We start from the raw sequence: 60,948 nt of genomic DNA, 5'->3' as shown, positions 1-60,948 counted from the left end.
TCAAAATTTCTGTTAAAAAATCCTAATGACGGACATACAAAATGAGCGTTTTGATATCATAGCATTTTTTAAGAAGTGACTAAATTTTAAACCCTAGAAAATAGTTTGATAAAAGGTTAAACCCCATGAACTTCTAAAGTATTTTTCACAAATCTTAAAAATTCATTTTCTTGCAGACGGCAATTAGAATAATGTTTACACAACATATATATTTAGATTTTAAAACTATGAAACAAAGCTTCATACCCCACCCCCCCTAGAAAATAAAATAAAATTTACAACTCATTCATGTAAGATATATATCATGTATTACTAAAACAAAATCAGCGAAGGATTTTATACTATAAAAACAAAAAAACTATTGAAAATGAGAAGATCATGCAAGTCCAACTCTCATACACGCCTATATTCATCTCCGCAGTCACCAATCACTTTGAGGAGATCTTTCCCTTTACTAGAGACTTCTTGTATGCTGTTTACATCATCCTCGTCAAGAACAAGAGAAAACACAGCATTGGAATCTTGAATATGTTCTGCCAGCCCAAGTCTAACACCAACCATTGATCCTGCCACTGCTGGCTGCAGTTTTCCAAACCAAACCAAAACAAAGTGAGTTTCTCAATGTAGGTAGTTGGAAGTCAAAATAGAATCTGATCTATTATCCAGTGGGAAAATCGATTTTACCTGATTTAGTATGTATTTCACAGCAACGGTTGGAATTGAAACCCCATGTTTAGAAGCTACTTTTTTAAGCGTTTTAAGCAGAACTTGGAACTGGCTCCATCCTCCCCAGGCATCAACCATCTGCCATATAGAGCAAAATAATTTTAGACAGAAGATTTGGATTTATCATCAGCATGCATAAAATTCAAATTGGGTAAATTGCACTTTACCCTCCTAAACTACCACCCCAATTGCACTTACACATCCAAATTACGCTACTACTCAAAGCAACTCAAACCTACAAACTACCAAAATATTTTGAGTTGCACCATGAGTCAGATCTAACCGTTAGTTTGGATGAAAATTTTAACAAGCGTGCATGAACCTCTTACTTTGCCAATAAATACCCTCAGTTTGAGGGATACAACTATGAAACTGCCCTTGGTGAGGCAAGCTGAGGCTTGGGCTGGGTGGCTGTGTTGTCTTCTTTTGGGGTGGCCACACAGCCATCCCTAAGAAAAAATTGGGGATGGCCACGCAGCCACCCACTGTTTTCTCTTGGGCCAACTCTAGGGTGGCTGCGTGGCAACCCATTGTTTTCTCTTAAGGGTGGCCCCTTCTCTTCTCCTGGGGTGGTCATGCACCACCCTGTCTTTTTCTGAGATGGCTGCAATGGACCCAAGCCACTAGGAGAAGAATAATTTTGTAATTTTCTCTCTAACTAGGATATTTTTGGCAGAATAAATGATTCATGTGCACGTGATTGGGCATGTGTTAACATTTCCATCCAAACTAACAGTCAAATTTGTCTGAAGGCGTACTCTGAAATTTTTGATAGTTTATAGGTCCAAGTGTAGTAAGTCGTAGTTTGTATGTACAAGTGCAATTAAGGTAGTAGTTAAGGGGGACAATGAAGTGTAATTTATCCATTCAATTCCCCCCAACACACACAAAAACACGCTCCTCAAGTAATTATATAAGGACTTCATACCCTTTTGTACTTCTGGAGGGAGGGTGTGTTTAACGGAGGGCCAGCAAAAGGAATGGCTAAGTTGGTGTCGAGGAACTTCTCAGATAATAGACCACCCATTACTGTTCCATACCTGCATTAGAAATGATTATATTCAAGAAAGAGAAAAGAATAAAATTGGTTAGATTTCAATATGAAGATCTAACAGAAACTATAAAATGTTTTATAATTATTAACACCTAAGTTTGTTATATTTAGATTATCTACTGATAGTGTCTTTATGGCCAATTTGAAGTGCCAAAAACTAAACGAAGAACCAAACTGTTCTTGTGTTGTTAGAAAAACAACTCATGTTTAAGATGATTCGATTATAGGACCGTCATAACTAGATCCTACTGCAGTGGAGGATTGCTGACTAGATAATATTACTGTCTGTGTTCACGTCCATTAGTGTGTGTGTGTGTGAGAGAGAGAGAGAGAGAGAGTAGAGACGTTATAAGTTTGACTCCTGTAAGCTGACAAAGCTCTGCCATTTTCTGTTGAGGACGCATGTCAACAATTGAATGTTGCACCTAATAAGATTACATTATCAATATGTATTAGAACATAATACATTGCATAATAGGAGCACAAAAACACATTTAGGCATAAAAACGTACAATATATCTAGCATATACCTGATTGCTTACGACAGGAATCTCGTTTTCTAAGATTATTTGCAATCTTTCTGTGTCGAAATTTGTTAAAGCAATCGTCTTAATTTTACCTGCAAACCACTTGCTGAAATAATCTGATCAAATCGAGAAATGTTGTCTCATATATCAATTGTAATTTAATAAGAGAAATGATACTCACCTTCTTCTTTCAGATCTGTAAGGTGTTTTAGTGCATCAATGTAACCAGGATTTGAATAGTCCCACCTATTTCAAGGAGAAAACGAGAAAAGTGCCATCAGAGAATAATAAATTCAAAGAGAAAACTTTATTAAGTTATTGCCTATTATTATAAGATGGGCCTAATACAATTAAAGAGCCATAAATTATATTTTTGAGTTATTAAAATAGTAGAATATACACAAACTATAATATATGGAATAGTTGCAATCAAGAAAGAAAACAACAAATTAGCATACAACAGATTTTTCCTCCAAACTAGATTGGAAGAATTTTCTCCAACCCAGTCTATAAAATTGTCATGTGTTCTTGGACCATGTGAGAAACACATGTTTTTTTAATAGCATTAAAAGAGTTGGAGGATTTTTTTTTTTTTTTCTTTTGATAAGTAAAAGGGTTGGAGGAAATTGAAAAAATGTGCTTATCGCATGCAATTAAAAAAAGCTTATGATTCTCAAGTAATGCTAAAAGTTCATCCCATGTCCTTCTTATGTTCCTCCAAGAATGATATGGCTTTTAAAATTACCATTAAGCTTGTGATTGATCATTATTGGATAATGATCAAATGATGATTTTAAAAGCCACTTCATTTTTGAATGGACACAAGAGTGACATATAAGGGATTTCTAGAATCACTCATGATTTTCACATGTTACGGTGCACATGACAATTTTATAGACTAGGATAGAGGATCCTCCAACTCTGTCTATTGGCATATATCAGAACCAGCTTGTCTATTGGGTGCCTGACATGGTAATCATTTATACTGGACTCTACTTGTTACACGAATTAAAAGTGTGTGAAAGTGCAGTATTTGTTAAACTTCATGTCTTATGAAGCTAATCTTGAACAGGGTTTAATTAAATAAATCTTCCACTTACTTAAGGGAAAAATTATACAAAAAGGTAAATCCAGAAAAAAATGGTTTCAGAAAAATCCTGCTAGTATCTGGTTTCATGCCAAATGGGCTAATGTGTGGTACATAGAAGTTAGCATCGCTCTAATACATTGACATCTCTCAACAAACATCAATACTAGATAAAATTTTAGCCATTTTATTTGCTTTCAAGAGAAATGGAATCAGATCAAACAAAAATTTTCATCAAGTCTTTAACTTCATCCAATATTCAAACATACCATTACCATTTATAGCATTGAAATGATCAAACACTACATATAATGATATTAGGTGTTCACATCACTAGAAAAGTTATGCAGCCACATCCATCAAATTACCACAATAAGTCAGTAGAGAAGAAAAAAAAATACCAATGAAACTGAAGCATATCCAAGGAAGCCACATCCATTCTCTTCCGTGAAACATCTATGCTCTCCTTTACATACCTACTTGTCATCTTAACCGGTGGTGGCACCCATTTAGTAAGCCTGCATCACATAATAGAACAAACATACTATAAAGTTCCTTTCTATATTGTCCCAAACACTTAGAATAATGAATCAAATGGCTTTAGTTTTATTTCTTTTCCAAGGTAACCCAAATATACAAACTGGATTTGGGTTGCTCCAAAAAATATAATTAATAGCTGGCCTGCACTCTCATCTCCAATATGCTGTTAGTAACTCACCCTCTAACGTTATCCAAGAATTCTGGTGGGCGCTCTCGACGAACTCGATTTATAAAGATGCCATATAAGTCTTCGGCAGGCCCATCTACAACATCAAAAGATTCAAACAATAAGAAACGACCCCGAACTCTCAGATTCAAATTCAAAAGCAGCAAATCAATTACCAAAGAAATCCAATCTCCATACATCAAGTACCAACATAAAAGACAACCCAAGAACTGTAAAGCATGATTTACTTCTTAATCATCTATAAAATGGACAACATAACAGCAAGTAACCAAAAGGCCTGACTACCATACACTATTCAATTTCATGCGAACAAGAAAGTTGCAGCAACATGCACACACACATGAACAAGTAGTATAAGCTATTGTCCGTGAGAAGTATTACATATTTCGTCCATATCAAAGGTGGTGCGTCTGGCATCCGCATATAGCATAGCATCAACTGCATTGTCCTGATCAATTCTACCCCACCCACCATTCATGCCACATCCCATTTACAACCCCGCAGATGTATAATAAATCCTTCCCATTCTTAACCACTATTCTTGTCTTTGATTAGCACACACCCCACTGGTCCTAAACTAAGTTTTCATGGTCCACTATATCTTTTGGCTTTTGTGTTGATTGAGTTGAGCATGAATTTGCTCAAGGAATGGTGTAGGAGCATCCTCATTGGGTTAGTCAAAGGTTGTTTCGGCTAGCCTTGTAGCAAAAACTAGTAAAAAACTATCTGCATCCAGCTGGCCATTTTAGCCACAAAGATAGCTAGCCATTACAGTACTCAACAAATTACACTCAATAAACCAAAAGAAATTATTTCTTTATTCGGTCGATTCTCTCTCCTCCCACTTTAAAAAATATGATTGTTGAAAGAAGAGTAAAGAAAAAATATTTAAATGGAATAGTGAAAGTGGATTAGCTAAAATAGAGAGTGAGATATATGTGATTTAGAAAAGTGAGTAGCTAAAATAGAAAAATGTAATTCTTTAGCTAAAATTTGTTGAGCTGGATGTGAATGCTCTAACAACTCTAAAGACATTTTACTTAACAATTTTGAAGTCATTTCATATGTGAATGCAGAGAGGTGCTTAGAGGAGGTTGCCAAATACAGATATGGATTTCAGGGTTCACTTGCCCCCGGCATCTGGGGTGTGGAGCCCACCTGCCCTGCAACACCCTCTCTGTGAAGTACCCGAATTGCAAGCAATTCAGGCACCACCAATTATAGGGAATTCTAGTCCAACGAGCTGCCCGAATTACATGTGAGTGGGCAAGTGGCCCCCAGCCACCAGTTCGGGCACCTGCCCGAGTTGGGACACAAATAGGTGGAACCTATCTGCCCTCTCATGTATTGAATGCAGTACGGGCATCAAATTCCACCCAATCCCATTTGCCAAATACACCAAGTAGTTTTATCCTATTTGCTTCCCATGGTGCTCCCTCCCCCAATCCGATCCTCTTGGCAAAACAAGCAAAGAAACTTCATAGATAACACCTTATCGCTTGGAGCTCAATTAAAAACAAGAATGTAAAGAATGGAGGAAAACTGTCACATTATTTCTCCCTACTTTACAGAAAGGCTTATTTGTCAATTGGGACAGTGAAGCCGAAAACACACACACACAAAAGCGTAACGTGTTCAAGTGGTGACAAAGAACAGGCCACGTGGTTTAGTTAAAGATGTACATATGAATATTTATGCAACAACCCGTCTGAGAAGTTTTGTAACCGCCCGATGAAAATATTCCACGCAAATGAGAACTTACAGTGATCGGCCATGTCGAAGGTGGAGAGGCCGGCGTCGGCGTAGCGGAGCATGGCCTCAACGGCGTCGTCTCGATCGATTCGGCCCCAACCGCCACTGGTCTGCCACATCCCGTTCAGGACTCGGCATATGTCCAGGGAATCGTTCCCCTTCCTGAGCGTCACTCGCTGAGTCTGCTCGGCGATTCCCTGGCTGCACCTCACCGAGTTCAGTCGCGAGTGGCGCCGATTCAGGGCCTTCGTTCTAGTTGATTTGATATGGGGAATGTTTGCAAAGACTGAGGAGTGTACAGTCGCTGACATTGCCATCGACAGGAGTGAAGATACCGGAAGAGTATTGGAGGGTACGGACTATGGGGAGGATAAGGCGTCTCGGCGCCTTGGCCATATGTCAATGCCCTTCTAGAGTTTTGAAAGACAATTATACCCCAATGTCAATTTTTTTTTTTTTTTTTTATGTCGGAATTGAAATTTTGGAATGGATAAGGAAATTTTCAAAGTACAAGTATTTACATTTTAACATATGATTTCTCTACTTGCATTTCTTCCAAAAGGATCAATCTCCATTTCAAAGGAAATGGAGAGGGTTAGAATTTTATAAGATTGTCATATAACTTTTGAGACATATAATATTCATCCATCTCTTATTTATCTCTTGTTTAAAATAAATGTTATTCAACATTTTCAAGTGTTCATCCTGCATGCATAGATGTGAACGTGTCAAATAGACAAGAATGTTAAGAGATTGACACTTAGAATGATGAGTCACATTTATTCTTTTTTAAATCCATTAAATTCATTAGTGACTTTGATAAAAATAAATAAAAATGGATAAAGATTGGAAAAATTGCGCTACTCATTATTTTTAGGACATAAATTTCTTCCAAACCAGTCTAGAGGAAATATCTTTTAACCTATTTAAAATAGTGTCAAGTATCTATAAACATTTAAAATGTTAGTTTAAGTTAGTAAACTAATATTAATGACCTTAAAAATTGAATATGCGTTTTAAATGTTTATAGACACTTTATACTATTTTAAATAGATTGAAAGACTCTAAACTGGTTTGAAAGAAATTTCTGTCCTTATTTTAAAGGACGTGAGACGGGCTACTAAAAATTATACGTTATACGTTATGTTAAGGCTTATACGATAGATTTATAGAAGGGTATATGGAGGAAAACTCTCACTTTATTTCTCTCTACTTCGCAGAAAGGGCTTATTTGTCAATTGGGACAGTAAAGCGGAAAACAAATGAACACAAAAGCGTAACGTGTTCAAGTGATGACGAAGAAGAGGCCGCGTGGTTTAGTTAAAAGATATACTACAAATATTTATGCAACAACCCGCCAGAGAGGTTTGTAACCGCCCAATGAAATTTTTCCACGCAAATAAGAAAGATGATTAAAAAAATAAAAAAGAAGAGTACTTACAGATATCGGCCATGTCGAAAGTGGAGAGTCCGGCGTCAGCGTAGCGGAGCATGGCCTCAACGGCGTCGTCTCGATCGATTCGGCCCCAACCGCCACTGGTCTGCCACATCCCGTTCAGGACTCGGCATATGTCCAGGGAATCGTTCCCCTTCCTGAGTGTCACTCGCTGGGTCTGCTCGGCGATTCCCTGGCAGCAACTCACCGAGTTCAGTCGCGAGTGGCGCCGATTCAGGGCCTTTGTCCTTGTGGATTTGATATGGGGAATGTTTGCAAAGACGGAGTGTACAGTCGCTGCCATTGCCATCGACACGAGTGAAGATACCGGAAGAGAATTGGAGGGAATGGGGAGGAAGGGATAAGGCGTTTTGGCGCCTCGGATGTATGTCATGCCCTTCCGAAGTTTCAAAAGACAATTATACCCCAATCTCAGAATTGGAATTTTGGAATGGATAAGGAAAAATTCAAAGCAAAAATTTTTACATTTTCATAAAGAGAAATGCTTGGTGTACCAAATTTTTATCAAAAAATAGATACCAAGACAACGTAGAACTTATTCATTAGAAAGAATCAAAACAATTAATAAAAATAAATGTTATGGATGCCAATAAATAAGCATTTATCAATAGTTTCTATACTTAAAAATGGCATAAGTTACATAATTTTGAAAATTTATAATTTTAAAAAAATTGTAGGAGATTCTGACGAGCGCTTCAAATCAATGAATGAGTATCACGATCATGAAACCCTAACTCCTCCCTCTCCTTTCTCCTGTTGAATTTGGTCGCCTTGGTGGCTTGCTTTTCTCTCATGTTACCTTCCACTCTCATATTTCTTCTTTGTATTTGTCATTCTTTTTTGGCAATAAAGACACAGCTATGTGCTCCGTTTGATAGCCGAGAAGTTGTGTATGAGATGTCAATAATGGAATTTGTGTGTGAAATTAAAATATACTAAGAAATGCCTGCTCAAATATTTCTCTCGATTAGTCTTTCTTGACAAGCTTTGAAGAAGAAACTGAATATTTGCCATGCTCTTTCAAGTTAAACGCTGGTCTTGTGTTCGGCAGAGGAACGGGGCTGTCTTCGCTTTGGTTGATTGCTAGGAGATGGGGTTTGGAGAATAGAGATGATCGGGTTTGGAACATCACATTCGTTTTGGTGATGTTCTAAGCTGATGTGGCTGGCTGTTATTGATGGTGTAAAGGACTTCGTTTACACTCGGTCCTTAGAGAAGTTATTTTCAATCTAAATTCGAAATTTCAACTTAACAGGCGCCTCTAACAGACGCCTACATGAACACATTACAGTAAAGCCTAATAGGGTTCTTTACTGGTTGGTTTATCCACCAAAGGCAACCTGTATTAAGCAACTTCCAGCAGCTAACAGTTGCACCCATGAGCAATCAAAACAAGCAACTCATTCCAGTAGGAAAAAAAAGAAAAACAAACAAGGAACCTCATGTGCATGAATTTTCAATTATCGATCAGATGTCATGCTAGTAAAGGCACCGAGCAGTGCTTATGATGCTACTGTGTGTAATGGCTGAGTAGTTTTGTTTTTGGAAACTGAGCACTGCCCAATAAGAAGATGGCAAAAGCTTAGTTGCAGACAAAGCTTTTGTTTGTATAGCATCCCTTGAGAACGCATGCAACCATGTAGATGAATCAGCTATTATCAAAAAACCTAATATAAAGTATTTCAATCCTTCACTTCCACGAACTTCCTCTCATAAAACTGGAAGAGAATTTGATGGCACACAAGATCGGTTTTGTTGTCTGCTCTTGAGTCTGATAATCCTCCGCTCCATCTGCTCACAAATGTGTTGGGATAATTTAAGTTTAGAAAATAAAAAAGAAACAGAAAATTTATTATTTTCGAAGATATTACCAATGGTCTATTAACCTATGCCTTCTACAGAGTTTCATAATCATACAGATTTTAAAACAAAATAAAATTTTTATTTGTTGTGACAGAATCACATTAGTGCTAGTGTTGAGAGTGAAAGATTTTTGCAAAAAGTCCTTTTACCGTTATGGAGCGTGGGTTATATAAATGTTGAGCATTGAATAAGGTGTTAAGAGCTGATCCCCGTATCCTCCAAATCCGAGGATTAGGGGTATGGTGCTGGCATGGCCGAGTACCACGTGTCAACCGAAGGGTGATCTCCATACCCTTAAATGAGACTTGGACAGATATGCCCTCCGTATCCCCCAAATCATGGGATTCAGGGTATAGTGTGACGATTACTTTGACTTCTGGGGGACACGATCCGAATATTGCGTTGTCATATTAATTACTAAGCGATGAGGGCTTGAGCAACCAAAGTGAGGCAAGAACCCCGATTGGATGTAAAATGTTGATATATGGAACTCAATAATGGGCTGCGATCGACTACAGCGGTAGCGAGTTGGGCCTTAGCAGCCAGCCCAATTCCCAACAATTACTCCCCAATTCCCCTATATGACGTGTCGGGGAAGATAACGGAAACATGTTTCAAGAATGGTGCCAGCCTTTGACTTTCGCGCCCGTTAAGCTTTTGATGTGCCGGTTCGAATTCCGATCCTTGATGATATTCTGCCGTGTGTAGCAAACGTCTCTTCAACTTGGAGAGGACCGTACTGTCCGTACGACTTCTGAGACACCTACTCATGACGGTCCCCGGTTATCGGATTCACTTTTTATGTTCTCATCTACATGAACTGGCGGGAGCTCATCTTCGTCCAAGTGTTGCACACTTGCTCTTCAATTCCAACTGTTACCGTATCCCGCGTCTTTTAAAATCACCAACATGATCTTCATTATGGGCATGATAGATCCAACAATCCTCCTAGAATCTTCGGCAACAACGTTTCCAAGGACAATGTTCCTATGAAGGCGGTCAAGTCCGATCCCAATCTCTGCAAGGCCAGAGGTCTGTCCTCACTCCCAAAGACGTAAACAGGCTACAGAGGGCCTACACAATCTCGGAGAACGTAGCCACTCGGATCTCAGATTGCATCACCAGGGCAGAGCCGAGCGACAAGATGCATGAAGTTTGAGTTTATGAATCAATGTTTAAAGCCAGCTCCTTGCTTATTTAGAGTTGGCCCCTAGCGAAATCAAGCCAAACATGTGGAAATACCTTATATCTTCTTGTGTGTTATCACTTGTTGCAGAGTACCATGGAGGTGGTGAGTCTGCTCTCATACCATCTTGACTTGTCAAGGGGATCATCAGAGGTGGGCCTTCAACATTCTCAACTCCATTTACATTTAACTCCAATCCCATCTCTAATATACCCATCCATCTGTCAGCTTCCATTTTAAGCGACAACATAACATCCTTCAATGGTTGAAAATTGAAGGCACCTTCCAAAACAGATGTATTCGAACCATCATCTCCAGCTTGAACAACATGATCTTTGGGCAATAATCGTGCCTCCTTCCTTCCAAAAATTTCCATAGCCTTCACTCTTTGTTTTCCAGTAATGACCATAATGCCTCTGCTCGAATACTCTCTTACCTAAAAGTGCCCTTTCCCTTCCAGCATCTTTGCGTAGAATAGTCCACCATCCACAGCAACACCAGGTTATCACCAGACCCCATTCCTGCTCCCACCTGCACCTTTCTGCTCAAGGTGCTTCACCAACCGCCTCATCTGAGAGAAGCAATTGCCCCATCCACTTCTGTCTCAACCCTCTAGAACTATGATAGAACTACGCCGCCCTCCACCGCCATATTTCGAAAGCTCCATAAACCTTTTGTGATTGTTCTCTCGTCGCTGCATAACGTAAGATGTGTTTCCATGTCGAGGGTCCTACAAAAGTCTCTCAATTCATCTCCTTTAATCAATGCCTCCATTGAATTCATCAGCCAAACCACACTCGGCCTGCCCAAAACCACCCCTCAAAAATACCTCTACTTCTCTCTGCTAAATGAACACCACCATTCGCAATCTCAGACTGAATCTCATAAGATTTTGCTTCCACATAGAAATATCCCAAGTAACCCATCACTCAATTACAAAAACAATAAAAAAACAAAAATTTTGATGACGAAAACTCCAATGCAAACTCTCACGCGCCGAAACTCACCCTCACACACTAACACCTAAGAGAGACCACATACACGAACTTCATAGGTATAACCCATCTAGAAGCCATGCCATTGTCACATTTCTTCTTGTTCTTCTTCCTTGTGTGTTCAAGGATTCAAGAAAGAGAGTTATTCTTCTTTTCCTAATGTTTCCGCCACGTCATTAATGCTGAGGTGGTAAAGTTTGAATTATAAAATTTGAAACTAATTGTTAGGATTTAAGAAACTCTACAAGCTAGAGTTTTTTAGGAGCTTTAGAAGATCCTTATTAATTGTGTTAATATATGTTCGAGGATCCTTCTTCTTTGTTAATGCATGTTCAATAGGATTCCTATATGGTCAATTAAACAAGAAAAAAAGTCAAGGATAGACTTCTTATGGATGAATTTGTTAAATTGTATTTGCATTTCATTGAGAGAAAGTGTGTGAGAAAGAAAAGCTAACTCGAAAAATGGTTTACTGTTTTAAGAAAGAGAAACCATTTTATGGAAACTAGAAAAGGTTTTCTTGGTCAACCAAAAATGTTTCTGGTTTGACCATGATTTTCGGTCATAGCAAACACCAGAAAATAGGAAAAACATTTAAAAAAAAAATCCCTCAAAACAAATGGAGCCTTTGTCCTAAGTATCAGGGTTCGATCTTTTTCTCTCCAAAGAAGACTTATGAAGATCAAGGAAATAAAGTCAAATATCCAAAAGAACATGGAAATGTGTAGAATGCCTCTTAAACCATATCATGAAAGTCCAAAAGACAGAAATAAATATTGTGCAATACCTGAACATAGGCCTCCAGCTTGTTTCGGGTGTGAGCAAATTCATTCTTTATCCAAATTAAGGCTTTAGACAAACTGAAAAAGTAAAATTTTCAATAAAAAAAAGCAGTGCGTTAATAATTAAGTTATGCAAATATAGACAGTTTCAATTAAGAAAGATTAAAAGAGGAAAGAGCGTAAAGAAGATCTTAACGTAAAAGACATGTATTTAGTACCTGCAGAACTGAGTAATATTGGCATATCCATTCAACAATAGCAATTAAAAAAGAACGGAAAGATAAACTTAGTGATTGAGTAAATAAAAGAAGCTATCCCTTAATTGGAAATGTAGGTTTACAATACTGGGGGCATACTAAAGTCTAAAGCTGCTCAGATGTCCTTGAGCTTCTAGGTTGAATGTGGCACAAAACATACATAAAAAAGCACAAGACCAGTTGAAAATCAATGTCATACATACAGATTGCAAGTAACATGAATGTAGCAAATCTGCAATGCACAAAATAATCAATGCGGTTGAGAAAGAGAGTGAGAATCTACATGACCAATTTTTTGTATAGAGAACAAAGCCAGTTAGTGGGTATTCATGTGCCTGTGAACATAGTAATGGAGAAGGTAATAGCCAATATAGAATTAGTATGTTCCTGATCTTCTCTTTGTAAGGTGACCTTGATGGGTATATTCACCATAAAACCTTTGCTCAGATAACTGCACTTATCACCCTGGGTGCCATTATTTGTCTAACCAAGTTGGCTACCCTATTGTTAACGCCACTAAAATAGTTCTGCTACAGATTGGTGAATACTCAAATTTGGGTTTACGGTTAAATTGATGAGAAAAATGAAAGAGAAATAAAATATTGTAAAAAAAAAATACTAGATATGCATATTTTTAATGAAGGAAATTATATAAATTATCTAATTCGTTGTCGTTTATCAGGGACAATATTAACTACTCGGTAGAAATTTGAGAGCAAAATCATTTGTGAAAAAAAAAAAAAAAGGTACCTTCTGGGATACATGTCAGAGAACATTACCAGCCTTTGCAACCAAGCTGGGATCTCTTCCCTTTTAAGGAAAGAGATGTCTAGGGTTCAACCCAAACAAGAGAGGACTACCTCCAATTGTGTAACATAAATACATATATACATATGTTACACAATGGAGCCAGGTTCGTATCCTTAAGAAAAGAGATGTCTCAGGTTCAACCCAAAGAAGAGAGAGAGAGAGAGAGAGAGAGAGCTTCATTGTGTAACATGCATACATATATTATATAAGTATGTATGTAGGTAGTGTATGTGTGCGTACGTATGACAAAGCACTCCTCTAACTTGACATATGCTATAAATGTTGATGTGAAAACAAGAAAAAGAAGAGGATTAAGTAACTCACATCGTAACTAAGCACAAATATGTAATAAAGTACCTTAATTTACCAATTAGTATTTCCCACTTCATAAAATAACATAAAAATAAAATCAATTGAAATACATGATAACGAGAGTTTAACTTCAGATAAGTACAATAGATACATAAAAATCAGACGAGGTTGAACTAGAAATGAATTTAACAAGGCGGTTTATGATGGGAAAAATGAAAATAAATTACTGGAAAAATGTGTTGAAAGCTAAAAACATCAGACAATATTTTCCAACTTGTTTGGATGGATGATTATTTTTTTTATATGGACAAACAAAGAGCAAGAACCGCACAAAGAGCAATTATATAGCAAAATAGTTTGGAAAGGGAAAGGAAAAAAGCATAGTCACAATTACAAGACTTCAAGAAGTAATCACATGTAAACTTTACACAGACAAGGAGGACAAGAACTGCCATCTGATATATTTCCATTACATTCCTTCCAATTATTTTTCCAAATGGAAGGATTAGACAAAGTAGTGAAATAGATCAATGAACAACCTACTTTATATTAGAAGAACAGTCACAAGCATTCACTTCTTTTGCAACAGATACAGTCTGGTAGCATATACAGGGACCATTGAATAGAGCCTTTGACTGGACCCGCTGGTCCCATCAGAGCTAAATTTGATATTTCAGGGGTCAAAACAATAATCCAGGTATATAGCATGTGAAAATGCAAGGTTTCTGCAGGTATAATTAATTTTCAAAATTTATTAGCAACTTCTCTTCAAAAAGATATGAAACCTGATTTCTTCTTCTCTATAAGGCATCATAAATTTTTAGTCTGTGTGAATAACAGGAAGCCCTCTTACTTTTCCTTGTTCATCTGATTACAAGCCTGAATGAGATCAACACATGCAAGTCCCACATGCTCAGCACCAATGCTGTAACACCAAATAAAAGTAAGATCCAGTTTGAAATCACTCAGAAATGGAAGGAAATGATTAATGTTCCATGTATTCCTCGGACAAATATACATCATATTGGAAATTTGGCAACAAATTCGTGATAAGGTAAAAGCTACTTTAAAAATGACACAAAAATTTAACTTTTCACACAAGTATCACATTGAACAGCTGATAATGTTGATAAGATGATCTCAATAACAAAAGGAAAGATATTTAATTTGAGGATATCAATTTTGTAGATTACACACTTTCCATTTAAACTAAAAGTAGCATGACATTTAGCCCATATCTTAAAAGTTCAAACTACAAACAATGAAGATTTTTCATATTCACCACAAGTAATGATACCCTATACTTTGTGAAATCTCATTATATTGGATTGTTCATTACCAGTAGCACTAAGAAGTTCTAGCATTCAAAGTTGTATAATCTATAAACATAAATCAGGAAGTTCAGCTTCTGATTTAACTTTGGACCAAAACGCAGCACATGCAAAGGTGAGATGATTTCCTTCTGCCTATACGTGCACTCAGGTGCACATCAAGAACGAGATGTATCTGCATGTCAATCACATTTTCCTTAAAACTTCAAGCATAAAGGGTATATCTGAGGTATTTAAGTGTTCAACTATAATTGACACCTCTCTTTGGGTAAAACAAAGATACTATGCAGCATATCATATCTGTAACGTGAATATTCACTATTCACTTATACACAAGTATCCACGTATAAAAAGGGACACTTAGAAAGGCCACCTATTATGAGTCTCTGCTCAAGACAAGGCACATCATGAACATATATCTTATACCCATGTGAAATTGCAAACAGCAAAGGGGTGTTTGGTACATTTTGACTAAAGCTCATCATGGGGACCTCATAGAATGCCTAAGATGGTATTAGACAAGCCACAGCTCCAAATGTCTAAACAAGCTGAAAAAAGGTGTTTACCAACTGCAAGAGAATGTTATAGGTACCAAATTGCCAGGACAGATCATGCAAAACTAGGGTGCCCTCTTAGAACCCATACTACTTATGGATACAGTAAAGGAACTGCCCTAAGACAAAGATAAGGTAGTAGTATTTGAGAAGGCTAGATAGAAGGACTTGATGAGTTCATAAGACAAAGTCAAGCTAGCCAACTAATTATTATTAGTAAGTAAATGACAAGTAGAACGGAAATATAACTAAGCTAGCAAAAACTATTACAAGAAGAAGAAAGAAGAAATAAGATATAAATACTAGAAAAAAAATTCTTTCAATAATAGAAATGAAATGAGAACATATTAAACCAGTAGATAGAGCTAAAAGGATAGGCCAGGCTGAAACAGAAAGGAATTTACTTAAAAAATTTGAGAAAGTCGTCTTTACACTGCCTTGGCCCCTTTAATAAGATGGACGACAAGTACAAAACCATTGATCGCAGGCATCTGGTCTTGATCAAGGCAAGACAGTTTGCAAAAAGAAGCTGTCTTTTAAACAATATTACAAGCAGCTTTTAAATATGCCACTAAAAGACCTCAACTACCTTTCCATAACAGCAGCCTGTAAGTATGCATACCATCTGTAACCTTCCCAGACCTTCTCCCCTTATCAGACATAAGTAAACATCATTAAAACAATGTAATCAATAAATTATTCTATCGTACTACCTCAAGCTTCTCTCCTCTACTTTGTGAGCCAGTGTAGCCAACTTAGAGAAATCGAAATCAGGATAATCACTGCAGATAATAAAAACATAAAAGAGAAATAACCAAGTAGGTATAGAACTAGCATCTGTAACTGAAACAATGTAAAGTTAATTGAAATGGAGGTACATGTAGGTTGTAAGCTCTGATAAGATTGTTTCTACATCAATGAAGTATGTATCAATCAACTGCACAACGTGCTCGGGTTCCTCCACACTTTTCAAAGTCTGAATCTGAGAAAACTGATCGTTTAATATCCCCTGAAAGCCATGACATGAATACACATGGACAATCACCTGATCATTCTTTTCCAAACAAATGCTCAAGCCATAATATGTGCTGCATCTCATTCAAATTTTTTTCTAACTTGTATTAAAATTCAAAAGATGCAAGAACGGGTGTATTAATGCATTATGAGGTGCAAGTATCCAAACCCCATAACAGGAAGAGAAATCTAAGAATTCAGAAGTACAAATTCAAAGCCTAGACAAATGAGAGAAGATAAACTGGCATTCATACTACAGAAGTCCCTGAAATCAATTTAATATGCAAATCCTACATAACCACCAACATAGTAGAGCAAAAGGAACCATTGGCAAAGAAAGGTATCACAAAACAAAATAAAAAACCAGATGAAAAAGAATCTGTCACCTCATCAAACAATGACTGCACATATTCTTGGAGCAGTTCTTTAAGAATAGACAAAGCCATTTCTGGATGAAATAGTGGAGAAAGCCTAAACAACTGAAACTAAAAGAAAACCTTAAACTGTGGTGAGAAAGAAACGGTTCTGCCAGAGACATACCTGCTTCCGTGTGAGGCTTAAAAGGCAGAATGAATTGCAGATGACAACAAGGCGCGTCAGGCTGTCATGAGTTAAGCATGATACCCTGTAGACATAACACCTAGAAATTGCAAATTATCATCTATGCCACAATCAATGACAAATGCTAAATCAACTCTTTTACCTTATGTCCTTCAACTCATCATCCTGGAATTGCATTACATATATAGATAAATTTAAAGGAGTTATAATTATAGAGAATGTCATACAAGCAATCTGGGAATAACGTGATAAGGGCAAACAATCGCCCGTAGTGGCAGCTCGAATGGAGCTGGTCCCCCCCTTGCCAGCAGCTCCCTTCGGATGATCCAACTATTGGACATTTATGACAATAGTTAATCAATAATAAACCATTAGAGTAGTTTCAGGTCACAATCAGTAAATTACAAACTTTAGTTTCTAATAATCAGCCAACATATTAATACATGACAGCAAACTGCCCTAGTGCGAAGTATAAAAAAGAATATTAATCTTTTCTTAATAGGAAATGAAAAAATATAATAACCTTTCCCAAAATGGCTTCACCAATAGATAGTATGTGGCAAAACTTTATCGGAACTGCAAATTACAAGATTTAGCAGAAAATAATGTCAAGCCCTGCCCAGTTGGATCCAAATATGTGCTTTTAAATGTTTAGGTTCTAGAGAATCTAAATTAAAACAACATGGTAACAAATTTGAATGAATTTACTGCTATCAATCAATGAATTAAATGATTAAGGTAAGTGCAGATCTATCATTCCTTCAAAAAGTTTAATGATAGTATTAAGTAACAAGATTTTTGGTATGTAAAGCACTTAAGTTATATGTTCTTTCAATTAGGTCCACTCCCTCTTTAACATTATGAGTTTGAAGGTGTTAGTGTGTTGGTGAGCATTACATACATTATTGACCCACTTCTTAATAGCTTAACCTTTATGGATTAAGTGATAAGTTATTATTGAATCATATATTATCTTTATTCCTCCCATTTAAGTTTGTAAGTGTTCTTAAAGGGTAGCTCAATTGGCTGGAGATCACGCCTTATGAAGCGGAGGTCACTAGTTCGAATCTCTTCTCCCCCCTCTTGTTTGGACATGTAAAAAAAATAGTTCGTAAGTGCACATTTTTTCCCTCCACATGAGATGGTTCTTCAACCCAGATCTCAGGGGGAGGAGAGAGAAAAAAAATAGAAAAGGAATTATGAAAAGAAAAGAATCAACTTATATTTGTACCTATAACCCCCATTGCCAATATTAATGGATGTGACACCATAACTAAATTTATCTAGTCATTTCGACAAAATGCTATTTACATTAATTAGGATAAAGTTTAAGAAAATCTCAAATTTATCTTTCCTGTCTTTTAAGCAAACAGACTCAAATATGGTGAACATTTATTTGCATACATAAAAGACATTTGTTTGTCATTCTCAATAATAATGATAACCAAATCACATTCCTTATTGTCCCACATTGGTTTAAAGCAACTTCTTAATTGTAAAATCTCTTTACAGATATTCATTCACTGATTATGTAACAGTATATGATTTCAATTGTTTGCTTCTTTTAGGTTAGAATTTATTTACTTGCTTCATTAAAGATGCCATCAAATAAGGCAAGCTTTTGAATTGAATCTCTATAATGAATCTAACCCCCTTCATTTTACAAAGGATTAAAAATGACAAATACTTGGGGTTAGAGAATATGTGCTTGTCTGAGAGAAGTTTTTTCTCATAGAGTTTTTGTTGACTTGCAAATGTAGTTGTATAATCTTTCCCTACTATTTAACTTCTCCACCAATGCATTACACGAGATCAGGATCACCTCCCCTTCCAGCATCATTGGCATCACTGCGATATTAGAGTTAATTTGTCTTAATTGTTGTAAGCACAGGGAATTAAAAGCAAAGGTTACAACTTTGGTACATAAACACTCAGGATACTTTTCCTCCAAGGTTCAGTTTGTGAGAAAGCTTCTTTTTTTCCCCTCATAATGAACAAGAGAAGTTAAAATTCCAACTATACAAAAACAATTAGTATTTATGGAATCTATAGAGATGACACTGCATTCATAACTCACATGAAAGGAACTTCCAAGTTCCAATGATTAAGTATGATCTTATTGTATATTTCTAGACGCCCGAAATCAGTAATAGCTGATCAAACTTGAGGCCTCTTGTGTGATAGGGAAAGTACTGGATTGTGATCATCAATGATGGAAGCTGCAAGAATACAAGTGAAGGTTTCATAACAAATTGCAAAAGGAATTACATCTCACACCATATTGAATTAATTTTATTTGAAGAATATTAAACAACATTGCATTTTTAGTTTCTTCAACTAGTCTGACAAGCACAAAGAAGTTATAGGATGTTGTTGGTGTAAAAAGTTACAGGATGTGGTTCATGTAAAAGCTTGTGTAGTCTAACTAGATTCTCCATTTTGAGGTCGGATTACATTTGTTGTTATCGGATGGTGAACATTATGTTTCCTCGGAAAAACAAAGAAGAAGATTTTTCTTTTATCTTTTAATTGGTTCAGTTATAATGAAGAACTACTTTTCTTTTCCTTCTGAAGATACCTAGTAGTTCAACTAAATAACTTAAAAGTACAAGGGGAAAAAGAGTTAATAGGAAAGTCATTAAATATAATCTCATCATGCAACATTTTTTATATTTAGTTACTACAAATGTCATTTATTATTGTGCTCAACTAAGATGTGTTGCACCATAACTAGTCCATCAGATACGAATCTCTTACTTACATCTCCATCAACTCAGATTTTCATTTTAAAAAAAGCTAGACACAAGTTCTAGGTAAAATGTTATGCCGTTAAAAAAGACAGACCTTTTCCTTCTTTTACTTTCTAGTATTTCTTATATTTGAATAAATGGAGCTTAAAGAATGTTCTGCTAAAACATGGAAATTCTATTCTAAAGTGAATCTATATCAAAAGAAAGAAAGATGGAACGGCCCCAACATCCATAATAAGCTGGAAAGACCCCACCAAAGAGGAAACAAGAAGGAAAAGGTCTGTGTCTATAACCAAGAACTTCTACAAGATTCAGAAAAGAAAGGAAAACATGAATTCTTCTTTCCAATTGTGATACCCCAAAAGTTAATCCCACATTGGGAAGATGAATTGCCCACATGGAGTGGATAGATTATAAAGAAATTCATGAGTGCTAAATTCCACATTGGTTTCTTACTAGCTGAGACTTGACTTTATAAACAATTCTATGGAGCTCAAATTATAATTTGACTAGTCATTTTGGAGTGATAGTCCAGATGTAGCTGGAGCTTTTCCTCGGTTGTTATAAATGACATCAAAGCCAGGTTAGGAACACTATGGGTGTTGAAGCACTGCATGGTGTAGACCCTAACCCTAACAAGGATGCCAAGAATTTGAGTGGGGGAGAGATTGTGACACCCGAAATAGTTAGTCCCATATTGGAAAGACTAATTGCTCACATAGAATGGGTGGATTAGTCGTCTTTCATATTGAGCCATTGAAGTAGCGTGTCGGGCTATAATTCGACAATTCAAAGGAAATGGTAAGATATGGGTAAGAGTTCTTGCAAATCTCCCTATTACCGGGAAACCTACAAAAGTAAGAATGGGAAGAGGAAAAGGAAATCTTATGGGTTGGATTGCTCATGTGAAGCTCATGGGTGCCAAGTCCTACATTGATTATTTACTAGCTAAGATTGGACATTATAAACGATTCTAAGGAGCTCCAATTGTAACTTTGACTAGTTATTTTAGAGTGATATCGCAGATGAGGCTAGCGTTTTCCTTGGGCCATTATACCCTCCTCCCTTCTCCCATCTTTCTCTCTCGACAGAGATGCACACAACAAATATCCTTCTAATCATGATCATTGGAGCATGAAATTAAGTATCAAAGAAACCACATAACCCTAATTTATTTTACCTGCTTCCCCCACCATCACTAATTAGAATAACTATTTACTAAAAGGCATTCACTTCTTCAATTTTTCGTTAATCTTGGATATTAGCTTAAAGCAGCATCAAGGAAAAATGCCTAACTCAGCTGGTTTCAAGGATTAGTGATCCATAATTAATCATTAAAACAAACTGCAACTTTTTTTACCCTATAAGTCAAATGCTCCATGATGGAAAAAAGTTTAAGATAAATATTTACCATATCTTCTAAGCAAGGAAATCCAAGGCAACAAACTTTCTAAAATTAGAAAGTGAACAACTTTTTGAGCATTTATTGCTCCATGGACCAATACTACACATATCAGTAGAAACCTAAAAAAAAAAAAACATTTAGAGCCAAAATTTAAAAACAAAAAGAAGCAATTACAAGGGCATACTCAGCAAGTTTTCCTGAAGCTAGAGATAACAAACCTTTCAGCGTCTATGTGGTTCAAAACTTGAGAAACACCTTACTTGGATATTAGGGGGATATTTAACTCTTATGAAATTATATATTTTTTTGATAATTAATGTGAAACTCTTATGAAATTATATATATAGGATGCTCAAGTAGGCTACTTCTTTAGATGATCTATGATGCCATCATACAGAGTATTTCATGGATGTACTCCTTGGAATTATAAAGCATAACTCTCATGCTCTTACTGAAATAACCAACGAGCATATCAAGACAAAACAACTACAGCTCAGTAACAATACAAAGTTAGGGCCCGATATCCACAAACATTTCTGTTTCTACCATTTTAAGGGAGTTCTATTAGTTCAAACCTTCCAAATAAACAATACCATTCATATGAGCAATTTATTAGCAGATGCAATTAGATTTCAACATACTCCACAAAAATTATATCAAGTTAGCATATAGATACAGATAGATCATACACAGAAAGGTGATCTATCTATCACATTGTCCTATTCCAAACCTGAGACTACATTTCAGATTTTCAAACATAGTATTTAGCTGGGGAGGTCGTATGGGACCCATTTAGTGAAAGGTTGCAGATTCCTTTCAATGTGCACCCTGAAGGTCCATGATCTTTCTCTCCATCTGCATATAAAATTGGCCCATAGAAGAAAATAATTAAAATGCATACACTTGAAAGGGCTCTTACTCTTGAATAGTTTTCAGCCAAAGAGAATACAGGAAGATATAAGGAATGTCGGAGGCATCATAGTTGAGACAAAAAGCAGAAGCTTTGAGGACAAAATTCATTGAGAAACACAAATACTAAGATTTTTTCTTCGCTGAGCATATATAGTTAATTGCAACAAGCGTTTGTCCACTAAACAAACTAAATTTCTTAAATATTTTAAATACAAGTACTCATCCAGACAAAAGGATGTCTACAAATGATGCAAGACTACTCATGCAAATACACGAGGAGGAGACCAAAGACAACAAATTCCACCTACATACTACAATAAGAGCCTACTCAAAACCATGGCACTAAACATCTCTCTTCCACTTCTACAACAGCACAGTATAGCCAATTAATTGTATGATCGTAATCATTTGATTAGATAGTTTTAGCTAAATTTCTTTTAGTGAACTACTATAAGATTTTAAAATATATATCTCGGGAGAGCTCTATAAATATCCAAACGAAATTCCCAAACCAATGCCATGCTCAAATGCCAGAATGGATAATATTTTCATTTAGTTCTCCCAACTTTTCTTTATAAGAGAAAATAAAAATTATGAAGGCTAGGTACAATGTGCTATTCCAATCAATAAAAGAAAAAGAAGGTATAAAAGAGCTATATATTCCCAGAAGAACGAGAGAGAATCACTATTAAAAGCCCAAAACCTAAACCAATCACAAGATAGTACCTGCACAACAGTCTCAAATTTTCTTCTCAGGTGGGAAAACTCATTCTTAGTCCAATACAGAGACTTGGAGCAACTGAAAATATCACAATTTAGACAACAATGAACACACTTTAACAATTCATATATGCAGATAAAATTAAAAAAAGGAAAAAAAAAAAAAAAAAAAAAACCGATTAGAACAAATGTGCCCTGTCATAGAGCCAAGCTATCTTAAGTTAATAGAGGATGTAGAGCTTTCGGCACATTAAAAAGAAAGAAAAATGGAAAAGAAAAAAAAAATGAGTTTCTTTACAGGCTTTCGTGGTGGATATGTTTGGCTATGAAATTAAACATCCATTGACACGGTTCGATGTCACCATTACACATTCAGTAAATAAAGGCATCAGAGAATTTTTGAACTTTCTCATTAAAAGGTAAAATTATTATTAGCATATCCCAATTAGTTGACTATATCAACATTGTTCTCAACATACTTGATCTAATTGGGGTATAATACTTTGCTTATCAACATATTGAGATATATTTCAATAACATTGATCACTAGTTCAACATATTTTCTAATTTCTAACATGGATACAAATTTTTCTTTTGAATTTTTTTGGATAAGTCAAGGGAATTTAAGAGACATTCTCAAAGAGGCTTGGAACCCTACTAGGCAGGTGGCATACAGCAGAAAAGCCACACACACACAACAACAACAACAACAACAACAAAAGAAAAAAAGAAAGAAAAAAAGAAAAAAGTGATAAAGAAAAGAAGAAAAAACAAAGACAACTAATTTCCAAAAGTTCAAAAGATCCAGAAACTAAAAAAGAGTAGAATAAGCAAAACAGCTGATTGCCGCCATCCACTCCTAAAGCAACCTCAAAAACTAATGCTTCAACTCTAACAGATAGAAATCTCTTCAGCATCAAATTGTATGAGAATGGTGCTTTCTCCAAATGCACCACTACATAATTTATATCATGCAAGCCTTCATTCTTCAAGATTAACAAAGACTGGTATAATTGAAGATAATATTTGGACACCATTTGGTAGTATAATGTGTGTCCTACATATGATATACCGTTTGTGATACATATAAAAAAATGGATGTCTTTTTCTCCTCAAACTTGCATTATATAGTTAAAATACTGAATGATGACAAACTTTGAATGACATTTGTAGATACAATTTCTAGTTAAATAGTTATATAGACACACACATACTTATATATATAAAAGCTCATCAACTGATAAGCCAATCATTTTATGGATTTGTCAATTTCGGTAATGCATGAAAAATTCAATAAAACTCATAGTAAACCTTGAAATATTTTTACATTAATTTTATGATAGATAAAAGTATTAATAACCCCACATCTAGTTAAATACAGCTTAGCTCAAAAAAGCTAGCATATTAATGGTACTTTTCGATTAAAAATTACAGCTTAAGTCCCACTGCTAATAAAGCTTTCATTTTTACTAGACAATATAAAGTAAAAAAAGCATAGAAAAAAAATCATTCCGAGCATTAATGTTATAAAAGAAAGATGCAAATTAAAGACGAATCTAATTCGTCAAAAAAGGAAAGGAGATAAACCTATGAGATCAATTCATAAGGATAAGCTTTCAGCCTAAATGAACGTTGATATCAAGAATTCATAACTTTCCAAAAACAGTATTAAGAATTACTTTTATGGGGGTCTATGAGTAATATATCTCATGAAGATCAATATTCCATTGGCGGTGATAGTAATTCTTGTGACAACCTAATTGAGGATCTATCAATTAGTGCCTTTTTTTGTTGTTGAGGAAACTATACATCTTAGCTTAAATCGGTGACTTTAGATTTTGATTTCAAAAGATGGACCACAAATAGGACTTAGAAAGAGCTATTAGTTTATGCTCAAAAGCCAAAGCTCTCGACTTCACGATTGCCATCAATTGCAAGAATATGCCACGGTTATCTACCTAATTGAAAAAAAGAAGAACAACCTACAAAAACTCATGACATCTTTTTCCATTGGAGCATTATCACTACATGGTCAAATGGTTTAATCAACGTATCAACTATGCATGAGATATCTTAGTCAAGCATCCATGTGTACTAGAGCTCACACAACACCAGGGAAGAAAACTGTCCACGAGCACACATGTATGTATACCTGTATGGACTAAATAGAGAAATTAGAAGTTAGGAGCCAGTCCTATCATCTATCAATCATAAACAATAAAATAAATTTTGATCAGTCAACACCAAATACAAAGCAAGCCTCAAAAAATGCAGAAAAAAAAAAAAAAAAAAAAAAAAAAGAAGAAAGAATTACATCCATAATATCAAAGACCAAAACCAATAGATTTATCTCATTGCTAAAGGTATTTTCCTTAGAGATTCTTTCTTCTTTTGATAAGTAAAAGTAATCCTACAATACATTTTTGCATAGTTTGATTTTTTAAAAAACACAAGTAGAGAAAATGAAACCCTACACCTTACGCAGTATAAATAGTATGTACCTCGATGACTCAATTAGTAAGCATACTATGGCATAAACAATAAAATCACCATTCCATAAAATGTAACCACATTCTTTGCAAATCATTGAGATAACTAGAATTGACAAAGGCCTGCAACATGCGCATTCAAATTCTACAAGATCTACTTAGCTGTTTGATTGGCAGTATTTTTCAGCGACAATATAACAATTTAGCCATGAACTATGTACTACAGTCCTTGCACCACATCACATGAGTACAACTTCCTCAAGCAAGCAGATATAGATAAAATTGATAGCTAAGTGCATAAATTAATGTGCATTCTTACTGATCCTTATCATGCACTGCCGAAGCACGAAGAAGTTCGCCACATGAAAGCTTAACATGCTCTGCGCCAATACTGTACCAAGCAAAAAAGAGAGGGTATAATTATGTTTTATGACAATCGCTGAAAGATAAGACAAATCATCATCTTACCTTATTATTGTAGATGCATTTTATTACCACCACCAGTAGTAATCTAATGAAGAAAAAAGACAGTCTGCGTAGACAATTTTTGCATGTAATACAAGGCTCTGGAAATGGTAGTACTGCAAAATTCAAGAGGGCACAATCATCTGAACCCCAGCAACCACCCACCCTACCCGTCAAAGAGGATGCATTCTCTATGACAAAGTCATTACATACGATGAAGCTATCAGGGACAGGCCAGGGAGCCATGCCCCCCCACCCCTCCCTCTGGTGTTGAAATTTTCCTTTAAATATTTATATTTAGTAAAATTATTTCTATTTTTTGGGCTTAAATATTAGGCTTGGCCCCTCATTCGAGCTTTGGCCCTCCGATGAGAAATCATGGTTCCGTCCTTGGAAGCTGTGGTTCGCAAAATTCAAACTCAAACTGTATATATACATATATAAACCTCCAAGCTGCTTAGAGCTGGCCGATAATAGTAACAAATTGAAACAACATCATAACATAATAATTTGTATTACATCTATGCATGCAAAGAACAAAAAGCAAAGATCAAAATGCACTACATGCATCCATGCAAGGGCACAGACTCATTAAAGATACAAAGAACAAAAGGCAAAAATTAAATGCTACATAAAATAACATTTCCTTAGGACATGCAAGTCCAATTATCACCATAAGTTACAGATGATCCAAAAATACAGACTCCCTGACCAGTTCAAGTTTCTAATAAAACTACCAACTAGACCAAAATATAAATAAATTCCTCAATTATAACATAAAACCCAAAACTCACCTGCTCGATTTCTCATACAGTTCACGAGCAGAAACATTGATCTGATGAAAATTAACGCTCTCTTGGTCGCTGCAGAGAGGCACGGATATTAGATCATAAATTCAATATCAACTTTCTTTTTTCTTTAACGAATCATAATCAAGTAATTAACCGCCAAACAAAAAGTTAACGAGTTGATAATTACACGAGACCGGTCAACTGAGAGAACAAAGTTTGCGCAGATACGCAGTAGCTAGTGATCGTTCTCACAACGTAATCCGGTTGATTAACAGGCTTCCTAGCTTGTAGTTGCCAGAATTGGTCATTAATAATTCCCTGAAAAGAAAATTACACCAAAACGCGTTTTTCAAAAGCTAAGCATTTTCTTTCCAGACGGCTATTCATAAGCCATTTCAACATGCAATCTCTCGTCTCTCACAGATTGCAAAACGTGCATTTTCACAGAAAAAAGATAAATATATACTACATTTAAAACAACAAGATTTTAAATTTGAAACAAAACAAAATTGGTTTCCAAATCAGTTTTTTTTTTTTTTTCGAAGACTGATATATTACAAGAACTACTTTCACGAAATTGCGAAAATGGAAACAAAAAAAGAACTTTCAAAAAAAAAAGATAGCAAAAACAGAGAGTGTTTTCTTTTGAAATCAAAAGATTGATAAGAAGCTGCGAGGCTGAGGCGGAGAGAATATGGTTACCTCGTCATGCATGCTCTGGATGAAGCCGCGAAGCATACCTTTGTGAATAGCCAAAGACATTTTCACACTCACACGCAGAGAGAAAGAGGGAGAGACGGAAAGCACTGGTGCAGGGCATTGTGTGTGAAGGGCTTTTATATAAGCGGAGGAGCTTTTGGTTTTGAAAATGGAAGGGAAGCTGTTTGTGATTCGTTCTTTGCTGTCGCATAGCAGGAAGAGTAACGGGCGAGAGGGTAAGCAGTTGGGGGTCTTGTTTACCCCTGGAGTTCAAATAAATAACGAATACGGGACCTTTAAAAAAAATCTCTCTAAATCCACTGGAAAAATTACACTTTATTCCCTAAAGTTTGAGACGATTTTCAATTCGACTTCTAATATTTTAATTTTTGCAATGCATCTCTCAAACTTGCAAATTTTTTTCAATTCGAACAATGTTATCCCAAAATTCTCATATTGCCTCTTTTTTTTTTTTAATTTTAAAAAAAAAATTTGGAGGTGCAAAAATGGCGAGATGGCCAAAGGGGTGGCGGTTTTTTAAAAAATTTTCTTTATAAAAAAAAAAAGTTAGGGGCAATATGGAAATTTTGAGATAACATTGGTCGAAAAAAAAAAATTGCAAGTTTAGGGGGGTGCATTGCAAAAATGGAAACATTGGAGGTCGAATTGAAAATCGTCTCAAACTTTAGGCGATAAAGTGTACTTTTCCCAAATCCATGAGAAAAACAAATAAAACTTGAATTTATCTTCTTATTTGTTCTTCTCCCAATATTTGAATGTGAAAACCAACACATTGCTGTCCATGATTTTGGGTCGAATTTTGTGTGGGGGGGGGGGGGGGGGGGGGGTTTGTTCTATTTTTGTAGGAAGTTAATAGGAAAAAATGGTTCATTTCATGAATATAATTTTTATGATGAATTTTTTTCTATTTTGATGCACTTTAGTCATGAAAATTTGTATACCACAACTTTGAATGTTTTGTTGCTCTATTGTAGTCATAATTTTCTAATGATGAATCATGCATGAATATTGGTCGCGTTTTAAATAAACTAGATTTCTTGTAATTTATTAGTTGTTCGTTATGGTAGTTTGAAATTCCGTCCTTTAATAAATACGGATAAGCCGATAAAGTATTTTTGTCGAGCTTTGTCGTTTTTTACGAACAAATTCAACAAAGATTCGGGAGAATTTTTAGCTTGACTTATGCTACACGTATACCTTTTTTACAATTTTTGACACGTACCTGCTTGTGATCGGAGCAAAAGCTTATAACATCCTTCAATCGCATGCTAACATGTATTAAAAGTTGTGAAAAAGTTATATGTTTAACATTTTTCTTCTTACCTACTTAAATCATCAATACAAGACTATGAACACTGCTATTGATAAAATCAAAGGGACAATTGGAAAATGAAAAATAAATAAATAAATAAATTTTTAGATATGTGAATTTGAATTAAGATAATTTTACAATGAAATTCTTAATTTTTACCCACTATTTTCAGTTAAATAGTTAAGATTTTGCAAGATCTAAATAATCCTTAACTTTTTTTTTTTAATTTATTGTATCTCCCGATCACTATAAAAGTTCTATGTTAAAATGACAAAATTTGAACCATTTAATTAAAAATAATAATTAAGATTTTAACAACTATGCTATAGAATTATCATAGAAGATTTTAATCCATGAAACTCAATCCTAAAACAATTATCAATTAAGTAATATATATAATTCAACAATAAGCCTGTGTTTTTAACTAATCATGGCAACTCAATATTATTTATTTACTTATTTTCATTTTCATGATCTCTATATCCCTATCAAACAATCTCAAACCTAGTTATAACCATGTGAGTTATTTATGATGTCTCATTTATGTATTGACCTTTTTCTTTTATATATATATAACCATTGAATATTTGTTAACTTCGATTATAAGTTGAATCCCAAATACTCATTTTTGGCAAGAAGATAAATATTGCTAAATTACTAGGTATTGATTATTTTATGAGTTACTTAAAATGTGTTTTTTTTTTTTAATCTCGCCCTTTAATAAATATTTATCATCCCACCGATTCGTAATGGCAATTTTCTGTAATATTTAAACATTTTCTGGCTCATATATGTAACCCTTAGAAAAGATGGTTTGGTAGAAAGAAACGTCTCTCTATCTGCACCTCGGGGCCCATGCCCCACCTCATGTGGGGTATATAAGGACAACTTGGTAATAATGATCTCACTTGTCAGATGGACATGAATTTCTTCTTTGTTATTTCTTATCTTTTTATTTTTAATATTTTTAAGAGTAATTCATTCCCATTCTACTAACTTATTTAAACTTTTTTTTTTTTTTTTTTTTTTTTTTGATGAATGTGAGCATAATTGGAAGTTATAGAAAGAAGATGTGAATTAGTGAGAGCCAATCGCTCTCTTCTCTCTCCTCTAGAATCCCCCAAACCCATGTTCGCCAACCATGGAGGAGGGAGACGCTGTCTTCTTCCCTCCCCTTTTTCTCTCTTTTTCCATTCTCCTTACTCTCCCTCCCCTTCTTGCCTTATTAGAGGTCAAAACTGTCTCTTTAGAGACCCCATCTGCCTCCTCAGAGGCCTTATCTCTATCCAAAAATTGTTATGGCCCATCCTCCACCACAAAACCTCTGACCACCTCCATCACCAGCAGCTCCAAGTCTGGGTTTCGCAATTTTTTTGAAAGCTTTGGATATGTTTTTTTCAAAATTTGTTCTCTTGTTTTTAGGAAATCTTGGGTGCACACAAGCCATCCCACTGGGTTCTAGGTTGTCTCCGCCCCGACCACCAAGCGCCGATGTGTGTTCAACACGCGCCTGCGAGTAGATCTTACTCGCGGACACATGTCCCTCATGTGCCGTTCCACCTCCATCAACCTCAAACGCCGATCTTCTAGTTTCCTTTCTGGCTCATGGGCCTGTGCGTCTCTTACTACTCCACTGTTGTTATTTTTTAGACATTTTTATCTGCTTTTGAGCTTGCCTTTGTTTTCTGTAATGTTGTTGTGGTTATTTTCTGTAACTTGTTTATGTTACTTTCTGATAAACCCGATCTGGTTAGATTTTAAACTCTTTGTAAGTGAAGTGGTTTTTTTCTTTTCTTTTTGATTTCCTTTTGGAAACCTTTTTTTCATGGTTACTATGCCTCTAAATCTCCATGGCTTTTTTGAAAGTCTGTTTAGATATTTGATAGGAGTATTCGTACTCCCGATAGTAGTATCCATCAGATTGCGCCGTGGCAATGGTTTTCTCGGGTTGCATTCGCAGATGACTTCCATCTTCACCTACTTTGAGGAGTTTGTAGTCTGTTTAGATTGAGTTTATATGTCTAAGTTTTTTAGCTCTAAGTGTCTGTCCTGTAACTTTCTTATGCTTTAATGGATTTCGGTTTGTTACCCAAAAAAAAAAACATTAGTTTTTGAAAAAAATTAAAGATGTTCAATTAATGACAACTTTTTTTTTTTTGAAATGATTTCTGAATATATTTGTTGTGAGTGCACTTGTAAGTGCTGTGTCTCATATTGAGAAAATATAAAAGAAAAGAGTGTTTAATATACCTAAGTGGACCTTAGCCCATTAGCTTAGGCTTTTAGGCTAAAGTTGTGTTCAACTATGTATATTAATCTACTCTTGGTAAAAACTCCATAACCGCTTTAATCTCCCAACAAATGGTATTAGAGTCATGGTTACCTTCTTGGGACAGGTGTCTAGACGCGGAGAATTGAGTCAATGTGAAGAGACTCATAAGTGAGGAAGAGATTGTTGTGAGTACACTTGTGAGTGTTGTGTCCTACATTGAGAAAATATAAAAGAAAAGAATGCTTAATATACTTAAGTGGACCTTGGCCCATTAGCGAGTAAAAACTCTATAAGGGCTTTAATCTCCCAACAATATTAATACTCCAAAACACATGCTTGCGGTGATAATCTCATGGATACGGCGGCACATTTCCTCTCCATATTTTCTCCTCACTACTTCCAAGCCTAGCTTTAGCTAGGCCATGCGCTACAGCATTACCTCTCCTCTTCTCATGTTGAACACTCTATTGCTGGGTACTTGGGTACAATTGAGCAGTATTTTGGCTACCTTCTCTAGCCAAAGCTTGTACTACCTCCAAGGCATTCCGCCATCTTCCACTACCATAGCCTCAGCGGTCGAGGGATCCGTAACATAATTCCCTTGAAGCACACATCACCGCAACCACCTTGCCCTCATGGTCTCACGCAATAATATTCATACCCATTTTTTGCTCCACCTTGTCTACAGCCGCATCCCAATTAATTTTTATAAAGCCATAAGCAGGTTTTTGCCAACCAGAATCAGCTGCCACCTCTTCACGCACTGGTTGATGATGTTTGCCCCGTTCCACTTTCTGAAATGCATCCAGCTGGTCCTGGGCTTCGCGGACGAGCTCAGAAGGAGAAGAAAACCTCCCCCCAAAAATTACATCATTCCGTCTAAGCCAAACTTGTCTTATTATAACTGCTACCAATTGGAACTCTTCCTCCATCAGCCTTTCTTGGAGCATCTCTAAAGTATTAAGGAAAACATGTTCAGTACCAATTGGAACACTTGTCACTTATTAAAATAGGTTTGAGGAAATTTGTGTTCGATATGATATTATAATACACCAATTATTAGTTCCTTGAATAAATTCAATTCCAACTTAATTTAGTTCCTTAAACAGGAAATTATCTGATACTTAAAACCTCAACAGTATACATGGAGCAATGCTAGATATTATACTATCATTTTATCATATTACATATGGATGATGTGACAGTGTCCGTAAATTTTTGGATTAATCATTATTAAAAAAAAAAAATTAAAGACCGATGGGTATTGAGACATCAACCTAGTGAAATTGAGGTGTAGAATTTAGCATTTCTCATGCATATATGACTATTGGATGTAGAAATTCATTTATTTACAACGCAATTTTAGCAACTAAAGATAATGTTATAGGCGGTCGAGGCTTAAGCTTTGACAAAGAGTAATATTACGAGTAATGCTACAAGTTTCTATTGTCTCCCTCTATGAATAATGTGACTCTTAAAATTACTATTGATCAAAACTCAATAATAATCAATCACTTACAAGCTCAATAGTGATTTTAAGAACTACATCATTCTTGGAGGATCACAAGCTAGAGGGACTTAAGAATTATTCTAATATTACACATAACACATTTATCTTACTTTTATCATATTTTAGGGATGTGACACTATTAATCTATTAATATGCTCTTATAATTGTCTTTTTAACATGAGTTGATTGGTAGTATTACATCAGCAAAGTAAGATAAAAGTATAATTTCTAACATTTTTCTTTAACAAATTAAAATTGGATTATCGAATTAGTCCCTCCCACACCCTATTTAAAATTTGAATATAAATTTCTTCCAAACTCCAAACCCAATCTTTGAAAGTGCAGTATGTTTCTTGCTTCTAACATACTAAAGAAACACATGATATTTTAGAGATTGGCTTATATATATATCCTTAATTAAATTTTTTTCCCATAAGTTATCATGAAAAAGTGTAATTTGATTCTATATCATGGATAACAACCATATTTTTATTTTTTACGACTGGTACCAGTAATATTTTGGCCAATTTAGATTTTCTTTATTAGTTCTTCCATTTAGATTCCATCCAAAAAAGTAACGGTTGGCCACATCAAGATTTTTCAATGCCTGACGCATGTCTCATATACTAAAGAGAAATGTCAGGGGTCAATAAGTTATCTATATTTGGCTCTCATATTTCCTTACAATCAACTATTAGATTTGTGAGATCTATCATTAACTTGTGTGTTCGTGATCTACATAAGTCTACAAATCCAATGGTTGATTGTAAATGAATATGGGTCAAATATGAAGAATTTATTGACCCTAGTGTTTCTCTATACTAAATCATTTGTCTATACTAAATCATGGACACGTTGCTGCCACATGTTTAAAACACTCCACATAATTGCCATGTGGTTTTACACTTATTTTTACCCTAAAATGTAAAATCTTTCTCCCTTATACCCAAAAATCATATCGTTCTCTGAAGGCACATTAAAGCAGAAGCATTCGAAATGGCTTCTCTACACAAATGGGATTTCGAAGCAAAGAAATGACTTAATTTGTGACGTAGATAAGGTTAATTAGTTCAGCTGAATTTTGTTGTCTACATATTTTGAATTTGTTTGGGAATGTGAAAAGCGGTGAAATTTGTGTTAAATCATCACTTTTCTTATGAGCTTAAGCTAATTCAAATGATCTTAAAAAAAAAAAAAAAAAAAAAAAAGCTAATTCAAATCAATTGTAAAGCTCTATACAAAGAGTATTGTATATAATCAAGTCAATAAAAGAAAAGATCATTTAACCTATAAGAATTTCACTTATATATATATAAAATTCTACAAACCGGCTGAATTGATGGGAATGATCCAATGGAATTGCGTTTAATCACAAGCCTGGCTCAATATATACATGAGCACGACCATATATATGACCTCATTTGGATGGTGTGGGTTGTAACATCTTGGTCTCATTTTTTTTTTTTTTTTTTTGTGACATGTCTACACAAGGGAAGGGGAGGGGGGATTCGAACTAGTAACTTCCGCTTAATTATGCGTGGTCCACAGCCGATTAAACTACCTCTTGGGGACACTCCGGTCCCATATTGAAAATATGAGAAGTAGTCCATATAAAGTAGGTGATAAAGATAGTTATGAGTACTAAGCCTCACATTGCCTAGTTACTAGGTGAAACTGAACTTTATAATGAATTATAAGAAAGCTCTAAGTCGACTAATCATTTTGAAGTAATTGCATAGATATGGCTAACGCTTTTTCCTGTATCATTACAAATGATATCAGAGCCACCTAGTAACGCCAGCTCATGTGGTACTGGAGCACTACATAATGTGGCCATAACGAGGACGTCAGGAGTAATAGTGCAGATATGGTTAGCGTTTTTTCCCAGACATTTGACTCTTTTTTCCTCCTCCTTTTATGATCTCCTCATTCTTTTAAATTTCAGACTTTAATATGAAATGTTAATTCTTCCTTCATAATTCTCGAGTACATATCGTTCAAAAAATAAAATAAATATGGACGGTGAAATTGTTCTTTTCCATTTGACTTCAAATGGAGAGAATCTTAGCCTCTTAGGACTAATCATCACGCAAACAAGCATATAAAAATTTATATGATTAGTATCTCGAATCCTCGATCACTTAATTAACTCTCATTTCTTGTTAATGAAGGATCACTTTTCATCAATTAACGATATAAATTAAAATTTACTAGAGCAATATTTTTATGGTTGATCATTTTCAACCGTTAGACGCATCACTTTTCTCAAAATGATAAAATATTAGTGCCACTTGAGTCCATGCTTGTAGGACATTTCATAAGAATTGAATTGGCATTTAATTACCATAAACTATTGGCTATGATTTGTCAGCTATATCGATCTATATAATATATTTTTTAGTATCCATTATTAATGTTGCAAATTTTCGGTTTGAAATTAAATAATTTTTGTTAAAATGTAATTTATTTGAGTCATCAATTAAGTCCTTAATTAAAAGTTTTAATTAATTTGTTCAACTAACTCCCTTGATTTTCTTTTATCGTGTCAATATATATATATATATATATCATCCTTACTGAAATTGATTACTTAAGATTTAATTAGTGAATTTGTTTTGGATGAGCAAATTAACCAAACAAAGAAAACACGCCCCCAAGCTAGGGCCAAACAAGCTAAGCTGCAAGCAGCAAACACTCAAAAAATCAAGTTATTCATATGAGTTGTTGTTACAATGCACAACAATGATGAATAATATGAAATTGAAAAGAGAAAGGTTAAGAGAGAGTCGAGATACAAATTTAATGTGATTTGACAATGTGTCTACATCCACAATGAGTGCAGCTATATTTTGCTATTAATGATTTAGAGTTACAATATAACACATACACACACACACACACACACACACACACACATATATATATATATATATATATATAGGAAAACTTTAATTGTACGGACGTATTTTGGAAATCTCCAAAATCCCGCTCCGTGAACGTTGTTTCGCTCCTTTCACTACGCTCCATCTACTTGGCCAATAACTAGTATTCTAATATGAGCTACTAGTTCCAACATGAGTGATCAACATATTCTAATATTTTTACAATTTATTTTTTGATGGTTAAATTTAAGCTTAAAAAGAGAAAAGTTCTTCTTGATCTCTTGTCAATTTTAAACCCAAAAAATCATAGATATATAAAAAATTAAGAATTATATTAATTAACTTGCTTATCTGTATGTATGTAAATTTCTTTTAGAATTAAAAAAACATATGTCATATAATCGTATCCTGTGAATTCCAATTAATTTTTGTTGGAAGAAAATAACAGTGACACACAAAAATATTGCAAGCCTGGAATTTATAAATTAAAACTTGATAGATTTAATTGAATAGTATTTATCCAAATTAAATAGGCTATAAAGTACAGTTGGACATTTTTGCCTTTTGCTTTCAGTATTGCCTTCTAGACGCTACGCATACGCAAGCTGAATTGCAGTTGTACGTATTATTAATGTTCGTAACTTCATTCTCAAGTGCCGGAAGGAAGGGCTTTTAGATATAGCCCATCTTCTGAAGAACGCAAGTAACATTTCTTTAAAGTGAAATATCGATTTTCTAAATGCACTTTCTATTTTAGGTCGGTTACTTCTAGGCAGGCTTTACCTAGTCTTTGAATTTAGTCACCATTAAAGAAAAAAATAATAATAAATTAGGTGCCACGTGTCAACATTTTATTGGTCCACGTGGACTTCCGTTAATTCAACTAATGATCAACTAACGAAAAGACTAATTTGGTCTATTATCAAAACTACAAAAACCTCATGTGACAAAAATCAAACCTTAAGAGAAAAAATAAAGAAACGAAACTCTAGGGGATATTTAGTATTTAACTCTTATATATACTGGCTGGCCAATGAAAATGCCACCTTCTAGAAGGTGATACGCACTGTTCACACGTTGCCTTCTCAAAGATGATGTGCAAATAGTGAAAACGTCATCTTTTAAAAGGTGACGTGTTACTGTTCAAACGTCTCAAATTTTAAATGCAATCACTATTTTTAGAGTCATTTTTAAAATGTAACTATTCGAATGTCACTAATTCAATAATAATTTTTTTTGGATAAAAAATGTCACCTTCCATGTGTCACTAAATTGGCAAATTTTTGTATTGCGGGTGGGGTGGGGTGGGGGACAATCTTTCTTCTGCTAATGGGTAGAGGGCAAATGTGATTTTACTGAGCTGCAAATAGCTAGGGTTGATTAGAGTTATTCTAGTCAACCACCTGGCCTGATTAAATTAAAGTTATATCCTCGAAGGATTCAACAAGTAGCTAGGGTTGATTAGAGTTATTCTAAGAGAACCCACCTTGGGATTCAAGCAGCTGGTTTGATTACGTCGAGAACATTTATGATATCAGAGTTTATCATACGTACCATACACAGCTTAATTTACATCTCCAAAATGATATGATCATCAAATTCTGATTTACAAAATTAATCAAAGATTTTGGGGTTGACTTCAACGTTTGACCTGGCATGTGGGGGCTATTTAATTCATATAGATCGAGCACCAAAGTAAAGAGCACTTCACGTACAAACGAAGCATGAAGCCCATGCTAAATTTGAGGCTACACAATTAGCTTAATTGCCAACCCCCCTTTCAAAATCCTTTATATATAAAATCCTTTGTAAATCCACATAGTTCCTCAAGCAGTAAGTTAATATTCTCTGATCAGCATCAGATGGCTCAGGCTATAGCGCGTCTAAGCGTATGTTTGCTCCTCCTTTGCGCTGTGATAATTGCAGAGGCAGGACCACCGAAGCAGAAGAAAGTGAAATGCAAAGACAAAAAGTACACAAATTGTTACAAGGTGGACCAATATTGCCCTACTTCCTGCCCTCGCACGTGTGTGGTGGATTGTAGCACGTGCCAACCTGTCTGTACCCCACCACCGCCACCACCTCCGTCGCCACCACCACCACCACCAAAACCGAAGAAGCTTTCGCCTCCTCCTAAGTCTCCTCCACACCGGTCTCCGCCCCCTCCTAAGAAGAGTCCTCCTCCTCCCCCTAAGTCCCGTCCTCCGCCGCCTCCTAAGAAGACTCCTCCTCCTCCGAGTGTCATTACTCCCCCAAATTCTCCTCCTCCTCCTTCTTCACCTACTCCTCCGCCTCCACAGGCTTCAAGTTCGGGAGGAAAGAGAGTTAAATGCAAGAACGAGAACTACCCTCACTGCTATGGTATGGAGCATAGTTGTCCTAGCGGCTGCCCAGAGCAGTGTGAGGTTGACTGCGTTACCTGCAGTCCCGTTTGCAGTAAGTCTTAATTTCCTTCCCACTTTTATTCTTCAGGAATTATATCAATTCTTTTAGAACAAAAATATGTGTCTATTATTTTTTTATATCATATGTATAAAATTTCTGACAAATGGATGAATTGAATTATTATTATTATTATTTTTATGGCGTATTTAATAATATTAAAAATTATATTTTTATTTTAATAACATGATAGTTATAGCGGGAACTTAAAGTCATTTTTATGACTTTGTAATCTTATAGCATTTGACTATGATTTTTCAGAACTATATACTTTGTGATGTAAGAGCTTTATGCTCTTGATTTTTCATCAATGAAATTTACAGACTCTCATAGTTCTTATTCTTTCATTTTTTTACCTTAACTACATAATGTGCATTTTTTGTCATAAATATTGTTAAAATTAGGCTTTGCAACAAAATTAAAGTTGAGTTTTTGACTGATTTTTTTATGTTATACATTGAAAAAGAAATTGCTGCAAAATTTAGTACAAATTCAACCATAAATGATTTTCATAATCTAAATATCACCGAGTTCTATTTTGATAAATATTTGAGTTGAAAATTATTTGAAAATTAAAATATATTAAGACTCATGTAAATTTTGAGCAGACTGCAACCGACCTGGCGCCGTGTGCCAAGACCCACGATTTGTCGGCGGAGATGGCCTCACCTTCTACTTCCACGGCCAAAAAGACAACGATTTCTGCATAGTGTCCGACTCCAACCTCCACATCAATGCTCATTTCATCGGGAAAAGAAACGAAAACATGAAGAGGGATTTCACTTGGGTACAATCTCTAGGAATCCTTTTTGACACTCACAAACTCTTCATAGGCGCCAGGAAGACATCGACGTGGGATGACGCCGTCGACCGCCTTTCTCTCGCCTTCAACGGCGAACCGTTATACCTCCTCGACCGCGAAGGCGCTAAGTGGGAGTCCATAACATCTCCACGTGTCGCAATCAGAAGGATTCGCGACACCAACTCTGTAGAGATCGAGGCCGAAGGGAATTTCAAGATCAAAGCAACTGTGGTGCCTATAACGGAGAAAGATTCACGCGTTCATAATTATGGGATCACACAAGAGGATTGCTTCGCGCACCTTGACTTGAGCTTCAAGTTTCACGCGCTGAGCGGCGAAGTTAACGGTGTTCTGGGCCAGACTTATGCGAGCAAGTATGTGAGCAGGGTGAAGATGGGCGTGCTGATGCCTGTTTTGGGTGGCCAGAAAGAATTCTCATCTTCAAGCCTATTCACCACAGATTGTGCTGTAGCAAGATTTACTGGGCAGTTTACAGAAGGAAATTCTTTGGAGAATTCGGAGTATGGTAACCTGAATTGCGCTAGTGGAATGGACGGCCGTGGAGTAGTTTGTAAGAGATGATGATCATGAAATTTCTTGGTTGGCGCTCTTTTTAGCTCTTTCTAAGAAAAGAGCCGTTTGATTGGCGCTCTTTATTACAAAATATTCAATAAGGTTAGGCTGAATGAAAAAACAGAATACGTCTGGCCATTAATTTCAATAATGTATTTGTTTATTACATAATTGGTACTTTATAAATTAATATGACTTACAATATGGAAATTTGCTGCTATGATTTATTTATTTATTTTAAATTAGGGTGGTAAATGAACAAGTCCGTTTTACAAACCGTTTCATACTCACTCATATAAACCCAACTTGAATTCAGTTCGTTAAACAAATAAGCCGGTACTGAACACAAAATTAGGCTCGATTATTAAATGAGCTATATTAGTTTAAATTAGCTAGGCTCGACTTGTATAAATTCTTATAACTTCTTTCTTTTTTAACATTTTATAAGATTATTTTAATTTCGTAATTAGAACATCTGAAGTAAAGATGAATTCTCTTCCTAAAATAATAGATATAGCTTAAGTTATTGCTATTAGCTAGAAGTGTTGATATAATTAAATATGTGTGTTTGTATAAATATATGGGGGGTATAAACATGAGATTTGATTATTTAAGGTTCAAGTTAATTTATTTAATTAACTCAAATGATAAAATCATAACAATAATTAATTAACCATTTATTAGTGAAAAGGAACCAGAATCCATCCCTAGTGCACAAAACACGCAATATTATGTTATACTCCTCTGCTGTTACTTGTGAGGTTTTGTTTTTTGTTTTTATTTTGTTTGTCTTGGCCTTCGGATTGATGATGAATTTGTTGTCCTAGCCTTTGGGTTGAGGATGGAGTAGATCGGTGTGAGGGCTTAACTCTCATGGCCGGATTTTTTGTTTCTAGTTTTGCATTTGAGCTATCGATGTCCTAGATTTAGTTTGCACGAAGCAGATCTGTTCCTTAAATGTAATTGTATATGAGTAGTGGAAGCTTGAAGTCATTTTTATGAGTTCGTAACATTCATAGCTTTTGGTTATGATTCTTCATAGTTGTATGCATGTAAGTGCTTAATTTATGATCATGAAATTTTATCAATGGAAGTTCTATATTTCTCCAAAAAAAAAAGAAACAAAAGCACGCAATATCTAGTAATAATATAAAAGAGAAATATGCAACAATAATAATCTCAAACCAAAAAAATCAATAAATCATTCACATATCATTTAATACTAGATTTTGTTGACAAAATAAAAACATTTTGAACATATCAGAGGTGAACCACTCTAGAGCAGCAAACCTAAGAGAACACTCCACTATAAAACATTAAAATACAAACATAGGCACTAACAACCTTTTGTAACCCTAAGACTCAATATGACAACAAGCTTTCTACTTGCTTTTACTCCAGCTCCTTGTTGGCCAATCTTCTATAACTCCTTACCGACCCACTAGTAGATTTCAAAACTGAAGGAAGTGTACGGTGTGCTTTGAAAATCTAACGGACTCCCAGAGGAAGAAAGCTACAATAGCCCTCAACAAGACTCTCTAGAGCTAAGGCTTACTTTAGACTTCATAAAGACCAAGAGAAGAAAAACATCAACGGCTCGATCTGTTGGCACATAAGAAAAAAGTAAGAAAACCTCTCAAAAAAGGTACTAAAGTTCTAGCTTCATTTTGAGCTAGCTCTCTTACTAACACAAAGTGCATCCTATTCTATTTATAGGATGTGAGAAAACATCAGCTGCAATGCTGTCCAAGAATGAGATTATCCAGGTGGAAATTAGTCATTGGGGGAATAAAAATCTGAAAGGTCTCCTATGCCGATTGGTGTTAGGATGTGTTGTCTATCATCTTTGGCGCACTAGGAATAAAATTAAGCACTCTGGACATCCACTTACTGAAGATCAGCTGCTGAAGAGAATCCTTTGGGAAATAAGAGCTAGGATAATTAGAAAGGGAAACTTTCCTAAGCCTAGAGAGAATCTTTTCTTAGTGTCTTTATGGAATCTACCTGCAAATTTGTTGATATAAAATATTTCTGCAGGATGTGATTTTGTGGTGTTTTGTTTCTGTAAGGCCTGGTTTGGGAATTGTGGTTGGTTGTTTTTATGCAGGTTTTGTTCTGCAGTCTGTCATTGATTAGTTTAGTTGGATAGGCTTCTCTGAGGCTTTGGTTTTGCTCTGTGTTTTGGTTTTGAGCTTTAATGAACTTTGCTTATTCATCCAAAAAAAAAAAAAATGCTGTCCGAGAATGACCCATTTCAAGTAAAATCGTCATAAATTGTGATCCTGACATCAATCTAATGAAGGTAGCTTGGTGGCATTGGAAAGCTGATTCACACAGCTTTAATTTTGTATTTCACAAGATTTTTTCATTTGGACATTTATTAGGTAAAAACCAGCTTTTCAAAAAGTGCAAACTTCGTGCAGCGTTAGGACCCCCGAAAACCACTTGTCACAATTCTAAACTATTTTCTTGAAGATTTCAACTTATATATAAAGAGGAATGATAGGGACCCAACTTTTTTGTCCAACAAAAGTCCAATTTTTGCCTTATTTATTTTTAAAAAATAAAATAAAATAAAAAATGGAAAAAATGTTTGAAGCAACCCTATCTATTTTTTGTCTTTCTTTTATTTGGTATTTTTAAAAAAATGAAAAATGGTATTTTTTTCATAATAATGTCATTTTTTTTCAAGAAAATGTCATTATTATGAAGAAAAATACTATTTTTCATTTTTAAAAAAATACTAAATAAAAGAAAGGACAAAAATAGATAGGGTTGCTTCAGACATTTTTTTCATTTTTCATTTTTTTTTTTTTAGAAAAAAAATAAAGGGTAAAAGTTGGACTTTTGTTGGGCAAAAAAGTTGGGCCTTTAGCATTTCTCATATATAAATATATGGTAATTATTTTAAAGAACGTTATTGAATGAGGCTAAGAACGACCATTCATTCGTCCTTTTAAGTTTTCCAAACAAATAATACTATTCATTGATATTGTTTATGTTATTATTCACCGCTTCTCTCTTATTTTAGAAAGAGAAACTCTCCCTGCTCTCTAGAAGCTTTCATTCCTCTTTGTGAGGCTCTCCATCGCCTCCGACTGGTGCTCGGGAGGAGAGATGGATTCATTTCCCTCCCTCCTCCCTTCCTTGTTATCTCTCTGTTTTTTCAATTTCTTTTTTTTTTCTCCTCTTCCTCCCAAAATTTAACATCAAACCCTCCACCACTATTGACTTACCGTGCCACCTCCTCTGTACTCCATTCTCACCTTCCAGTCTGATCCCTCCCGATGGCTTGTACTTAACCGTTAACTTCTAACGGAAATACATACTAAAATATATTTGATTTTTTGTTTTTATTTTTGTTTAATTTTGAATCAAGGGTAAATTTAGATTTTTATAAAAAAAATCAAAGGTATAAATGTCATTATTTCACTTTTAATATTTAAAATGTGGTTTAAATTGACTACAATTGAAAGTTCAGTGGTTCAAATTAAAAAGTTTTAAAGTTTAGGGGACTTATCAAATCGCATGGTAATTCATGGCCCCGTTTGGTTTGCGGAATAGACCCTTAGATTGGACTAGCTAACACTAGGTATAACTAATCATTTGTTTGGTAACATTCTATTCCTGGGAATAGTCTATTCCCATGAGACTATTAATCTCATACACACAGGGTTAGCTAAGCCACTAAAAAATGAGTGGTTTAGCTAATCCTTTCATATGTGATTAAATTAATTATGTAAATTGCCACAAAAAACCCTACTTGTGGGATTAAATTTCGTTCTCTCTCTTTGATTCTTCTCTCTCTCTCTCTCTCTCTCTATATATATATATATATCCATTTCTCTTTTTTCTCTCTTTTTCGCTCTCTCTAATTTTTCTGGTACAGTTTTTCTGCAAGTGTAGACGAATTATTTTTTTTTCTCTATGCTGTCTCCCTTCTTTGTACTGTTTCTCAGTTTTTTTTTTTTTTTTTTTTTTTTTTTTTAATTCTATTTTTTGATTTTTTTTGATTCTTTGTACCGTTTCTCTCTAATTTTCTTTTCTTCGTTTCTCTGTCTTTTTATTTATGTATCTTTTTTTTTTTTTTTTTTATTCTGTTTATCCGTCTCTCTTTTTTTTCAATTTTTTTTTCTTTGACAGAGAAACAGAATCTATAAGGTTTTTATAAAATACAAATATATAATCTGTTTTTTGATTTCTTTTGATTCTCTGTACATTCTCCAACTATATTTTTTTGATTTCAAGATTGAGTTTGATTTTGTTTTCTGCAACTATATATTTTTTTTATATAAATAATTTTGTAGCATAATTGCAACAAAAACAAAAAAAAAACAAAAGGCCACATACCTGACATAATTAAAAACAAAAAAGAAAAAGAAGTTATAGTAAAATTGTTTATGTTTTTTTTTAAAAAAGAGAATGAAAGTCCTTAATAATATAAATTGTATTTTTATTATAAGACTATTTTAGGAAATTTGATCACAATATGATTCCATTCACCAACATATTGCATTGTACCAAACGAATGAATATGATTAGCTAGTCTATTCCAGCGTTACAACCAAACAAATGAATATAAATAGCTAATCTATTTCACACTCTTCTATTCCCAGTAGTAGCTAATCCTTTTCCAAAGGACTAGACATTTCGCGAACCAAACGAGGCCTAAGGGTTTAAAGTGAAGTTACTCATATTTTTTAAATTTCTTTCTCCTCCTCTGGATAAGCAATTTGAGGAAATGTGCGTTTGAGATTGCGATTTTGCAAGAATATTATGTGTTTTTAAAAGATATCGCAAAACATAAGGTGTTTTGACACTGTGATTCCATTCACCAACATATTGCATTGTACCAAACGAATGAATATGATTAACTAGTCTATTCCAGCGTTACAACCAAACAAATGAATATAAATAGCTAATCTAATTCACACTCTTCTATTCCAGTAGTAGCTAATCATTTTCCAAAGGACTAGACTTTCGCCAACCAAACAAGGCCTAAGGGTTTAAAGTGAAGTTACTCATATTTTTTAAATTTCTTTCTCCTCCTCTGGATAAGCAATTTGAGGAAAGGTGCGTTTGAGATTGCGATTTTGCAAGAATATTATGTGTTTTTAAAAGATATCGCAAAACATAAGGTGTTTGACACTGTGATTTAAAAAACACTTAATCTAAAATAAGAAAAAAATCTGCGATTTCTACAAGCAGATTAGGAATGCTTACTTAAAAAAACGCAAATTTAAACCAAAATTATAATTTCGCATAATAAATATTTAATAAAAAAATAACTTTCTAACCTGTGTTACCAAATGCCATAATTTTAAAAGTCAACGATTACAAAAACGCAACTTTTTAAAACACAATTTTTAAAATCAGTCCCAAACTGATCCGAAGAAAAGGAACACACGACTCTGGGGCTTGAAATTTTCTCACAATCCCATCCCTGTCCAGCGCACCCTCCAGTTACACTTCTCTTCCTTGTCGCTCACTCTCTTCAGCCGTACTCGTAGGCCGGTAGCGCCAAGAGAAGAAGACAAGAGGTAAATTCCCTTCTTCTTTTTTTCCTCTCTTTTCCTGGGAAATTTCGTATTCTGCTTGTATTGATATAGATTCGAATAAAGTTGGGAACTTTAATTACAAACGCTATGCCTTTTTTTTTTTTTTTTTTCGTTGTTTGGTTCTGTTGTATACAACTCAATTCTCACCTCAACTCTCCTTCTGGTTGTTCCCATCACACAAGTTTGATTGTCCTAATAACTTTTGCTCTGGGGATTTCCTTTTTAGGGTTTCTGATCTTCTGTTAACTGGAATCTTCTTCGATTTCAATCCATGGAAGACGGGAACAAGGTTAATCAATGCAAGAGTGAAATGCTATCAACAGATGGTGATGTATCCACCGGTAATAACGCAGAACTCTTGAATCTTAATTATTTTTATTCTTACAGCAAATCATTACACTTGAAATAATAAGACATCAAAAGAACATTTTGATGATCTTCATTTGTTTTAACTGTTGTAGTTTCCTTGGCTGATTACACTCTCATGTCTACCTGCATTTGCGTTTCCATATTTTTGTTTTCTCGTTCCCAATTCAACTTATTCATTTTTTCTTCTCCCCCGCCTTTTTTTTTTTTTTTTTTTTCTTTTAAACCTTCGGAAGCTTATAAGCTGAGTTTTTTTTTTTTTTTTTTTTTAGTTCTAACCTTTTTAATATGTTTTGTTTTGGTTTTTCATTCTTATAAATAAACATCTTAAATGAAAAGGAATTTTTCTATTTTCTTTAGTATGATTTCAAATGAAAATTCATCTCTGGAGCGCTGGCTCTGGCCTTCTTATTGCTTGTTACCACTTTGGTTAGCACTATTACTCGTATTTTCTTTCGAGTGACAAATACTGGAGAACCTAGTGTGTTTTATTGTGGAGCTGCTGTCTTGTGAATTGGTAGATGAGTAATTCTATAAGGAGGACTAGAGTCCTAAATGTGATGTAGCTTTTAAAATTGTCATTAAATTTGAGATAATCATTATTGAAGTTTGATCTATTGGTGATTTTAAAAGCCACATCACATTTGGAAGGACTCAAAGAAGATTTTAGTCCTCCTTCTAGCATTAGTCTCAAGTGCATGTCTTTATGGCTATCTTGATGCTTTGTTATTGGAGTTTTAAGTCCCGAAGCAGTTTGCAAAAGAAGTTCTCAGTTTATACCTGTGTCTTATGAGTTTGTTTATAGTTCTTGATGAAGCAGATAAAATTAAAGAGAGGTGTAGGGAACAGAGAGAAGCTCTGCCTGGGGAGCCTAAATGTATTATATGTCATCGCTATGGTGAGTATATATGTGATGAGACAGATGATGATGTCTGCAGCTTGGAATGCAAACAAGCTCTACTATGCAGGGTTGCCAACTCACAGCTGCCGGTTGGTCTCCCACCTCCTAAAAAATTACCTGCAACTGATGAGTGTTTTTACGTTAGAGATTCTGATGATAAATCAGGATCTCTATCTTTAACTATGGATCAGACTGAGTCACTCAGAAGGAAGCTTGAAATTCATGTGAAGGCTGAATTAGCAGTGGCACCCATGTTATCATTCTCTTCATGTAATCTTCCTCAGAAGCTTCTCCAAAATATAGAAGCTGCAGGATATGATGTGCCCACACCTGTGCAGATGCAAGCAATCCCAGCTGCTTTGATGGGCAAAAGCCTGCTTGTTTCAGCTGACACGGGCTCAGGGAAAACTGCTTCCTTTCTGGTTCCAGTTGTTTCTCGTTGTGCAAATATTCGCATTGAGAGCTCCTCAAACCAGAGAAAGCCATTAGCGATTGTTCTAACACCAACTAGAGAGCTCTGTATACAGGTCGAGGAACATGCTAAGTTACTTGCAAAGAGTTTGCCTTTCAGAACTGCACTTGTTGTCGGTGGTGATGCCATGGCTGGACAACGACACCGCATTGAGGGAGGAGTGGAACTGGTCATTGGAACTCCAGGCAGGCTTATTGACCTTTTAACGAAACATGATATTGAACTAGATGATGTAATGATCTTTGTTCTAGATGAGGTGGACTCCATGCTCCAAAGGGGTTTCCGGGATCAGGTAATGCAGATCTTTAGGGCTCTATCGCAGCCCCAGGTCTTGATGTATTCGGCAACAATCTCACAAGAGGTAGAAAAGATTACTAGCTGTATGGCAAAAGATATTATTGTCATCTCTGTTGGCAAACCTAATAGGCCAAGTAAGGCTGTGAAGCAGCTGGCTATATGGGTTGAGTCAAAGCATAAAAAGCAAAAGCTTTTTGACATTTTAATGAGTAAGCATCATTTTATGCCACCAGTTGTGGTGTATGTGGGTTCAAGACTTGGGGCAGATCTCCTGTCTAATGCAATTACAGTCACCACTGGGATGAAAGCTTTATCAATGCATGGGGAGAAGTCCATGAAGGAGAGGAGAGAAATTATGAGGACATTTTTGGTGGGTGAGGTTCCAGTTATTGTGGCCACTGGGGTTTTGGGTCGAGGCCTTGATCTCCTGGGTGTGAAACAGGTAATAGTTTTTGACATGCCCAATTCCATCAAGGAGTACATCCATCAGATAGGAAGAGCGTCCAGATTGGGAGAGGAGGGTACAGCTATTGTGTTTGTGAATGAAGAAAATAAGAATATGTTTCCAGAGTTGATTAAAATTTTAAAAACTGCTGGAGCAGCTGTACCTCGGGAGCTTGTTAATTCACGGTTTGCAGTTGGTTTTTTATCTGGTGGCGAAGGCCAGAAAAGGAGAAAGCGTGGTTGCTGACGTCTGGAAATGCTTTGTAGATTTTCTGGCTTCAATTCAACATCTTGGAAATATTCAATAAATCAGACGGACATTTTGCCATTAGAAAAAGGTCAAATTGGTACTTCACTCTGAACTCACATCTTAGCTGCATTAATCATGATTATTACCACTTTTGAACTCACTGGATAGCTGTGTATGGCAAGAAATAATGCTGATAGCACATTGATAAAATTTTCTTACTTTTCGGGCTGATAAATTAAGTAATGTTTACAACTTGTGGTCTGGAGAACTGGAGGAAAAGTTATCTACTGAGGGTTTTCTGCAATTTCTATTGGATTTGGACATTAATGCTAAGTTGATCTGTTGAATTCAATATCTCCTAGCCATTCGTTGTTTAATTATTATTATATTTTTCTGAGCCTCCTTGCTATTCGATAGTAACCACATGCAAATGGTTCATTATTTATCCCAAAAGAAAAGACAAAAGGCACATGACTTTGTATAAATGTCCTCGATTTACACATTGTTCAACAACACTGTATTTAACTTCACCTACATAATTTATTATATCAATTTCTCACTGATAACTGGTTTACCAGTGGTGTGGCTTCTCTATCTTTTGTACCAACCTACTAAATGCTGAGAATATCTCTATCAAAACTCTTACGAGTACCGCACATTGTTTCAAACTACTTAAAGATGCTCTGTTGCGTTGTTGTTTGTAATTTGCATCCCGATATGGTATTTGATTATTTGTTAATGATACGTTTTGTTCTCTGTATACTTCAATATAGGAAGATGCTTAGGATACTATACCTTTTATTTCAATTTCCTTATAAATTGATGTAACAGTCCATAATTGGTGAAATGATTAAGAGTGCATTGTTGACAAGTCATCCGCTAACTAATTAAATTGACAAGATCATTTGTAAAAAATTTGTGGTAAAAGCTGTAGTTCCCTGGCAGCACTCTTCACCATATTATTGAAATGAATTGTCAAAGATTAAAAAGACTACGGATATCTAATCTAGGATATGTAACATGCTTTTATGCATTTAACTGCGGCAGATCAGCAGCAGAGGAATATTTTAGTCTCTGATTTCACGTGAAGAAGTTGGTAGTAGATTTCAGGAAACATTATGTGGATGGGAACTCAGAGTGTGGGTGAATGTTCTAGCTCAACTTCCTTGAGCAGTCAGCAGGATGTTGAGGATGACCGGATGATTGCTGTTATACTATCTGAAGAGTATGCCAAATTGGATGGTGCAGTTGCTAGACGCCTTTCCAACCTGGTGCCTGTTCCTGTAAGGATACTTGCATTTCTTTTTCTTGTTAGAATTTTAAAGTAGGCCTTTTACTTTAGTTCATCCAGTGACAGCTTATTTGACTAGACCTTGTTTTATTTTTGTGGATATTTAACTAGAATTTATTTCAGTATTGAATTCAAAAGCTTATTCCTCACGAAATTAAAAAACCATATGACGGAGAAGACTTGTCTGTTATGCTTTGTCATTGGGAATTCAATGTTCTCTCAATCTTTGTTGGGTTGAACAACAACAACCCCCCCACCCCCATCACCCGCCGCCCCCCCCCCCCCCCCCCCTCCCCCCTTTCATCCTATGACTCTGATTGTATTAGCTGATTGTATCTAATACATCTATCATCCGTAAATTATTCATTGTATTTTATCCTGCATTATATTTTACATGGTCGGATTGTTACATGGTAAACCCTTGAGTTCTTTAACTGTTTTGTTGCTTGATTGATCTGAAGCACCACTTATTCAATGAAAGAAACATGCTCTTAATTTCTTGAGGGGTAAATTGAGTTTTCACTATTAAACAGCATGTAATCTCTTGCTTTTGAGAAAAAAATGCTGGAAAATATATCAGTAGTTAAATGATAATTTAATATTTATACACAAGCACTCGCGCATCAGATGAGCATTCATTTAAGTGTTTAAACATTATTTGAGGTGCTCAAGTATGTGCTAATCAGTAACAATATGATACGAGCACTACTCAAGCATGTCTTTGTGCATTAAATTATTTTACTAAGAAAGGGCTGGAGTAACCATAAAAGAAGTTAATTGCACAAAAATTGGGCTCGATATAGATACACTCCTTAGTCTTTCCTTAGTCTTTTCCTGTACTTTTGGAAAAAGGAACTAATCCGAAGGGGGTGGGATGAGTTTAAGCAACATGTACGATTCGAGGTGGGAGCCGGGTCTCGTGTGTTGTTTTGGCAGGATGTGTGGTGTGGGGAGGCACCTCTGCAGAATTTGTTTCCCGCCTTGTTCAATATTGCATGTGGTAAGGAGGTATGGGTAGAGGAGAATATGGAGAGGGTAAATGGAGCTATATATTGGAATGTCAGATTTACTCGACCTGTTCATGATTGGGAATTGGAGGAGGTTTCAAGTTTCTTCGAATTGCTGTATTCACAACAGGTAAGGCAAGGTGGGGTAGATAAAATTTGTTGGTTTCCCTCGAAGAGGAAAATTTTTGAGGTGAAGTCTTTCTACAAGGTGAAGTTAAATCCAGCCCCGTGGATGGTCCGTGGAAGCTTATTTGGAAGAGTAAAGCTCCTCCGAGGGTGGCTTTTTTCGTTTGGACGGCGGTTATGGGGAAAATTTTAACATTGGACAACTTACGAAAAAAGAACATCATTGTGACAGAATGATGTTGTATGTGCAAGAAGAGTGGTGAATCTATTGATCACCTTTTAGTGCATTGTGAAGTTGCTGTAGAGGTATGGAATATGATACTCCAGCTATTTGGTATAACGTGGGTGATGCCGAGGAGTTTGAAGGAATGTTTGGGAAGTTGGAGAGGGCAAAGGGGAAAGCGATCAGCTGTGCACATTTGGAGGATGGCTCCTTTGTGTGTAATGTGGTCCTTATGGAGAGAAAGGAATGCGCGGAGCTTTGAGGATCATGAAATGGGCAATACAGAATTGAAGCAAAGGGTGCTACAAACTCTCTTCTCTTGGAGGATATTGGGGTCTTCTTCGCAAGCTTCAACGCTTACGGAATTTATAGATTTATGTGCGTCCTTTTCAGTTTAAAGCTCGTGTAGTGGGCTCTTTTGTATACTTCCTGTGTACATGGGTTGCGCCCCTTGCGCTTTTTATACAATGACTTTTACTTATCAAAAAAAAAAAGACTCTTTTGGTATCTTTACTCTTGGCGTCAGTTGATCATAGGAACTATTCAAATTCTCTAGTGATAATTAGGAAACAATATGTGCTACATCTATAAGCTGCCCTTGTAACACCCAGTTCAGTTCAAAAAAAAAACAACTATTGTTGCCACGTTGAAGCTCATGCATGTCTCTCATCCAAACTACCCACACTCAAACAAAAGCTTGCAATGTCCTTTAACTGATGGCCCATTCACCCCTTTCAAAATCACTCATTCTCTCTTTGATATGTAGTAAAAAGAAAAGGCATATCGAGGGAAAGATTGTAATGAACCAAGGAAAAACGCTAGCCATATTTGCACTATCACTCCAAATAGACTAGTGAATTTGGAGCTTCTTTAGAATCAATTATAAAGCCTAGTTTCACCTAATAAGTATGCAATGTGGGACTTAATATGCATGAGTCTTTTTATAAATCATCCACTCTATATGGGTTAGGGTATTACAATCTCACCCCTTCTTCCAAATATGTGACTAGGGTATTATAATCTCACCCCTTCTTTCAAATATGGGTTAGGGTGTTACAATCTCACCCCTTCTTCCAAATATGTGACTGGGGTATTATAATCTCACCCCTTAAACCCTTGACATCCTCGTTAGGGGTATGTCATGCCGTGTTGACAGTATCACATGGCATTACAACTTAGCTTTAATGCCATCTGTAACGACTTAGGAAAAAACTTTAGTCACATTTGCGCTATCGTCCCAAAAAGACTAGTCAATTTGAAGCTTCTATAGAATCAATTATAAAGCGCCGTTTCACCTACTAAGAAAGCAATGTGGGACTTAGCACTCATGAGTGTCTTTATAAACTACTCACTTTATGTGGACTACTTATTTGCCCAATGTGAGACCGGAGTATTACAAAGATAGAGTTTAGTTGATTTGGTTATGTTGTATCATTAGAGATCTTTGTAGTGATAGACGTTATCATACCCGTTTGGGATTTGGAGCGTAATAGCCCTCTTTTTTAGGTTGACAAAAGTATGTCACGGAGAATGATACTTTTGGAATGAATAATGAAGGTGTGAACCAGTGGGAATATATATTTTTTTAATGGAATTCTAAGATCTATTTGCATGTACTTCATGGTGCATAAAATATCCTTAAACTAGTTTTAGACATATAGCAATCTATCTTTCGATAGATGTTCAAATGCATCAGTTTATGCAATTATGAATTATCTATAGGATTCAATATCTGAAGTGAACTTTTTCCCCAAATCTATGCATATTTGTTATACTAGTTACAAACTTCCTCACCCATTAGGTTTCAAAGACATGGTGATTATCAACCATTTGAATCACCAAGCTTATCTCTTGATGCTTGCCTTGTAACAAATTTTAAGAAAAATTCTTGATGTTCTCCATAAATGCGTAGGTATACAGTCTGATATGCACCTCTAGAATCTTTCATCTTGAGGCAGATTCTAAATTCTCTATTTCCTGTCCTCTAATTTGTGCATGTTTATTCTCAATAGAATTTGTTTTTGCTTCTTGGAAAAGTAAATTTTGTTTTGATATCATAATATTCTGCCTCTCTGTTATGCATGTAAACATCTTTTTATTTTTTCCAATATTGATGAACATGAATTTGTAGCCCTTAAGGCTTATAGTCATTACTTTTGGAGATGGCTTTGATGCTATTGTGTGGGTGGGATAGTCATTAAGTTCATCCTAGAAATTGTCAATATATGGAAATGCAAATTAAGTCATAGATCTTTCTTGTTACTGAGTGAACATGAAGATATAACCTCTGTAGTATCTGAGCTTATGTCAGAAATTGTTGAGATGGAGGCACTTGGAGATGCTTTGCTTAAAATCTTGGCTTATATATTTACTAAACTTCTCGTTTCTTTCTACCAGGCTGAATGTCTATGGTTTATATGAAGTGAAGGTCTCAGGCGATGGAAACTGCCAGGTATGTGCAATGCTGCTGAAGTAATGCCCAAATGTTTTCTTCTTCTTTTTTTTTCTTTTTTTTTTTTTTTTTGATCATCATTCTATTGCAGTTTCGTGCGCTTCAGACCAGATTTACAAGTCACCTGAATATCACAAACATGTTCGGAATTATACCAATGAGCTTTAGTTCAAAATTGCCGCCTCCCCACCCCCGCCCCAAGAACAAACAAATCCCTTCAAAGAGCTCCTCGGAAATATATATATATATATAGAGAGAGAAAGTACATGTGTCAAATTTTGATTAGATATGACGTGGATAACAACATATATGTTATTGCTCACCTTTAAAAATCCAATGGAAGGTGTAATTCGATGATGGTGAATATCTGATGGAGTGATTTGAGGTATTTTAAATCTTAGAGAGTGATTTGATAAAAATGTTTAAACTAGATGGACCTTTGCACTATTTTTCCCCCCTTCTTTTTTATCATATATTTTACAAAGATTAACAAGCTTGATTAGTTTTCAAAATGCGTATCCATGATTATTAACGGGTTCTTTCATGTTTGAAAAGTAATTCAACTATAGATGGGAAAAATAAAAAAAAAAATAAAAAAAAACCCCAATTTAGCCCCTTAATGTTTTAAAAGTGATAAAATAGCTCCCCAAACTATCAAATTATTGCATTTTGGCCACTCCGTTAGTCAAAACCGTTAGTTTGGATGAAAACTGCAAAACGACGTCGTTTTGTTATGGGTAAGTTACTACAATGCCCTTTTATGAAGAAAAAAAAAAAAATTGGGAAAAATATAAAAAAGCTCTCCAAACTACCAGCCATTTTTATTTTAGCCCCATAATGTTTAGAAAGTGATAAAGTAGCTTTCCAACAAAACGACGTTTTTCAATTTCCGTCCAAACTGATGATTTTGATTAACGGAGTGGTCAAAATATAATAGTTTGGTAGTTTTGGGGACTATTTTATCACTTTTGGAACATTAGAGGGTTAAATTGAAAACGGCTGGTAGTTTGGATGTCTTTTTTATATTTTTCCCACTATAGATCAAAGCTTGTAGAAGTGTGATGATCGGTTGATATAAGGCGGAAACTAATGAAGTTTGTCAATAATCAAGGACCTGCACTCTTGAAAGAACCCGTTAATAATTATTAGAAATGTAAAGAAAATGAGATGCTAAATGTTCTAAATCTTTTATCAAAGAGATAAGTACGAAGATGCTGTGAAATTTTTTCATTAAAAATTATCAAAACAATTAATAAAGAGAAATGCAATGGGTATCAATGAAAAGATTTAGTACCTTTAGCATTTCTCAAAGAAAACTTTTAAAAAAATTACATGAAACATACTTTTTTGGTGTTGAGAAACCAAAAGTGCTACTATAAATTTAGGATAACACTTTTACTCTTTTAACATTATTTTAATATAAAAGGCTTTTCTTTCTTCTAGCATTTATTTAGAACAATATTTAAATAGTTTTCTCTTTCTTCTGTCTTTCACCTAACATCAAATACTCTGCCAATGCTACTTTTTTTTTTTTGGTTTTCTGTTGTATTTTTATTGTTTGCTTTATTTTTCCACTATTGTTATTTTTTTGTTGGTTTTTGTGATCTCCCTGTTCATATGTGATTTTATATGTGTGGAGACTTTTGCAACTGGAGTTCGTTCCCCCTCTTCAATGACTTCTAATCGGAACACAACAATGCTTCGCCTTCAAAAGCTTCCTTCTAGTGGTTGTTGCAAATTTTCAGCAGGCCAGCTTTCTGGCCTACTTTAGAAACCACATTGTGCAGCCAATTTATTGGTCTTTGGACAAAGATACGGAGGACCGGGCTATTTTTGGCCTATTTACTAGTGTTGCTGTTTGTATTTTCTGCATTATAATTCTGTTTGGATTTATTGTTGGAGAACTCATCCCCTTAGTTTTTTATTTTCTTAATTACAACCCTTTACCTATTTGCTTTTTTTATTTTATTTTTTTTATTTTTATTCACATATTACTATACTATATCAGAATTCCATTCAAAGTAGAACCAATTTCATATATAAAATGTGTTGGGATAAAATATTTATAGGAAAGAGAGGTTGGCATTCATTAATGCAAGAAGCACTAGAGTTTTGGTTTCTTGAGAAATCGATGAGCTTCTTTTCTACTTTTTGTTTCTTTAAATTTTGTTTTGAATCAGCTTTAGGACCACCTGATCATGAGAAAATAAAAATACATGTAGCAGGTGAGCTCCAACTGCTGCACTTGGGCACAAACAATATTAACATGGAATAAAAGAGTGGTCCTGCATGCATGCTATGAGAAAAGTGCTTATAAAAGGTTGCAGCTAGCACTTATAAAAGTGCTCAGAAAAAAGGCAGCATCGGCAGGCAAGCAAAACATGACAAGACACATCTTCCTTGCTTGGACAAGCAAACTTTACATGAGAAACCATACCACTTAGCAGCCAACAAGTTAAGTCTTCTTTCTTAATGCCATGACTCATGCCGCTTCCATCACAATTTTTCTAGAGGCATGCATCCAACAAATGAGGCTGTCTTTTCTTCTTTTTTTGTTTTTTAATTCACCTCAATGCTGCATGATAAGCATGTCTCTCTCTCTCCCCCTCCAGAAACATGCTTATCATGCCCATAATATATGTTAGAATTCATTTTTCACATTAATGAAGTCATGGTAGAAGCAATCAAATTAGGACACAAATTTCCTCCAAACTAATTTCTTTCAACTTACTCATGTTTGCGTTCTTTTTTTTTTTTGACATGTCTGCACAAGAGGGAGAGGGGGATTCGAAAACTAATAACCTCCGCTTCATTAGGCGTGGTCTCAGCCGATTAAACTACCTCTTGGGGGCACTCATGTTTGGGTTCTAATGTTAGTAGAATTTCAATAAATAACTAATAAGAATATTAAAAAAAAAAAACATGTATGAGATGAAACTTGGTACTTATTAGAGTAGGTTGAAAAACATTTCCTCCAATTCTATCCAAAAAGTTATATCTACGTGCTTGTAAAGAATATTTAACCTTAGGTATTATTTAAAGAGGACCTACATATAATCTAAACTCATGATCAATCAACCTAATTTTACAAAGTAAACTAATAAAAACAGAAATTTATAAGTAATTAGTTGAAGGTCAACTTCAAGGGTGGTCACATGATTTTGGCTCTTCTAGGATAAAGGAAAACTAGGTTCAAAGGTTTAGGCCTATAAACCCCAAAAAATGGGGGGATTGGATCATCAAGAATGGATTATCTGTTACGTAATCCCATGTCCAAAATAATGCATTAATCCAATGTATCGATTAAATGAATGTATTAACATATGTGGTTAGTTAATTAACACCCTTCGAGGTTTAATTAAAATACTTTGACATATATATGCGAGAGATTATTAATCCAATTAATTATATTATTGTAATACCGAGTTCTAGAATCCATTAATTTACAGAAATCAAACCCAAGTGCAAACAACATGCGAGACGACATTGCATGTTGCACTGTCTAAAGAATGATATAATTTAGATGCAAACCAAGGGGCGGCAGCCCACCTTATCTTTTTCATATGGATGGGTAAACTAGGGGGATATGTATTTACCTCTTTTCTCGTGGTCATATGGTGTGGCGGGGAACATGTGAGTTTCTTCCCACAACAACCAGGGACGGAGCCAGGAAATTTGATGGAAGGGGGCCAGCCAAATTTTTTTTTCGGTTCTTTAAAATTTTTTTATTAAAAAAAATTATTTTGGTTGTTTTTTATGAACTAAAGACTACTGTAAGGGCAAAAAAAAGTGGACATTTGAAAGTAAAGGCCAAAAATAAAAAAACTTAGTGAGTATGGGCCAACAAAATTAAAAATAGGGCCAAAAAATTTTATTGGATATGGCCAAAAAAATTTAAAAATAGGGCCAATTTTTTTTTTTTTTTTGAAGGGGCCAAATGACTAAAATTAAAACTTTAATTTTACTTTTTTTTATTATTTTTTTAACTTATAATCTTTTTCCTTATTTTGGGGTTTTTATTATTTTTTTTACTTAAATTTTTTTTTTCCTTATTTTGGGGGGGGGGACCATGGCCCACTCCGGTCCCCCCCTCCCTCCGTCTCTGACAACAACTATGATCTGCACCTCAATATTTTACTACTGGTCCCCCAATCGTTAATTTTTATAGTTAGAACTTGGAAAGTGACAAGTATTGATTGCGTAGGAAAAATAATTTTTTTTAAAAAAAAAAACACAAAAAGAATCTCTTTCCTAAACACCCAGGTACATGCACATCGAATGGTGTCGATCATCGGTATAATATTATATAAGTTAATTGTAACTTGATACGTTGGGTTTATAGCGAATCAAATTTGTTAGTTGTGTAAAAAATTAAAAGCTCTAAGCTTTGTTTGGCAAAGCCTTTCTTTTTCCTTTGTTACTGTTCATCAACATTTTTCAAAAAAATAAAGATCAAAACATTCATTTTTTTTATTATTATTTAAATAAAAAATCACTACAAAACAAATTTTTTTTTTCACTTTTTTATAGTAAACATTCTTACCCTTTTTTTTTTTTTTTTTTTTTCCTTTTCACATAAATCTACATTAACTACCTTGTCTATGAAAAAGGCTTTTGCCAAACAAAGCTCTAATGTTGTCAGATTGTGTCGATACTTCAATCCATTTAATTAAACATATCAAATCTTTCAATTTTAACCTATTAATTTTATGTTTAATTTGTGTGCAAAACTGATTAGATTGATAAGTTGCCTAGAAAGAAAAATCCATTAAAAGCATCATTTACAGTATGATAAGGGGATTCAAAGAAGAAAAATCACCAAGAGAAATCTGACCCACTAGATCATATACAACATGTTGTGCACGATTGTCATCTACACCATCGGGATTAGGCCATGGCCAGTTAGCATTTCTCAATTGGAAACCACTAACGTGCGCCTCGGTAAGAGGGATCATCGACAGGACATGTGCATGGCTAAGCCGCTCTTTCTTGAACTAGAACCGGCAGGCCGCCACTCACGGTGGCGGTAAGACCCGGAGCAAACCGGGGTGTTCGGTTTGGACCCGCGACCCGTATATCAAACCGTTGAACTAGGGCAAGCACAACACTTCTCATCTCCACAAGTGCCATTTCCTTCCCCAAACAAACCCTAAGTCCAGCCTGAAAAACTGGATACTTATACGGGCTCTCAGGCCGGAAAACGCCGTTAGTTAACCACCTCTCCGGCTTGAATTCGAGACAATCGGGTCCCCAAACCCGCTCCATCCGACCCATTGCGTAGGGATGATACGTAACCCTGGTGCCTTTGGGTACAAAAGTACCATCCGGCAACGTATCATCCTCCTGGCAAAACTTGGAATCAAATTGAATTGGAGGAAAAAGCCTCATACTCTCAAAAATTGCTGCGTTCAAGTAGTTCATTTGGCGCATTTGGTCGAAGTTCGCCACCTCGGAAGTCCGCCCGATGACCCGCTCCAACTCGACCCGAATCGCAGCCTCAACGCCCGGATGCTGCGATAACAAATAGAAGAAGCTTGTCAAGGCGGAGGCCACCGTGTCACGCCCAGCCAATACGAAGCTTACGACGATATCGCGGAGATATTCGTCGTCCTCGATGGAAGCCATGAATCTTGAGAGGAGGTCGTTTTGGTTGGCAAATCCCGTTATCCGCCGCTGATTTTTCATCTCGGTCGCTAAAGTATGCACCGTTTTGATTGCTTCCTTTAGCTTCCTTTCCGAGCCCAAATTTAGTAGTCGTTTGAGCTTCCAGATAATTGGAGAGGCCGCCATGGCTCGCTCCGCCGATAATTTCGACGCGAGGTCGAAGGCAAGCGCGAAACTAGACATGGGAAGCGACAGCTGGAGACAACCCGGGTCTAGTCCGAACGAGAATCTGCAAATGTTGTCGAAGGAGAAGCGGCGAAACACGTCTTGTAAGTCTAAAACTCCGTCTTCTTTTCCAGCGACGGATTGTAAGAGAGGGATTAGCCTGGATTGGATCTCGGAGGTGACAATCTCGTACGCGTAGGACCGAACCGAGATGGAACCAAGCTCCAAGCACGCTATTTTCCGCTGAAACCTCCACGACTCGCCGTCGACGTTGAAAATTCCCCGGCCGAGAAGATCACCGAGAATGGCAGAAAACGGTTTCCCTTTCGGGTAGTTGTCGAACCTGGTTTTAAGCATGTATTCGACATTTTCCGGGTTGGCGGTGATGATGTTGCCGAGCACGTGAACATTTATAGTCCCGGTTGGCGAGTTCCGGAGAAGATGCGTATACCAGTCGCATAGATTCCCGAACTCCTTCACCCAACCGGCCGACAAGTAACTCCGGCAGTCCTCGCAGTTGCACCACGGCTTAAGCCTCAATATGAAGACCAACAAAGAGAACAGAGAGAAAAGAGTGGTGAAAGAGAAGAACAAAAAGCAGAAAAAAGCTTCCAAACCCATATCAGACACAGACACAGAGAGATAGAGAGATGAAAAATGGAAGGCAATGAGGGCGAGGATGGAAGGAAATGGAGGATTTAGTTATATAATGAGGCAGGAGAGTGTAGTGTGGGCAGAGAAGTCATAAATTTCAGTGAATCAGCAACTTTCGTTGTGGGGATGATGATGATGATATACATATATAGAAATACAACTATATTCAAGCTGTACATAAAAAGGCATCACTAACGCGTGCGCAAAAAAACAATGGGGTCTTCACCGAATAAAACGTCACGGCTGATTGATTAGGCAATTCGCACCGTTTTTAGCCCACGTGCTCTTTTCCACATTTCTATGCATTGCTGATTGCTCGCTCTCTCTGCGCGTGACCCCCACGAGTGTCCCCCCTTGTGCTCCAACTACCCAATCTCTCACAACCTTTTTCTTTCTCGATGTCGGCTCTCGTGACACGTAGGCATCAGATTACCGTGTTTACCATTGAGATGTGCACTGTTTGGTAATTTTCTTTAGTTTTTTTTTTTAAAAATCAATAATCAAAATATTCTCATTTTTTATTTTTTATATTACTATTAAATATAAAAATCACTACAATACAAAATATTTTTACTTTTTAATACACAAAATTTAAAATTTTATACTAGATCAATTCACGTCAGTTAAGCTTCTTTTCTTCAAAAAAATCAATCAAAATATTTCATTTTTTATATCACATTATTTATTTTTTATTATTATTCAAATAAAAAAATTACTATAAAACAAAATTTTTTTTCATTTTTAATACAAAAAATTTAAAATTCTATACTAGATCAATTCAAGTCAGTTAGAGCATTATTTGCAGCCTCACCAAAACCATTTTATGGTGAGGTAATTTGGTAAAATCGCTAAAAACTCTCATTTTTAGCCTTACCATTTTAACGAGAAAAAAATAAAATAATGAGTACTATTCACTCACCTATTAAATAAAAAAATAATTTATTTCTCCCTTTTTTTGGCAAGTAAAATTTGGTAAGCTACTAATATAATTCTCTTACTATAACAAAAGTAAAAGAGTTTGCCAAACACAACCTAATACAACCTACGTGCACTTGCGATTGGGAGAGATTAAAGTGGTACGCAGCCACGTGTGACGATAAAAAAAAAAATACAAAACAATATTAGAGGATCCGATCTCCTGCCATTTAAAAAAAAAAAAAAAAAATCAAAGAGGGGTCGTATAACGAAAGGAGTAAAACGGGCCACGTATGTTAAATGTTTTGAAAACTATTTTTTGTGTTTTGACTTAATATTTTTTTTAATGTGATAGAAAATTGTTTGGGTAAAGTCCATTTAATCTCTTCAAATTATCACTCAATGACAATTTACCCCATAAATTATCAATTGCGACAATTTACCCTCCAAACTACTCAAACAATGACAATGTAACCCTAATTTTTTTAAAAAAATGACAAAATTACCCTTACTAAAATAAAAATAAAAATACTAAATTTTAATTTTTTTTTCAAAATTTGAAGAGTATTTTTGTCTTATTAAAAATTATATAAGGATAATTTCATTATTTTGCTAGCATTGGGGGATGCATTGTCATTGTTTTGGTAGTTTGGAAGGTAAATTGTCGTAATTGATAGTTTAGGAAGTCGATTGTCATTAAGGTAGTAGTTTGGGAGGGAATAAGTGGACTTTACCCGACAAATAATTTTAATCTTAGTCAATGTTTATGTTTAATATATATAACAAAAGAATATTGACTTTAATTTTCATTAATGGGGGATTCACCGACGACATACATTTTCGACTTTGACTCAAACAACTCACGACTCTATTACAACCACCCATAGAATAGAAGAAATAGAATAACAACAACCTCAATAAACCAAGCCAATTGGCCATTGGACATAAATGTTTCTACGCATCATGAGACAACTATAACAACCGATACTGTGTACAATTAAAACTCTAGAACCTTAACAAACTTGTCCATTTCATCGAAGAGAAGAAAACAAAGAAAAAGAAAAAGAAAATCCCAATCTTTGCTGCTGAGACTTGAAGACACGTATGTCTTTACTGGTGGGTGG

General features: G+C 35.4%; 6 protein-coding genes and 1 long non-coding RNA gene across 12 annotated transcripts; 3 read left to right on the top strand and 4 right to left on the bottom strand.

Moving 5' to 3' along the window:
• Positions 1–264: 264 nt before the first annotated feature.
• LOC132164651 (NAD(P)-linked oxidoreductase superfamily protein) lies at positions 265–7,709 on the bottom strand. 2 transcript variants are annotated; one of them, XM_088518702.1, is made up of 9 exons: positions 7,315–7,709; positions 4,113–4,197; positions 3,796–3,912; positions 2,489–2,553; positions 2,311–2,399; positions 2,126–2,205; positions 1,655–1,766; positions 685–804; positions 265–579 (listed from the first exon to the last, which is right to left on the bottom strand). In XM_088518702.1, exons 1-9 carry the CDS (start codon positions 7,700–7,702, stop codon positions 394–396), a joined length of 1,242 nt encoding a protein of 413 aa, XP_088374828.1. In that variant the 5' UTR covers positions 7,703–7,709; the 3' UTR covers positions 265–393. The 2 variants fall into 2 exon arrangements, with proteins under 2 accessions (XP_088374828.1, XP_059431178.2); XM_059575195.2 differs by lacking the exon at positions 7,315–7,709 and adding an exon at positions 5,884–6,279.
• A 524-nt stretch (positions 7,710–8,233) lies between these two features.
• On the bottom strand, positions 8,234–20,940 carry LOC132162796 (histidine-containing phosphotransfer protein 2). Its single transcript, XM_088518708.1, has 10 exons — positions 20,925–20,940; positions 19,072–19,147; positions 17,222–17,324; positions 17,137–17,159; positions 16,974–17,073; positions 16,298–16,428; positions 16,133–16,201; positions 14,388–14,459; positions 12,161–12,233; positions 8,234–9,120 (listed from the first exon to the last, which is right to left on the bottom strand). The coding sequence occupies exons 1-10, from the start codon at positions 20,938–20,940 to the stop codon at positions 9,040–9,042; spliced, it is 744 nt and encodes a 247-aa protein (XP_088374834.1). The 3' UTR covers positions 8,234–9,039.
• A 940-nt stretch (positions 20,941–21,880) lies between these two features.
• LOC148584011 (histidine-containing phosphotransfer protein 2-like) lies at positions 21,881–27,407 on the bottom strand. Its single transcript, XM_088519308.1, has 6 exons — positions 27,229–27,407; positions 26,714–26,844; positions 26,530–26,598; positions 25,590–25,661; positions 22,788–22,860; positions 21,881–22,004 (listed from the first exon to the last, which is right to left on the bottom strand). Exons 1-6 carry the CDS (start codon positions 27,286–27,288, stop codon positions 21,966–21,968), a joined length of 444 nt encoding a protein of 147 aa, XP_088375434.1. The 5' UTR covers positions 27,289–27,407; the 3' UTR covers positions 21,881–21,965.
• A 9,677-nt stretch (positions 27,408–37,084) lies between these two features.
• On the top strand, positions 37,085–39,048 carry LOC132162795 (uncharacterized). The gene is made up of 2 exons (XM_059573024.2): positions 37,085–37,658; positions 38,273–39,048. The coding sequence occupies exons 1-2, from the start codon at positions 37,085–37,087 to the stop codon at positions 39,046–39,048; spliced, it is 1,350 nt and encodes a 449-aa protein (XP_059429007.2).
• Positions 39,049–44,435: 5,387 nt separating this feature from the next.
• On the top strand, positions 44,436–48,530 carry LOC132163386 (DEAD-box ATP-dependent RNA helicase 41). Of its 5 annotated transcripts, none has more exons than XM_088519153.1 (4): positions 44,436–44,579; positions 44,824–44,938; positions 45,769–47,415; positions 48,431–48,530. In XM_088519153.1, exons 2-3 carry the CDS (start codon positions 44,869–44,871, stop codon positions 47,322–47,324), a joined length of 1,626 nt encoding a protein of 541 aa, XP_088375279.1. In that variant the 5' UTR covers positions 44,436–44,579; positions 44,824–44,868; the 3' UTR covers positions 47,325–47,415; positions 48,431–48,530. The 5 variants fall into 5 exon arrangements, with proteins under 5 accessions (XP_088375279.1, XP_088375276.1, XP_088375278.1 ...); XM_088519150.1 differs by having other exon boundaries at positions 48,375–48,530; XM_088519152.1 differs by having other exon boundaries at positions 45,769–47,424.
• Positions 48,531–48,580: 50 nt separating this feature from the next.
• Positions 48,581–52,855, top strand: LOC148584010 (uncharacterized). Its single transcript, XR_015912980.1, has 3 exons — positions 48,581–48,610; positions 52,372–52,426; positions 52,518–52,855. It is a non-coding gene; the product is annotated as an uncharacterized LOC148584010 (long non-coding RNA).
• Positions 52,856–57,183: 4,328 nt separating this feature from the next.
• CYP94C1 (cytochrome P450, family 94, subfamily C, polypeptide 1) lies at positions 57,184–59,014 on the bottom strand. Its single transcript, XM_059573659.2, has one exon. The coding sequence runs from the start codon at positions 58,874–58,876 to the stop codon at positions 57,401–57,403; it is 1,476 nt and encodes a 491-aa protein (XP_059429642.2). The 5' UTR covers positions 58,877–59,014; the 3' UTR covers positions 57,184–57,400.
• Positions 59,015–60,948: the final 1,934 nt, after the last annotated feature.

Source organism: Corylus avellana, chromosome 8, assembly GCF_965113065.1.
Source record: "Corylus avellana chromosome 8, dhCorAvel1.hap1.2, whole genome shotgun sequence".
Lineage (NCBI taxonomy): Eukaryota > Viridiplantae > Streptophyta > Magnoliopsida > Fagales > Betulaceae > Corylus > Corylus avellana.
This window is presented reverse-complemented; position numbering and strand designations above follow the sequence as displayed.

Excerpts from the sequence above, each read along its gene's own strand:
- LOC148584011 (XM_088519308.1), bottom strand. The coding sequence starts at position 27,288 with ATGTCTTTGGCTATTCACAAAGGTATGCTTCGCGGCTTCATCCAGAGC. Across the intron at positions 26,599-26,713 it reads TCTCAGTTGACCGGTCTCGT|CGACCAAGAGAGCGTTAATT; the intron begins GTAATTATCAAC and ends GCCTCTCTGCAG. Across the intron at positions 22,861-25,589 it reads GCAGTGCATGATAAGGATCA|TTGCTCCAAGTCTCTGTATT; the intron begins GTAAGAATGCAC and ends TGATATTTTCAG.
- LOC132163386 (XM_088519153.1), top strand. The coding sequence starts at position 44,869 with ATGGAAGACGGGAACAAGGTTAATCAATGCAAGAGTGAAATGCTATCA. Across the intron at positions 44,939-45,768 it reads AGATGGTGATGTATCCACCG|TTCTTGATGAAGCAGATAAA; the intron begins GTAATAACGCAG and ends GTTTGTTTATAG.
- CYP94C1 (XM_059573659.2), bottom strand. The coding sequence starts at position 58,876 with ATGGGTTTGGAAGCTTTTTTCTGCTTTTTGTTCTTCTCTTTCACCACT.
- LOC132164651 (XM_088518702.1), bottom strand. The coding sequence starts at position 7,702 with ATGACATACATCCGAGGCGCCAAAACGCCTTATCCCTTCCTCCCCATT. Across the intron at positions 3,913-4,112 it reads TTCTTGGATAACGTTAGAGG|GCTTACTAAATGGGTGCCAC; the intron begins GTGAGTTACTAA and ends TATGTGATGCAG. Across the intron at positions 805-1,654 it reads CCCTCCAGAAGTACAAAAGG|ATGGTTGATGCCTGGGGAGG; the intron begins GTATGAAGTCCT and ends TCTATATGGCAG.
- LOC132162795 (XM_059573024.2), top strand. The coding sequence starts at position 37,085 with ATGGCTCAGGCTATAGCGCGTCTAAGCGTATGTTTGCTCCTCCTTTGC. Across the intron at positions 37,659-38,272 it reads TACCTGCAGTCCCGTTTGCA|ACTGCAACCGACCTGGCGCC; the intron begins GTAAGTCTTAAT and ends AATTTTGAGCAG.
- LOC132162796 (XM_088518708.1), bottom strand. Across the intron at positions 16,202-16,297 it reads TCAGAGCTTACAACCTACAT|TGATTATCCTGATTTCGATT; the intron begins GTACCTCCATTT and ends TATTATCTGCAG. Across the intron at positions 14,460-16,132 it reads GTAGAGGAGAGAAGCTTGAG|CATTGGTGCTGAGCATGTGG; the intron begins GTAGTACGATAG and ends TTGGTGTTACAG.